Below are 72,089 nucleotides of genomic sequence, written 5' to 3' on the forward strand. Positions count from 1 at the left end.
TCAACATCAGCTGGAGGGCCGAAGGCTCCCCATCCCTGCTCTAGAAGGTGCTAAATACATAAGAAGATGGTGTTGATCGGTTGCTATGAGCAATATCCCACCTTAGTAACTTTACCCGTAGGGATCTAGTTGTCGCTCGGGCATGAAGTGGCAGAAATGGTGGCAATTCCGGAACGTTATCCCTCAGAGGTCTGTGGCAGACTGGTGAGAACCAGCCCCGGAGATGTGAGCAATATGATCCTCATAGCTTTTAGTTTAAGAAGAATTGTAACCTTTAATGAAAATCTACCGGAGTGTAGCAAGATCGGGGGCGTCCCTGCAAATTACAGCACCCCAAAGGAATGTTGTAAAAGGGCGCAGACCCTCTTCTCTCACAGTCCTTCCCACCAGTTCATGCCTCCCATTAATATGCAGCTGCTGGTGCTGGCTCTAGGTTTTTTTTTTTTGTTTAAATGTACTCCTTGTCCCCTGGTATCCGGTTGATACGTCTACAGCTTTTTTGTGGCAAGGGCCATATATTAAAATGCCACTTAAAAATTTCGCTGCAGCAGCCGTCCCACGCTGAGGACTCCCAGTCTCCTGCTGCATCTTTCAAGAACTACCGCACACTCTCGTGAGATTTCCCCTTTACTTGACTCCCGGCCAAGCCGCCAGGCGGGTGGGTGGGCCACTCACAATGGCTACTGAGGTGGAGGTTCTACACCACTGGTCTACAGCGTCTAAGAGGTCAATCCTATTACACCCAAAGGGTGCGAGATGCAGTTTTAACACTGAAAATGGCTCTCGAATTAACGCTAACTCACTCCCTTCGTAGGGCTGAATTCGCCGAAAAGTGCTTACGGAGGTGCGAGCACTTTTCAGCGAATTCCGCTATATGTAAAGTAAAGCAACTCGCGAATCATCCTCGCCCTTCGGGTGTTATAGGATCGACCCCTAGGTAGACAGTCAATATGCCGACATTGACAATGTCAACATGCGAGTCTTCATTGTTTTGACTTGGTCATACTTTACCTCCCACGTGGTCTGATTGGTAACAGTAAAGTGTGCAGAGTACAAGGGTAGCAAGCATTACAGCTGCTCCTGGTGACTATCACCTTTTGCCAGAAGAGGCATCATGCGTCCTGTTCTGACGGAGCCCCCCACACACACACACACACACACACTCTCCCGTCTTGCCCATAGCCAGCCCCCCCCCCTCTCCCCTTCTCCCTGAAGCACAGCCGGGCAGGGATTCAGCTCCCCACTGCCAAGTGACTGGGAAGTGCATCAGATGGAGTGCCTCCTGGCCAGGGTTGCTCCATCTATGTGAGGGAACGTGCTACACTAACTGGGAGGTCCATGTTAACACTGACACCAACATTTAAGATAATAATAATAATCTCACGCCTACCTTTTTATGTGTCAACTTTAGTCAATGTCAACCTAATGATTGTCTACCTTGGCAGTGTAGGGTACATTTACTAAGACCGGCGTTCTATTGAAGAGAGCACGTTACCCATAGCAACAAATATAGTTCACACTGGATGATTTATCATCCATTCAATTGAACACCGGATACATCGATTGAACATCGGCCAGTGTGAACCAACACTATATTTGTGAACAGAATCATTTACAGATATCAGCCAATGCCCAATATATCCGAAGATATAAATCGGTGCATCGTGCAGTGTGTGCATTAACCGCCGATACTGCTGCAGCATGAACCGCCGGTGATTGACAGCTCAATGGGCCCACCCAGTTGTGATGTCAGTCCAGACTGATCAGGCGGTGTGTTTCCAGAACCCACTGCCCGATCATGCTGTAGATATATCTTAGTGTGTACCCCAGAATTACTAATCACCTACTCTTCCACCTGCAATCGGTGCTTCCTGGTTAGCATTGGCAGAACAGGAAAAGCTTTCCACCAGGCCACTAAACCATCAACATGGTCACCAAACATGCACAGAAAGGAAAGCGCGGGTCTTGTTGCCCATTCTACGGGCAATCCGTTATAGTGCACGGGTGAGGTTACAGAAAATCAACTGTGTGGCTTAAAACCGGCTTCACAGAGGATGGATGGACGGAACACAGCCAATCACATCCCAGGGAACAAGTGAGGTCACAAAAGCATCAGCCTCTAATCCTCAACGCCCATAGGATGGGATGACTTCTCTGCCTATTATGTATGAGACGGGCGCTTCGACATCCGTACGGATGGTTGCGATTGAAAGGTGCGTTAGATTACATACAGGTTTAAATGCTGTTAAAAAATAAAATGTTTTTATTTTGGTTAAATGATGCCAATTTTATCAACATAATCACCAATCACAGTCATTAACATTTCTTTCTTTGCATCCTTCAGAAGGAGGCTATAAACCGAGGGCTTATACACACGTTAAGAACATTGTTTGAGAGCAGCTGCATAGATCAATATAACTTACTAGGGGGGAACAAAACAAAAAGTTACGGACGTAAAAGAAAAAATATATCCAGCAAAGGTTTTATTTATTTTTTAGATCACAATCCAAAACTTTAATTTCATTCTCTTACTACTGTGACAACGACAGGCAGAGCACTCTTACACAATTCTCACTTGTTTTTGTAATGTACAGAACAGTCATTTTTCTTTTCTCGATAGGCGGTTATGAGGAGTTACAAACTATTCCCGGGCGCTGGCGACACCAGGAACGGATTTCAAAACGAGTGGCCCCCCCAACCCGCATGAAACGGGGCCCCATGCACAAAATACATACAATACCTGAAAGCAATGCTTAGTAGAAGTGAGAAAAAGAAGCACCGTGGGCGGAACGTAATAGAGATAAAAAGGTCAGAGGTCCGGCACGCTCTTTTTTTTTTTTTTTTTTTTTTTTAAAAAGGGGATAATCATTTGCAAAGCATGTTTACCTTGGAAATGATCGCTCCTTTAAATAAAAAAAAAAAAAAAAAAAGTCAAATTGACCGGCAACCAGCACTCCATTACATCCTATCCTAAGTATCAATCGCACTGTAAAAAAAAAAAAAAAAAAAAAAAAAAAAAAAAAAAAAAAAAAAAAAAGGTAATTTAGCAGCCAAAAACTACGCCATAATAAGTGTGTGCTTGTTAGGGGCATTTTAAATGAACGTTTCACCCAGGTAAATCAGGAATGGTTAAAAGAGGTCACTGTTCCATGTCCTTGTCTTATTAACGTCCAAATGGTCTAAACGTCATTCTACTATATTCAATACACTTTACACTGATTGTAAAATCACTTAAGTGAGAGTAGAGGAACGTTTTAAAAGGATTATATTTGTTTCCCTTCAAAATGTAAAGATCGCTCTGGAGTCATCAATATGATTAGTAGTTGTGTTAGACATGGTTCGTTAGCCCGTCCTGATTTGGGGGCCTGTTAACAAGAACACCAGCTGGCCGAACCAACTGAGAGCTGAAGACGATAACGGCCTACAATGTAACTGGGGTAAATGTATCAGTTTAGGAAAGGGTCTTGGTTATTCGTATAAAGCGGTACATTCAATGAATGCGTAAAAAAGGTCATACACTACCAAAAATATATTTTTGGGTGACCCTACAGAAGCAGGCGGTTGTTCGGTACATCGTCATCCTAGCAGACATACGTGGCTCCCCCCAATTCACAAAAAAAGTACACCAGAGTAAAGAGTTCAAAAACATCACTGTGGTGGTTAAACGCACGTTAGGTCAGTGGCAGGAGAGGCAAAAAGTCCTCAAAGACCAACTGACATCAGAATACAAAGCTTTAGTCCTTGGCCGATAATTAATTGGGGAGAAAAAAACAAAAACAAGAGGTGGTCACTGTAAGAGAAACCAGAAAAAAGTTACATGGACGAGAGGACAAAGCCAAAAGGATTAAAACATTCTATGTTCTGTCCTTGCCATTCACAATATATTTGTTTCATAAAAGAAAAAGCAAGATTTTTTTTATTTTTACGTTAATCCTAAACGGACCCACAGTAGGGTGTACGTCTTATACATTCTTAGATTGGCTGAAGTTACCTGCTCTATATAATCTATAAAAGGTATAAGACGCCAGAATGATGCATTATGGGAACAGAACGGTTGTACTGAACCGTTTCGAAGAGCAAAAAAAAATATTCATCAAAAATGTTATATAATCGCATTCATGGGTGAAATAAGAGAACTCATGTTAACAATCCCTACTGTCAGGAGCGGTGGGATCGAGAGCAAGTCGACACTTCTTTAAAAACAGGGCTATCCCACATGCCGTTAGGTCTCCGCATCCGTACTTTCATTACCCCACACTGCTTGAGATATTAGTACATCCGTAGCTTGGAAGCCCGTCCTATGGAAGGGTCTCCTCCTGGTGTGACGCGAGTCCTAGGGTGTACGGCGAGGAGGGTGAATGAATTGGCAGAGAAAAAAAAAAAAAGAAAGAAGACAGCAGTAAGAGGCAAATGGTGCAGACAATCTCCATTCTCATCAATGAAGCAGTTCTTTAATAGACTGGTTGTCTGTTGCTTCCAAGGCACAAAGTCCGTCTGGTCCTTTAATCTTCTTGTCAGCTCCCTGGGAAAACAAAACAGAATAATTTGTTAATCTTTGTAGTTACATGCAACGTGAATCTGCCTAAAACCTTTACGTATATAGAGAGCAGAACACAAACTGATCACATTTTGGGGATTGCCATAGCCAGATTAGGGGAGGGGGGGCACAAGGGATACTGTACCCCAGACGCCTATGTCAGGGGCCCCCCTGGACTGAGCACAGGAACATCACTAGACCTCCTGTGTGTAAGTAGTACAGGGGCTGCTGCTATTCGTGCATGTAACAAGATAAAATAAAATCTATGATGATATCTGTGTGGAACAAAGTTTTTTGTTCAGCAACAAGAACAAAATTAAAAAAAAAAAAAAAGACACAAAAAAAAAAAAAAAAAACTTTATTGCTCCTACTTGAAAGACAATTATTTTATAACAGTGCCCAGACATTATTACACTGCTTAAATCTAATTTACACAATCCATACCTCCCAACATTGCCCATTCCAAGAAGGACAACACGCGCTCTACCTGGACTCCTCTTAAGATTGCAAATCACCAGTGTGGAATTTCCTTGGTTACAAATTACATAGTTCAGCACAGGTGACAATCATATTAAGAGGGAAGTCCAGCTAAGTGGCCTTCCGGGTAGCCTATGCAGCGACCCAGCACAGGCATGTTGCAAATCTTTATTGCCGTACGGATAAGATAACCAGAAACTCTGATCTGTCCATGAATTTTAAGAACCCACTGTGCATCACAGGACACGGGGAAGGGCAGTTGAGGGGGTTGGTACATGCACGACAGGTGTGCGCGCGTGTGTGTGTGTGTGTGCGTGTGGGGGGGGGTTAATGGATGTACAATATATAGGGTATATAGTACGGGTGTGGAAATCGTTGATAATGCGTATACCATTAAATTATTACAGTAATAAGATGGTTGCTGGGTTATTGTATTTATACATCATGGCCAGACTGGGTAAAGTCCATTACAAGATTAGTCTCTACAGTCCTATAGGTTACAGGCAGGAAATATGGCGTGCGGAGGGCAATCACACCTCTGTCTAATATCACGGTATACATTCCTAGGCACCAGCTTATTGGATTCCTCTATGGATAAATCCACTTCTTTCATTTTAAATAAACCTATTTAAAGAAAAAATGAAATAAACTAAAGCAGCGGCTTGAGCGGAGATACATGGCCCATTCCCTGTGTTGTATACAGTATGGGGCTTACTCTGGTTCACACGCATATGCAAATTCACTCTCTAATGGACAAAACCATGTGCACTGCAGGGGGGCAGATGTAACATGTGCAGAGAGAATTAGATTTGGGTGAGTTATTTTGTTTCTGTGCAGGGTAAATACTGGCTGCTTTATTTTTACACTGCAATATAGATCTCACTTTGAAAGAACACCCAAAATAATGCTCTCTGCACAAGTTACATCTACCCCCACCTGCAGTGCACATGGTTTTGTCCATTTAAAAAGGAATTTGCCTTTGCGAGTGAACCAGAATAAGGGCCTATGTGTAAATGAAGCTACTGATTTCTATTTTATGAGTTACAGGGAAAAAAAAACCTTTGAGCAGTAAAAAAAAAAAAAAAAAAACACACCTTACAAATAAAATAAATGACAGTTCCCACCGTATGTATTTCCTGGTGCACTGCATTGTGGGTCGGGAGTTTTATTGCTTTTAAAAAATAGCAATTAGTTTTCAGCAGATTTTCAGCGTGGGGGGAAATTGGTTTTCGCGGTCTTGTGTCGTGTGTGTATCGGTTAACGGATCTCAAAGGGTTTTGATTATCCTCATATATCTAATGCTAGCTCTAGGATGCAATAAGCCAGGACACATCAATTCCAGATACAATGTATTTCATAGGTCTGGTCTCTGTGGTGGTGGGGAGCAGGTATCGCGTTTCCGGTGGAGAGATGTATGTGCTGCGACCCAACGTGTGGAAAAGGCCATGTTTCCATGTTGCCTTGCTCAGGGGACAGATAACGGACAGGTACATGTGGCCAGATCTATCGAGCTTCAGAAAGTAAAAAAAAAATAAAAAAAAATAAAAAAAAATGGAGTGATAGACAGCCAATCAGCTCCTGCCCGTCATGTTACAGGTTGGATTTGAAAAAAATGACAGGTAGGAGCCGATTGGCTGGTTTTTTTATATCACTCTCCACTTTGTCACTTTTTGAAGCTGGATACACCTGGCCTATAGAATTTTATGTTGGCTGGACACTATACTAAAACACTGCAGGTTATATCAAATGAACAATATCGCAAGTTCATCGGTGGGTCCGATATATATAGCTGAACGACGTTGTTCGCCCTGCAGCACAGCCAAACCCAATATAACCTGCAGATTCAGCAGTACTAACAACTAGGGATGGCCATCGGTGCCTTTGCCATCAATGGCAAAAGTGCAACTGGCCATCGATAGTGTAAAACTATTTAATGGGTGATCATCGATAGTTTTATATATCAATGGTCCTCTTATGTTTTAATGGTGATTGGCTTGTGGACCAATCAAGACACATGGGCGGGGCTTCTCAGGTGTTGCCATCGATGTAGTGCAGGGATGGGGAACCTTTAGCCCTCCAGATGTTGTTGTTGAACTACACATCCCAGCATGCCCTGCTACAATTTTGTTATTTGGCCATGCATAAACTGTTGCAAAGCATGCTGGGATGTGTAATTCAACAGCTGGAGAGCCGAAGGTTCCCCATCCCTGTTGGAGGGAAGCCATCTGGTTCTCCCCCATCGATGGCAAAAGTATCCGACATCGACCATAAACCAGCGATGATTTTGAATAGTCGATGGCCATCCCTACTAACAACGCGATTGGTTAACAGCAGCTGCCGTTGAATATGATGTAAAAGTGGGTGGGCATAATCAAATGCCGCTGCTGCGGGTCAGAATTGGCAGGTGTGTACGCACAAGTGTGTACCAAGCCTTATGCTGGGTACACCAATAATGCGTGACAGGGACCTGGCATCGGCAAGTGCGACAGGGAGGGGAGTAGGTTTCATGCAGCATGGGTCCTGCTAGCACCATCCCCAGCCGTCCCGCATGGACAGATGATGGTGGACATCGCTAACAGTCCAAATGAGCAAAACCATGCTGCACTGCAGGTAGGGCAGATGTAACATGTGCAGAGAGTTAGATTGGAGAGCAAATCTGCCATATGATCAAGTCTGAATTAGACTCACAGGGCGTACACACTGCACAAAATGATAGGCCATTATCGTGCATACCTTTACTCCATTTATATGATGCCACAAGGGATCCGCAGCGCCCAATTACAGAGTACATAGACGTATAAGCAAAAGGAGGAGGAGACAGTGACCTACAGGTGAAGCGGCCAAGAACATAACCATCGCTGCATCAGCAGACACCACTGACATAAGTATCAGAGTGACAGAACCGCAGGTTCTATCGAAGATGGTTTAAGTAAGAGCAGGAAAAGCACATCAGGGCAGAGGGCCCTGCTCGTATGAGATTACATTCTATATGGGAGGGGCAACATCCCATTCTAAAGGGGGAGGGTCAGGCTGTCTTAAAAGGCCGGTCTTGTATTATCTTCTGTGCATATGCACTCTTGCCTCAATGTTTTTAGAAAAAAATACAGTATAACACCGATGAGGTCTGTTCCGTTCTAAATACACACATTAACATATGTAATAAATAGCACTAGGCGATGAATTATTCCTTATTTAAGCACAAGGTTCCAAAATGAGCAATCACCGACTGTAAACAAGGCTGTGAGAACAGATGAAGTAGTTGAAACAAATAGATCCGTTTCCCTCCCCCCCCAACCTGCAAACATACATACATTGCACACACGTGAACAAACAGCCGGCGAGGCTGGCACAAGACTGGGCGAGATTTAGTTAAATCCTGCAGTCTGATGATTATAAAAAGGGGGGTGATTCACCCTTAAGAGCGTCTGAAGTTTTACAACTTTATAATAAATAAAAATCCGCAGCTAATTACAAATAGAAATCAAATACAGATCTATCTTTGAAGGCAGACGAAAAACAAGCAGAAGGGAATTTCCATACGTGTGAAGGGCACTGAAGGGAGATTGACAGCAACACATCTTTGCCGAAGATTAAGCTCAGAAATCAAAGTGAGCGATGAAAGGCATTAATTATTTCCTGCGCGCGCGTTTATACCGAGGCGGCTCGCTGGTTACGGAGATGTCATTCGCGGATCGTCAATGATTAGCGCCAACTGATGGAAACGCTACGTGCCTCGGTGGTAATCGCCTTTTGGGGTGTAAACATGAGGCTAATAGTGCTGGGCCAAAAAAACAGGGGTGCCCTACGTCCGGTATTTGCTTGCCCAATGGGTCACGCTAGGGACAATTCTCAGTCATTGTTTTTATATTTGGCCAAATCCTTAAATGTAATAAATGCAATTATTAAAGTGGATCTATGATGAATACTGGGTTGGCACAGACCCGCAGACATTACTTGCTGGCGTATACCCATAGGGCGGTATTCAATGTGAATACCGGCGAGGTGCAGCGAATCCGGTTTAGGATTCGCTGCACATTCGCCACGTTCCGGAGCCTCGCCGGCTCCGGTATTCAACGAGTCAGGGGCTCGCTGCCCCTGACCGGCGAATATGAGCTCCTGCGGCGAACGCCGCAGGGAGCCTGAGGACGGTGGCAGGCAGGGAGATGGAAGTCTCTCTGCCTGCCCCAGAACGTATGTGGGGGGGAGGTGGGCTCCCCGGGTGCCAGGCAGCACAGGCTGCCCCCCGGGGGTGCCAGCAGGGGACCGCGTATATTCACTACACCCCATCGTGCATATGTAACGATCGGGTGCAGTGAATATATGAATATCTAATGAGCGGCTCGGCTCAGGCGCCCCCTGCTACAGCACATGAATAAAAATAGCATGCCCCTCCTCAGAATAAAATTCCTGATTTTTTGACACCAAATGTAAAAAAACAAAAACACTTTATTTTAAAAAGTTCACATTCCACTTCACCATAAAAAGATAGCGATTGCTACTCGGTGAATCATGGCGAAAAAAACCTTCAAATGTATTCGCCATGTGGTCATTGAAAAGGGTGATTCACCGTTTTAGTCAAAAATTCGCCAAACAGCACAAATTCGCCATAAAAACATGGCGAATCAGGCTCATTGAATACCGCCCATAGTCTCCAGTATTTCCCTGGGTTCTATATGGTCTCTTAGGCTTTTTATAGTGTACATTCTACCACAATCAGATACAGAACGTAAAGCACTTTGGGGGAGGGGGGGATTGTTTCTGGGTGCCATAATTCCACGATCATTAGCACAGTTTAGCCGTGCAAAATCGGATAAACCATTCTAAAAAATACTGTTTGGGGACCAAAGTGCCGATTTATCGCACACAGAAGAATGCAAGCGGTTTCCTATACACACACTCGGGAACCTTAGCAATGGAGAAACTCCTGTAACTATGGCAATAACCAGGACACAACTACTGCACTAAATAGTGAAAGTGTAAGACATCCGTGCACAACTGATCACAGTCCCGTACAGTTACCTTCCCTCGGGCTCCGTAGTACAGCAGCAAACTTAAAAGGCAACGGAATTGCAGCGTGTGTGCGAGTGTGAATGGTCCAATCACAAGCCGCGATCTCTCAGTTTGAGCGAGAATGGGTCGAAAGTAGGTTAATGTATACATTATGTGACCGCTAAAGGTCAAAAGGGCTTAGGTAGACAGGGATGGTAGGTCGCCACAAACGTTAGTGTCGACAATGGGAAAGTCTACAGTAAAAAATGTCAACATGAGTTTTTCCCTTTTTTTGTGCCGAATGGCGGCATGGTATCAGTGTACCGCTGCGCTCACCATGCTTCGGGCACGGTGCCTCACTGCGCCCAGCACACCGATATATATTCTCCCTCAACGCCCTAGTGCAGTGGTAGCCAACCCTAGCCTACGAGAGCTACCAACAGTTCACATTTTCCAGACAACCTAGCTGCTGCCCTCATTAATCACTGACACATTTTAAAAGATCCACAGGTGGAGCTAATTAGCTCACTTGTGATTCTGCGAGGAGACCTGCAAAACATGCACTGTTGGTAGCTCTCGAGGACTAGGGTTGGCTACCCCAGCCCTAGTGGATGGTAGGGTATGAAATACTGCCTGTTTTTGAAAAACATGAAAAAAATCATGTCGGCCGAATGCTTGTGTCAACCTTCCGACCCTGTCGGCATATGTCAGGTGTCGACCTAACGTCTTTTGACCTTCATACGGTTGACCTAGCAACCGTATTCCATTTGAGCAAAGGATTGGGTACGTTTTTTCCCGGGGCTCCAACTTCTGGGTCGCTCTGGGGGGCCGGACTCGCACGCTTTACCAGGTGATGTTGCAGGTTAAAGGGAAAAAAAATGGAAAATTAGGTTCACCTCTCACCCAAAACGATTACCCCTCCACTACGTCGCACTTTGCAGTCCTGCTCCAACAGAGTGCCTCCATACACACACACACACACCCTTCCGCTGCCAGCGTCACACCGTCCAGGAGACACGTTTGCGGGGAGGTGCAGAACAATCAGATCTTCACTTTCCATTATGAAGGGAGACAGCAAAAATCAATCTCTCTCTAAACCTGAAATCTATTCCAGCCAGAAGCTCACTTGTCACGCTCTCTGCCCCTACGTTACCGATGACGAACATGGCGATTTGCCTCAGGTTCCTCAATACCGCTGGCGTATTACTCTTTATCTGCACCTCCGCTCTCTCACCATCGCAGCACAAAGCCGGATGGCCCATTCAGACTCTTTCTATGAAAAGCCGGTTAGGTAACGCAGGGCGATTAGGTGACGCGCGCCATTCAGCCGTCCACTGATCCCTTCCTGGAAAGATGAACGTCGTTCTGTGTGATGTTATCGTGGTCTTCACAGCGAGTCTGCTGACAGACACATCATTTATTATGTGCGCTGGGACTAATGGGGGCTTCTGTAACCACCTCCGTACAGCCGCAGATAAGCAGAATTCACCCAGACGGAACAGGCCTGCTACATAGCCTTATATTGGCTGCTGAATTACTGGTCTGTAGAGCTTTAGTATTCCACCTAAGTATTATCTGTCTGCGCACAGAGTGTAAGAGCCTCTCTCTACTCAACGTTCCTCTTCCACCTTCCTCTTGTGGTCTAGAACTCAGCAAGGCGGCCAAGTTACTGGACCAAGTCACAAGGAACAATAACTATTCCACCCAGTGTCATACCACCGGTATCCGCATCAGTATCTCTTGCTCCCATATGCCATCTAAAATAGAAGGTTACATATTGGCTCCAGTACATGAACTGGGGGTCTCTGCCTAGGGGCCACAGATTATATATATATATATATATATATCCTTGGGAGTCGTTCAATGGAAAGTCTGAAAAGCTGGTAACCGCGGCACAGAATAGGCGTGAGGCTGCTGTGCCGTAATGACCCGTGAATCGCCCTCTTAGTGTAAACACTGTATCGGCGTTGACAAAGTGGAAGAACGAGACGCAAACTCCTCATGCAATCAGAAGCTGGCGACCTTTGCTGCGCTGTGCGTCCGGTCTCATCTCTTTCTTCGATGCTGGGGTTTCTGATACAGTCCTGACCGTGGCCGACCAGAAGCGACGCAGACAAGTAGAGGCACAATGGTTTCCCATGCCACATAATCGAACCTGAAAATAGCAGCCAAGCCAAAAACAACTTTGATTTAAATCATTTCTAAGCAGAATACATCATTATTGGTCTCTTATTCACGCGCTTGGAGTGGTCAGCGGTGACGCGTTCACATTTATTTATTAAAACTTCCAGTTTTGTGTTTGGTTACTGTCTGCACTGGCCCCATCTGTCACCGGCGAGGACCCTGCAAAATATTGATGTACTTGTACAACACAGACTTACGGGTCAGTCTGCCAAGGGATAGGGACTGCGCGATGCCATTCTCACCCACCAGCCAGTTATACGCCTGCTCTTCACAGAACCGTGAAATGAACAGACAGTCATCACATCACGGACAATGGTGTTCCGAGGTGCTGCTCATCCGCAAACTTTGGAAGTAACGTCCTGTCTGGATGGAAACCAGCAAGGCCAAAAGGCAACAAACAGCGAGACCGCTCATATCCGCTGCTCACTAACCACAGAAAGATGCATCAACAAACTCACGGCCGCCACCTGACACCCAATTCAGCGATGATCAGCGAGCAAAGCGCTCTCTTCGGGCCAGTAACCTGGCAAACCAATGCAGAGCACATGCTGCGGAGATGTAGGAACGTGGTTCATTAATCTGCTAGGTAAGACACGGTCATACAATAGCTGCCAGCATCAGCTTACACAGGACACTGCAGTCACTCATACCTGCCCTCGTTCCCTCCCGCACTCATTACTGCAACAGTCTCCTAACTGCTCTTCCCCGAAGCAGTGTCACCACTACAACGCGTCCTGAGGGCAGCTGATGTCCCCCGCTAGATCTTCTGCTGCTCTGCCAGTCCCTCCGCTGGCTGCCGGTGTTCTACACCTGCACAAACATACACCTCCTCGCTTACCTTCACCTACCCCCCCCCCCCCCAACCCGAATTCTGTACAAGGTCTCAGTCTCATCTCTCCCATTACCTGCTCACATTCCCCATTACCGGACTGGTCTTAGGTTGCACCCACTCTGTGGAATGCCCTCCCACGCATAATAAGACTCTCCTAACGATCACCTCTCAGGCAGCCTATCAAATCAAACTAACATTCATAATCTCTCCTACCCAATTACAGCCCTCTTTACAGTCCACTCACAGCTTTACATATGTTCTTTTATTCAGCATCACATGACCCTGGGGCGACACAGAAGTGAGTGCATCACAGAGCCCACCAAGAACCTGCAATCTAACAGGACCAATATGCCATATGTAGCATTAATCCTTGTGTAGTCATGCTCAGCTCCCTATATAGTGTATGCTTCTGAGCACAGCCCTCTTCCCTCTTTGTGCGTTATTGCCCGGTCTTGTTTCATTAAGGCTTGTTCCCAATTGTAAAAGCGCAAAAAAATAAAGTGGAGTATAGCTCACAAACCGTATCTAGGTAGTCAAATCAACACACAAGTTTTTCACAGTATTTTTTTTAGTGTCAATGTACAAACCTGAGCACGTGGACCTTCAATTAGCGCACAGCTTTGCTCGCCCTGGTTCCCTCCCCGCTACACTTTACCATACACAATTGGAGTCCACTTGGATTGTAAACTACTAGATTGTAAGCTCCTCCGAGCAGGGCCCTCTTCCCCCCTGTTGTCAAATCCCTCTTCATATTTCTCACAGCTCTCCTATACTCAACACTCAGTGACCATCTTCGTCCGCATACTCATCTCCATCTTTGGCCACAAGCCTCTAGTTGTATGTTAATTGAGTCCTCACTACTTATATCCAAGCTGTAATGTGTATTGAACTGTGGCGGTCTTTATTTGTACTGTATTTTTGTTATTTATTCAATGTTATTCCACGTTTTGTCTCCCTGTACGGCGCTGTGAAACACTTGTGGCGTCTTATAAATAAAAATTATAATGATCTAACGATCCAAAAAGTGAACCGTCCATTATCATGTCAAACTTTGGCCCGTGTAGTCTAGATCGGGTCAACCTATACATTGTTTGGCAGTCAGCTGTTCCTCAGGCATCAATATTTCGGCATAAGGGCACCCTAACAGTAAGCACCCCTTACGGGAAAATAGGTCTCACAGAACCAAGACGCCCCCTTAGATTGGGTCATAATCACACGAGTGCGCTGATCTCTAATCCATCAACGCTTGACAGGGAATGCATAATTAGAGTAGTTTGCTTTGAGAGTCACAGCGCGCTAGCATGCACAGCCCCCCCCCCTCCTGCACCCCACCCCACCTCTCATAGCCGTCACAGAGCTGAACTTATGCATTTGCTATAGAAATATTACATCAGGCAAATATTAAAACCAATTAGTAAGAAAGAAAACGCACACAACTGCATGGGGTGCCACTGCGACGAGCGAACCACTCCTGCTCTCTCGCCCAGCCAATCACAACAAGTCATTCCCGTTGCCATGGGAATATTTAAAAAGTCGGTAGAATGGTTGCACTCATAACTGCAATTAGCATACCGAAATGACAAAAGCAAATACTCTTGCGACACATTAAGGGAACGACTCGCTAAGAAGGCATTAAACGGACAGCAATTACCGGTAGTAAAGTAATAGATCATTTTCTTTGGTGTAATTGCCTAAAATAAGGAGACCTACATCTGATGAAAACATTAATATAGCATTCCAATAATTACTATGGATAAAACATAGCTGTGCAATTTAGGGAATTGCTCCTGGGAAGAGGGTGGGGGAAATGAGGGCTACTCAAAACTAAATATCCCAACTACAGCGGTCTCTGGCCGAGGGGCATGATGATTCATAGGGGTCCGCAGCATCTTCAACCACTGTGCCGTGGCACAACTAGCGGGCCTGGAGTCGTACTCAAGTGTGTGCCGAGCGCTAGATATGTCCACGCCAGTTTACAGTTCAGCTGTTATTCACTGGTCTCTTGTTTTCACGTGAGGGCCAATGTACTTTATTTTTGTTACCTGTGGGGACCAGTGTGATTGTTTTTGTTTTTTCGGTACTTGTTTCCTAGCACGGCCACAACGATTTAGATCGTTGTGGTCGTAAGATAAAAAATCGGATCGATCGCATGCGATTTGGTCGCATACGATGCGACCGATCCGACCGACCGATTTTTCACCCGATTTTTTTTTTTTTTCACCAGATTTTTTTCAATTGCCCCCCCAAATGTTACTAAGTGGGCTAGACCCCATGATAGACGTCAACCCGAAGCGTGGCGAGCGCAGCGAGCCCGCGAGGGGCGGCGGTGCGCGTCCTCCGACCTTTTCATTCCCCTACTATCCACGTCGGCGTGGAGTTGAGAATATATAGTGTGGCGAGCGCAGCGAGCCACCGAGCCCGAAGCGTGGCGAGCGCAGCGAGCCCCGCGAGGGGACGCGTATAACTTCACAGGTATACGCGTCCCCTCGCGGGGCTCGCTGCGCTCGCCACACTATATATTCTCAACTCCACGCCGACGTGGATAGTAGGGGAATGAAAAGGTCGGAGGACGCGTACCGCCGCCCCTCGCGGGCTCGCTGCGCTCGCCACGCTTCGGGTTGACGTCTATCGTGGGGTCATGGCGGGCACATAAAAAATTTGAAATGGGTCATATTGGCCCATTTCACCTTTTTTATCATTTTTCCCTATGTGAGATGGACTTAATCAAGTCCATCTAATCTTGTGCCATTATAATGGCACAAGACCAACGCGATCCTCCCGATTTCAATGTTAAAAGATTTTTTAACATTGAAGTCTATGGAAAAATCGGGTGAATCGGTCGGTCGCATCGCGGCCGATTTTAATTGGTCGCGACCGACCGATTGACCCGATTTCTGTCATTCAAAGTGAAAAAATTGTAAAAAATCGGCCACATCGTGAGGATCGTGTCCCTTAATTAAGAGCCACGATCACTCACGATTGTGGCCGTTCTAGGAAACAAGTACCGTTTTTTCATATGGGGTCCAATGTGTTTTTGTTTTTTCATATGGGGTCCAATGTGTTTTTGTTTTTTCATATGGGGTCCAATGTGTTTTTGTTTTTTCATATGAGGTCCAATGTGTTTTTGTTTTTTTCATATGGGGTCCAATGTGTTTTTGTTTTTTTCTTGTGGGGGCCAATGTGTTTTTCCCCATGGGGATATCGGCAATTTTAAAATCTTGTTTGGTGGCCTACAAAATCACTGATCTAGGTCAACATTGACAAAAATGTTGACACAAGCAAAGATTGACATTGAAAATGTCGACATGCGAAGACTTTACTGTTCCCAATCGTCTACGTGGATGGTTTAGTGTGCCAAGCAATGCACACGCTACAAGAATTGGGGGTACACATGCTGACAGACCCAAAAATGTGAAGTAAAAAGTTGACACATGAAAACAGTCGACACATTAGGGTGGGCAATACAAAGATTGATGGGATCCTGGAATTTGGCTCCAAAACTGTATAGGGGTTTCGAATTCAGGGATTTCGGAATTAGACTGCGCATGCGCAGTCTAATGCCGGTCAGCGTCTGAGCTCCTGCTCAGACGCTGCCCGGCTGTTCCCGACTCTGGCGTGCGCAGGGTGATGTCAGAGGTCACGCTATACAGGGAGGCCAATCCTCGGATTGAGCATTTTTTTTAATGCAGAATCCCGGAATTTAAAAAAAATTCCCTGGGAGTGGCATCCCTAGTCCACATGGATGGGGTCGAAGTGCTCAGGTACCGACTGACACCCAAGAAAAAGTGAACTCCACATGACCTATATATAAAAGTGAAAAACTCATGTTGAGGTCATCACCATTGCCATTCTAGACCGTTGTGCGTCAATCTATGATCCCGATCCCCTGGCCGAGGTTTGCTAGTGTCCTGTATGTAATATAAGTCCATATAGTACAGGAGGAGATCACCATAAGGCTAGACTCTGGGAAACCTGCTGTGGCTCGGTCACTGTTGTAGGGAGAAACTGTTTGCTACAAGGACGGTTTTCCAGTCCATAAACAAATAAATGATTCTGCATTGGAATAATGCCCTGTCCTCATTGTTATGCCACGGTGGCTGCCATTTACCACAGGCTACCGAATTGTTATGGAAAGGAGAAAAGTTCCCCACTCACCCGGACCGCTCACTGCAGCGGTTCCTGGCAGCTTACAAATGTCAGGTTTAACATTTGTCAGAGAGAACTTTTAGAGTCTCCGCTCTTTCAGCACAACACTACCCCCCCCCCCCCTCACACACACACACACATATATACACACCTCGGGACGTGCGCTGCAGAGAGACACATTCACCGCTTTAAAGCGTCGCTCTCAGCTGCAACACTTGGTGGCGCTGACTGCAGGGGTTTCTTATTTGCAGAAGCTCTGGTCTGCTGGCTCAGGGCTTAGGGAAGATGGGCCATTGAAGTTCTGAAACCACTGCACTAGGGTGATTCCACAGCGATGTAGTCACTTCTCATCTGATACCGGCGAGAAGTCGAATGAAAACTCAAAAATCGCATGTGTTTGACATCAGGTCCGATATGATGTGCAGTCCTGTGAGCGTCACACTAGCTGCGCGATTGATATATTGCGCTGGCAGGACTCTACACAGGCTTGCCTGGGATTGGCATACGATACATCGCATATGGTGTATCGTATGCAGTCCTGGTGTCCGGGAGGTTCCAGCAGGTAAAAGGCAGATTGGAGGAATTGCCCTAGTATGGCCATCTTTAGGAGGAAAGGTGCCGGTGGGTAGAAAGGCCGGCACACCTATCCAAGATGGGTTACAAGGGTATAAAAATAGAAACCCAAGAACACCTGTAGGAGTGGAATAAGACATGTATTCTCTCCAATAAGACAAGTTGGCAAGGGTCAGTCTCACACACACACAGAAATGGTGAAGGCTGGAGAAGTAATCAGGAGAAGGCAGCCAATCAGGGCATCTGGGATCCGCACACGGCGGTGAGTGATGGCCTGCTTCTAATGGAAGTGTTATTCTCATTATCTGTATGCGGAGGGACAAAAATCGATCAAGGTTTCTTATCTCTACCAGCACATGAAAGTGCGGACCAGAATACAGTGATCCTGTATAAGTGTCACGGAAAGTGTGCTGAGGATGGGGGGGGGGGGCTTGGAGACTGCGGATGTCCTCCAGCTGAGTCTACCAATCCGGCTACCAGCCAATGATATCCACGGAATAATACTCACAGTATATACACTGACTGTATTGTAGGTCACACTCTATAGGAATACAGTATACGCCTACATCCATTATGCCGCTCCACCCCCCACACCGGTAAACCATGCAGTGTGCAGAAGACCGCTGTAACCTCTCCTGCACCCACTCCCCGCCACATCCACCCAGCTCCCTCTCCTGCACCCACCCCCGCCACATCCACCCAGCTCCCTCTCCTGCACCCACCCCCCGCCACATCCACCCAGCTCCCTCTCCTGCACCCACCCCCGCCACATCCTCATAGCTCCCTCTCCTGCACCCACCCCCGCCACATCCTCAGAGCTCCCTCTCCTGCACCCACTCCCCGCCACATCCTCACAGCTCCCTCTACTGCACCCACTCCCCGCCACATCCTCACAGCTCCCTCTCCTGCACCCACTCCCCGCCACATCCGCCCAGCTCCCTCTCCTGCACCCACACCCCGCCACATCCGCCCAGCTTCCTCTCCTGCACCCACCCCCCGCCACATCCTCACAGCTCCCTCTCCTGCACCCACCCCCCGCCACGTCCTCATAGCTCCCTCTCCTGCACCCACTCCCCGCCACATCCGCCCAGCTCCCTCTCCTGCACCCACTCCCCGCCACATCCTCACAGCTCCCTCTCCTGCACCCACTCCCCGCCACATCCGCCCAGCTCCCTCTCCTGCACCCACTCCCCGCCACATCCTCACAGCTCCCTCTCCAGCACCCACTCCCCGCCACATCCGCCCAGCTCCCTCTCATGCACCCACTCCCCGCCACATCCTCACAGCTCCCTCTCCTGTACCCACTCCCTGCCACATCCACCCAGCTCCCTCTCCTACACCCACTCCCCGCCACATCCTCACAGCTCCCTCTCCTGCACCCACCCCCCGCCACATCCACCCAGCTCCCTCTCCCCGCCACATCCACCCAGCTCCCTCTCCTGCACCCACTCCCCGCCACATCCTCACAGCTCCCTCTCCTGCATCCACTCCCCGCCACATCCTCACAGCTCCCTCTCCTGCACCCACCCCTGCCACATCCGCCCAGCTCCCTCTCCTGCACTCACTCCCCACCACATCCTCACAGCTCCCTCTCCCTGCCACATCCACCCAGCTCCCTCTCCTGCACCCACTCCCCGCCACATCCGCCCAGCTCACTCTCCTGCACCCACCCCCGCCACATCCTCACAGCTCCCTCTCCTGCACCCACCCCCGCCACATCCGCCCAGCTCCCTCTCCTGCACCCACTCCCCGCCACATCCGCCCAGCTCCCTCTCCTGCACCCACCCCCGCCACATCCGCCTAGCTCCCTCTCCTGCACCCACTCCCCGCCACATTTGCCCAGCTCCCTCTCCTGCACCCACTCCCCGCCACAACCGCCCAGCTCCCTCTCCTGCACCCACTCCCCGCAACATTCCCGCCACATCCACCCAGCTCCCTCTCCTGCACCCACTCCCCGCCACATCCACCCAGCTCCCTCTCCTGCACCCACTCCCCGCCACATCCGCCCAGCTCCCTCTCCTGCACCCACCAACGCCACATCCTCACAGCTCCCTCTCCTGCACCCACCCCCCGCCACATACACCCAGCTCCCTCTCCTGCACCCACTCCTCGCCACATCCGCCCAGCTCCCTCTCCCCACCACATCCACCCAGCTCCCTCTCCTGCACCCACTCCCCGCCACATCCTCACAGCTCCCTCTCCTGCACCCACTCCCCGCCACATCCTCACAGCTCCCTCTCCTGCACCCACCCCACATCCGCCCAGCTCCCTCTCCTGCACCCACTCCCCACCACATCCTCACAGCTCCCTCTCCTGCACCCACCCCCGCCACATCCGCCCAGCTCCCTCTCCTGCACCCACTCCCCGCCAGATCCGCCCAGCTCCCTCTCCTGCACCCACCCCCCGCCACATCCGCCCAGCTTCCTCTCCTGCACCCACTCCCCGCCACATCCGCCCAGCTCATTCTCCTGCACCCACCCCCGCCACATCCTCACAGCTCCCTCTCCTGCACCCACTCCCCGCCACATCCGCCCAGCTCCCTCTCCTGCACCCACCCCATCCTCACAGCTCCCTCTCCTGCACCCACCCCTGCCACATCCTCACAGCTCCCTCTCCTGCACCCACTCCCCGCCACATCCGCCCAGCTCCCTCTCCCCGCCACATCCGCCCAGCCATCTCTCCTGCACCCACACCTCGCCACATCCGCCCAGCTCCCTCTCCCCACCACATCCACCCAGCTCCCTCTCCTGCACCCACTCCCCGCCACATCCTCACATCTCCCTCTTCTGCACCCACTCCTCGCCACATCCGCCCAGCTCCCTCTCCCCACCACATCCACCCAGCTCCCTCTCCTGCACCCACTCCCCGCCACATCCGCCCAGCTCCCTCCCCTGCACCCACTCCCCGCCACATCTGCCCAGCTCCCTCTCCTGCACCCACTCCCCGCCACATCCACCCAGCTCCCTCTCCTGCACCCACTCCCCGCCACATCCTCACAGCTCCCTCTCCTGCACCCACCCCCGCCACATCCGCCCAGCTCCCTCTCCTGCACCCACTCCCCGCCACATCCGCCCAGCTCCCTCTCCTGCACCCACTCCCCGCCACATCCGCCCAGCTCCCTCTCCTGCACCCACCCCCGCCACATCCGCCCAGCTCCCTCTCCTGCACCCACTCCCCGCCACATCCGCCCAGCTCCCTCTCCTGCACCCACCCCCCGCCACATCCGCCCAGCTCCCTCTCCTGCACCCACTCCCCGCCACATCCGCCCAGCTCATTCTCCTGCACCCACCCCCCGCCACATCCGCCCAGCTCATTCTCCTGCACCCACCCCCCGCCACATCCTCCCAGCTCCCTCTCCTGCACCCACTTCCCGCCACATCCGCCCAGCTCCCTCTCCTGCACCCACACCTCGCCACATCCTCCCAGCTCCCTCTCCTGCACCCACTCCCCGCTCCCTCCCCTGCACCCACTCCCCGCCACATCCGCCCAGCTCCCTCTCCTGCACCCACTCCCCGCCACATCCACCCAGCTCCCTCTCCTGCACCCACTCCCCGCCACATCCTCACAGCTCCCTCTACTGCACCCACCCCCGCCACATCCACCCAGCTCCCTCTCCTGCACCCACTCCCCGCCACATCCACCCAGCTCCCTCTCCTGCACCCACTTCCCGCCACATCCACCCAGCTCCCTCTCCTGCACCCACTCCCTGCCACATCCTCACAGCTCCCTCTCCTGCACCCACCCCCGCCACATCCGCCCAGCTCCCTCTCCTGCACCCACTCCCCGCCACATCCTCACAGCTCCCTCTCCTGCACCCACCCCCGCCACATCCGCCCAGCTCCCTCTCCTGCACCCACTCCCCGCCAGATCCGCCCAGCTCCCTCTCCTGCACCCACCCCCCGCCACATCCGCCCAGCTCCCTCTCCCCGCCACATCCGCCCAGCTCATTCTCCTGCACCCACCCCCGCCACATCCTCACAGCTCCCTCTCCTGCACCCACTCCCCGCCACATCCGCCCAGCTCCCTCTCCTGCACCCACCCCATCCTCACAGCTCCCTCTCCTGCACCCACCCCTGCCACATCCTCACAGCTCCCTCTCCTGCACCCACTCCCCGCCACATCCGCCCAGCTCCCTCTCCCCACCACATCCACCCAGCTCCCTCTCCTGCACCCACTCCCTGCCACATCCGCCCAGCTCCCTCTCCTGCACCCACCCCCCGCCACATCCGCCCAGCTCCCTCTCCTGCACCCACCCCCCGCCACATCCGCCCAGCTCATTCTCCTGCACCCACCCCCCGCCACATCCGCCCAGCTCATTCTCCTGCACCCACCCCCACCACATCCTCCCAGCTCCCTCTCCTGCACCCACTCCCCGCCACATCCGCCCAGCTCCCTCTCCTGCACCCACACCTCGCCACATCCTCCCAGCTCCCTCTCCTGCACCCACTCCCCGCCACATCCGCCCAGCTCCCTCTCCTGCACCCACTCCCCGCCACATCCGCCCAGCTCATTCTCCTGCACCCACCCCCCCGCCACATCCGCCCAGCTCATTCTCCTGCACCCACCCCCACCACATCCTCCCAGCTCCCTCTCCTGCACCCACTCCCCGCCACATCCGCCCAGCTCCCTCTCCTGCACCCACACCTCGCCACATCCTCCCAGCTCCCTCTCCTGCACCCACTCCCCGCCACATCCTCACAGCTCCCTCTGCTGCACCCATTCCCCGCCACATCCACGCTGCCATCTCTCCTGTACCCAGTTCCCGCCCCATCCCCTTTGCAAAAAGCCACCAAAAAATAAAAATAAAAAAAACCAAACCGACGCCACAAAACCATCCATCCACACAATGACCTCTGTCTGAAATGTTAGGAACCCCTGGAGTAAATAACCAGCAACATCTGTATTTGTGGGATAAACTCCATAACACGAACTATACCAATGGCTGCTCTCCCCTAGCACAACCAGCAGAGGGAAAGTTTAATGCATTAACAGCTGTGCAGAGTATTTTAGCTTGGGCTAAATCATGTAAGTCAAACTTTGCCGACGTGAGTGCCCATTACCAATTGTGCTACCGGTCTATTCTCAACCAGCTCTTCAAGTCTTAAAATTTGTCATAAGGTCTCAAAAAATTCTTACGGCGCTAAATCATTTCAGCTAAACATGATTTAAAAAAAAAAAAAAATCATCTATATAGCTAAAAACAGGTTGGAACATGCTTGAGCTTAACAGTCTGCGTTGTATTGTATTAAAAGGATTTCCAAGAAAGAAAGAAAAAAATATATATCTACGCGAGGCTCTGGTCACGCCAGCATTGTGCTGCAAAGTGCGGCTCTGGAGGTAACGTAGAACAGAATCCCAACCTCATCACGGCTGCAGCCAGGCGGCTTACTGCAGGATTGAAAATGTTTTTTTTTTTGTGTCTGCGGAGATGCAAACCAAAAGAAAGTAAACGCTCAATTATCTATACTAAATCTCAGCTGTTGCGGGTCCACCCCCCTTTTTCTAGAATCGGCTTACTGCAGGATGCCTTCTGACAAAGGCGCAGGTAGACGTAAGGTATACCCTCGAAGAAATCCCAAACCTCCACATTACAGTGGGTTTGTAATCCTGCCTCGCAAATGGAGACGCTGGCAGTGACGGATGGCGAATTATATTCGCCATTCGGTCCTAGCTGCGTTGGTTAGCAGAAAATGTAAAAAGGCAAGCTGGCATATGCCCAGCAGCGTGGCAGCTGCTTTCTATCAGCGCTGTTACGTTGGCAGGAATTTAGGTCACCGACGCGCGTTGCTCGGGAATGGCAGGTTTGGACAATTCATCTGCGACGTCGTACAGAACGTGTCAAATCGTAGTTACAGATTGGTGCAGAAACCCCGGCGACAAGGCTGCACTGCGGGAGAAGGATTTGATGGCCTCCAGTGTCTGACGTCCATCTCTGACGGGTAAAGATCTAGAACGATGCGAGTAAGTGATAGCAGCATTTGATATACAGCATCCGCTGGTTGGTAAGTGCAAGACAGATTCACAGCTCCAGGAAACTTGGATGGGCCCCAATTCATTCCTGAGCCAGAACACTGCTCAGCTACTGGTGCAGTACAATAGATTCTGCTTTCATCTAGGGAATACTTTATGCTCTTAAAGGTAGCAATTAAAAGGGTCCGATTCAGCCCTGTTCACACAGGTCCAAATTTGTCATTCGTCGGGGCACTCGCTGCACGATTGACAAGCAGGGGGGGGGGGGAAGGTGCGCCCATAGAAAAGCTGGGAGGACCCCAACGATCACAGGCCAGCCCCAGCCTGCTCGGGGCAGGCGGATGACATCACATGTCAGCGCCCGCCCCCAATCCACAGAAGACCGCCCATCTTAAGAGTCCTGGCTTACTTTTATCTACGAACAGAAGAAAAAAAAAAAAAAAAAAAACCATTCGATGGCGAATAACCATTGCTGTTCGCAACTTACCGAGGGGATTCGGCCCAGGGGGTCCAGTGTTCGTAGGGGCGGGGCCTGAATCGTGCCTTTCAGCACATATCCTGCATTTTCTTTTTTGCCGTTTTGCTTTTTCGGTGCTTTTCAGCCTCGTGTGCTCATTATCAGGCAGAAACGTTGAGCAGAATCGCACCACTAAACAGCTCCCCGGATAAGTCAGAACACAATGGAGAGCGCAGCGCAGTTTCGGCAACATAAAGGATTCAACATCAGCATCTAGACACAAGGGGGTGGATTTAAAGGGGTCTTAGCTCGACAGTGAATAAGTCAACATGCACAAAGGTTGCAAAGAAGAAAAAAGTATGTCCTGGTGTGGTGCACCTGATGAAACTCCAACAAGTAAAAATTAACTTTTATTTATAATTTTTAAGAAAGCGAAATATAGAAACACACAGACAGAACATATACGCAAATGTGTTTAAAAAACGATGGCTCTCCTGACTCCACAAAAAATGTTGACCATAGGTAAGTATAGGTTTTTACAGGTACACACAATGCCAGTAGCTAGTCTGTCAAGAAATCCCTGGGAAAACGTGTCATTTGTTACAGGAAAGTCGGGATAACTATGAGATGTAATGGCCACATCTGAATATTTAATTGTACACCAATTATCGGGATTTATATATCAGTGAATGCGGCAAGTGCAACTATAGTGCCTTTCTCAATGCACTATAGGCACTTTAACACAGTCCTAAAACATCGACATCAGTGTCGACTCAACTTCACAAGAGTCTCCCTTTTCACTCATTTAAGACCAGCAGTATCCCAGGTGAATATCCAGGTAGCCATTGTGATATTATTCCAGGGCTATAGGAATGGTTTGTGGCCTACACCAAGATAAGGTGTTAAACATACTAACCACCACACTACTATCGGTTGTCTGCACACACGCACAGGGGAATCTAGCCAATAAAGACACCAGCACATTGGACTTTTAATGTAATATGTGTCGGCTAAGAATACCTGTAAAAACCTATAGTTACCTATGGTCAACATTTTTGTGGAGTCAGGAGAGCCATCGTTTTTTTAAACACATTTGGGTATATATGGTCTGTGTGTTTTTATATTTCGCTTTCTTAAAAAATTATAAATAAAAGTTAATTTTTACTCGTTGGAGTTTCATCAGGTGCACCACACCAGGACATACTTTTTTCTTCTTTGTTACGTGTGTATATCCTCGATGTCCAGTGGTAGCACACCCCTGACAAGAACCACTTAGAAATTCTAGTGCACATTTTCACTAGGGGTCCACCCATTATCCTCAATATTAATGAGGGTCCTGTGCGAATAGCAATCCTCTCTATGCACAAAGGTTGACATGCTTTTTAGTGTTGGCACCTGTCTACATTAACCCCCGATTAGTGCAGCGCGTTCCGTTGCATGGCGCCTCGCTCCGCTAAGCACACTTTAACATTCTCAATCGGAGTATGAAAAAGCCTCCCCCCAAAATTGTGAAAAACTCATATTGACCTTTTGGTCATGTCAGCGTAGTTCACGTCCACCTTTTGTCGACACCGACCAACGGCTGAACCTGGACGCTGGAGGTCCAGCATCTCTATCCCAAAAACAAAACCGAACGCAGAAAAAGAAAAAACAAATACAATTTTTGAAAAAAAGCACAGAACTGCCCAGGTTTTCAATGCGATTCAGATCCAACACGGGTCCCCGCTGGTCGTTTGGTCGCTTTGACAAATCCTTAATGCAGCAGGTCAAAATCGCCAATCTCCCTTCGACTGGGTACAGATCATGAGCAGATCCCCGTGCTCCAACAAATCGTGCGACCATTATACGATTTCAAGGACATGGTTGCACGATCATGGTCGTTCTGGTGTGTACCCAGCATAAGAGTGACAGGTGAGCGATATACATTAAGTGTATGCAGCACGGTTGGTGTAATGGTTAGCATTACCACCATGAATCCGTGTGGAGTTTGTATATTCTTCCCATGCTTGCGGTTTCCATTGGGTACGCAGATTTGTCTCACATTATAAAAATATACTGGTGGACTGGGGGGGGCGCATGCCCTAATAGCAAAACTGTGGCAAGGCACGATGGGACTTTCACAACAGCTGGAGGGCGTTCGTTTGGACATGACTGCTATAAAGAGCAAGCTCACTGGAGCAGGGACCGACGTAAAATGTTAAAAAAATGCGCTGCAGAATATATTTATGTGTTATATAAAACAACTGGTAACAAAAAGACATTTAAAGGCACATGCGCTAGAAATGAAGAATGGCTATTGTGCACCCAAGGGACTAGTGGCCACAAAATAAGTCCATCGCTGTAGGCAATGAGTACGCTCAGGTACAAGTGCTGCCGGTCATGCCTTAATCCCTGCCAGGCCTCACCAAAAACCAAGATGCTGCAGTGAGCCGCGTGGTGTAACACTATTTACATGCCTCGGCAACACCGCCGCTGCTGCGGGCGATTAATCAAGCTGCCGATTTCTGCCTGCAGTTCCATTCTCTTACGGCGAAGGCTTTGCGCTGTCAGACATTGTTTTGCGGTACAGAAGATCAGAAGCAGTCAGTAAACGGAACAGCAACTTGCACAGATGCAGCGATCTCTGTGCCAACAGCTGGAAGGTTTTTAGAAGAAGAACACAGGTGAAAAAACGTACGATACCCTGTAAATCAGCATCATTTTCATCAAATAATAACAAACAAGCTAAGTTACGGACGCCTCTACACAACGCGTGCCGCTGCCAGAACAGAGGATAAAATATCGTCTGTGTGCTCGGTGAGAATAGCATCAATCCCCGGAGTCATAACAGTTTTGCTAAAGACACATTAAAGCGCGGCCTTTATTTCCGCCACACAACAGATTGAGAAGAGTTTTCCTACACAAGCGACTGTAAATAGATCAGACTGTTCTGCGAGGGCGGCTTGGCAACGCAAGTGTATATAGATGCCAAATAGACGGCGGGAATGATCTGACGTGATAATAGCAGAACGGTCCAGATGTAAACATTTATGTATACGGTGACCGTAGAAGGACATTTACAGATGGATGGGAAATCTAAGCTAATGTGGCGCAGTGGTTAGCATGGCTATTGTGCAGTGCTGGAGCATGAGGGATTGCTGTCTCTATCCCAGCCAGAGTAGATTTGTACAGGCATCGAGTGCTCTGGATTTTTCCTGGTGCCCCAAAAAAAAAAAAAAAAAAAAAATTCCAGACAACATTGAACAGGGATCTCGGTAGAATGGACCAGACCAGAAGCAGTCGGGCCCGTTCTGACTAGAACGCCCGTGGATTGTCGAGCTCCCGGCCACGCCCCTTTTCTGCGGCGACGGAGAATCGGCAGGCGGGACATTGAATCTCGCCTGCAGATTCTTTGTCGAGTCGGCTGAGAACGGGATAGGGTGCCAACAGTCGTGACCCGGGATTAAATATCCCTTTTAAAACAATTTAAGACTGATTCACTCGCATTTAAAAAAAAAAAAAAAAAAAAAATTGCACAGGACTTAAAAAACCCCAAAAAAAACCCTTAAATATGTCACAAGTCCAAAATGATAAAATCAATCCGTAGATATGTCCAGCCTACAAAGCGTACGTCGGCAGTGGCGGATTTGTCTTGCATTATTACTTGCATCGTTGTACATGGGCGAAGCAGCAGCAGAAAATATAACTTACAGGCGGTTACAAATTGGAAACCAAAGCAGCACAAGAACTGGCCCACTGTAATTCGCAGCATCGGGTCTGGTTTACTTAAGACAGTGGTTCCCAAACTGTGTGCCTAGGCACCCTGGGGTGCCTCGGGTTGGTGGACCAGGATCAATTCATATTATTAATGGTCAATGTACTAGGCAAAACCAGTGCTTGTGGCTGCCAATCATAATATATGTGGACGAACAGGAGCAAATCCTGTCCCTCACCAGATAACTGTGACCTATAATTACAATGCACTTCATTTAATATTTTTTTTTCAAAAATTTCTCAATAAGAAGCATTTGGCCTAGGGGTGCCTTGAAAACATTTTGATGCTCTAGGGTGCCGTGATTCAAAAAAGTTTGGGAACCACTGACTTAAGGTGACAAAAAGGAACGAGCCTGAAGCCTCTCAACGGTTATAGAACACTTAAAATTATCATACGTTAACAGATCCTAGAAAACGGTGTCATTCTACATTTGTTTTCATCCAAAAAGAGTATACATAAAAAAAAATAGGATTTTGGGTACCTACCGGTAAATCCTTTTCTCGTAGTCCATATGGGATACTGGGTTTAACTACTATGGGGATTGAGACCTCCGCAGGAGAGACAGGCACATAAAAGAACTTTCAGTGTGGGTGCACTGGCTCCTCCCCTCAATCTCCCTCCACTAGTCAGTTAATGCAAGAACTGTGCCGAAGGAGAGCATGTGAGGAGTATGTGATAATGTATTGTGGTGAGATTCATCCAGCACACCCAACCGAACAACAACAGGTGAATCCTAACAACATAAGAGGACACCTGTAAACTAGAAACAAGTCTATAGACATATCTATCCTATAGAAACCAAGGCAAAAAGCCTAACAATGAAGTAGTATCTGACAGCAGAAAAGCCGCACCGAGGTGGGCTCCCAGTATCCCAGATGGACTACGAGAAAAGGATTTACCGGTAGGTACCCAAAATCCTATTTTCTCTACCGTCCAATGGGATACTGGGCTTAACTACTATGGGGAGGTCCCAAAGCTACCAGAACGGGTGGGAACGTGCGGATTCTGCTGTAGAACCGCATTCCCGAACTGGGAATCCTCCCTGGCCAGGGTGTCAAACTTGTAGAACTTCACAAATGTGTGTTGCCCTGACCAAGTTGCAGCCCTGCAGAGCTGCATTGCCGACACCCCTCGAGCAGCCGCCCAAGAGGTACCCACAGACCTGGTTGAATGAGCCTTTACTGAAAAAGGAAGCGATAAACCAGCTGATGCATAAGCCTGTTGGATAGTACATCTAATCCACCTGGCAATGGTACGCGTTGAAGCAGGTAACCCCTTCTTCTGCGCATCATAGAGCACAAAAAGGCTGTCCGTCTTCCGGATCCTAGCTGTGCGCTTGACATACCCTTTAAGGGTGAGAACCACATCTAAGGAATCAGGTATATCCGGATGTGCCGCGCTAGAAGGGACCACAATAGGTTGGTTTAGGTGGAACCCTGACACCACCTTTGGAAGGAATTGTGGTCTGGTCCTGAGCTCCGCCCTATCGTTGTGGAACCCAAAGGTAAGGGCTCCGACATGATAAAGCCCCAAGCTCGGATACCCTCCTGGCCGAAGCCAGAGCCAGCAGAACAACAGTCTTCCAAGTGAGGTGTCTCAGTTCAGACTCCTCCAGTGGAACAAACCGGGCAGATTTTAAGAAAGTGAGAACCACTTCCAAATCCCATGGTGCAGTGGGAGGCACAAAGGGGGGCTGGATCCTCAGAACCCCCTGTAAGAAGGTTTGCACTTCCGGCAAGGCCGCAATCTTTCTCTGGAAAAACACCAACAGCGTGGAGATTTGGACCTTTAAGGAACCCAATCTGAGCCCCTTATCCAAACCAGCCTGCAGGAAGCGTAGCAGGTTGTTTAGACGAAAACTGGCCGGAGGCAAGTCATTCTTCTCACACCAGGCAATATATCTTCGCCATATGACATGATAGTGGGAAGCCGTCACCGGTTTCCTGGCCTTAATCATTGTATTGACGACAGAGGGATGGAGACCCTTGTGGACTAGGATCTGCCGCTCAACCTCCAGGCCGTTAAACGTAGCCGCTGTAAGTCCTGAAAGACGAACGGGACCTGGAGGAGCAGATCTTTTCTTATGGGCAGACGCCACGGGTCTTCCACTAGCATGGCCTGAATGTCCCCGTACCAGGCCCTTCTTGGCCAATCTGGTGCCACCAGAATGGCCTCCGTCCCCTGATGCCGGAGCCGCTTTAGCACCCGAGCCAACAATGGGAGAGGTGGGAACAGGTACACCAATTGGAAATCCCAGGTCCAGGTGAGGGCGTCCACCGCTATCGCCCCTGGGTCTCTGGTCCGTGCACAGTACATCGCTACCTTGTGGTTCAGTCGTGAAGCCATCAGGTCGATCTGAGGGAGCCCCCACAGATCCACTATGGCATCGAACACTTGAGTGTGAAGGCCCCACTCTCCCGGGTGAAGGTCGTGACGACTCAGGAAGTCCGCCTCCCAATTGTCGATCCCCGGGATGAAAATGGCAGACAGGGCCTGGACATTCAGTTCCGCCCAAGACAGAATCTTTGATGCTTCTCTCATGCAGGGCATGCTCTTGGTACCACCCTGCCGGTTTATATAGGCCACAGTGGTAGCATTGTCCGACTGGACCTGGATCGCCTTGCCCTGTAACAATGGAGCTGCCTGTAACAGGGCATAGTAGACCGCCCGCAACTCCAGCTTGTTGATGTGCAGGCCTGACTCCAGTGGAGACCATTGACCCTGGAGGCGGACTCCCTGTGTCACCGCCCCCCAGCCCCTCAGGCTGGCGTCCGTGGTTACCAGAATCCAGTCCTGGATCTGGAACCGTCTGCCTGCTAACAGATTGGATGAATCTAGCCACCACTGTAGCGAGATCCTGGTTCTTGGTGCAAGTCCAATCCGTCTGCGCATCTGCAGGGGGGAGCCGGACCATTTTGTCAGAATGTCCAATTGAAAAATCCTGGAATGGAAACGGCCAAATTGTATTGCCTCGAATGAAGCCACCATCTTGCCTAGAAGTCAGAGGCAAAGATGGATCTGTACCAGAGGAGACTCTAGAACCTCCCTGACCAGCTGCTGAAGTGCACTGACCTTTTCCATCGGCAGAAAGACTCTTTGTTCCGATGTATCCAGTATCATGCCCAAGAAAACCATCCTCTGGGTCGGAACCAGCGATGATTTGGACATGTTCAGAATCCACCCGTGGTCTCTTAGGACTCGAATGGACAGATTGAGAGCACTCCTCAAAGCCTCTGGCGACCCTGCCTTTATTAGCAGGTCGTCCAGGTATGGCACGACATTCACTCTTTGGAGTCTGACTAGTGACATCATTTCCGCCATTACCTTTGTAAAAACCCTCGGGGCAGTCGACAGGCCGAAAGGCAAGGCCCGGAATTGGTAATGGTCGTTCCCCAAGGCAAATCTGAGATAGATTTGGTGTGGGGGCCAGATAGGGATGTGTAAATAGGCGTCTTTGACGTCTATGGAGGCCAAGAACTCCCCTCTCTCTAGGCTGGCGATCACTGAGCGCAAGGATTCCATCCTGAACTTGAACACACGCAGGAAGGGGTTCAATGATTTCAAATTCAGGATGGGCCTTACTGAGCCGTCTGGCTTCGGTAACAGGAATAGGTTGGAATAATATCCCTGGCCCCGCTCCGTGCTTGGGACCGGTACAATTACCTGAGACTGAAGCAGCCTGGTAATGGCCCCCTGGAGGCGAACCTGGTCCTCCTGTGATGCTGGAAGGGCCGACCTGAAGTATCTTCTGGGAGGGGCCTTGTCGAATTCCAGCCTGTAACCTAGTGAAATGAGACCCCTGGCCCAGGAATCCAGACCCGAGGCGTCCCACACATGACTGAAATGCAACAATCGCGCTCCCACCGCGAGAGAGTCTCGTGGCGGGAAAACCCCGTCATGCTGCAGGCTTAGAGGAAGCTGCGGCATTTGGACGGTCCTGGGTGCTGGAGGAGTTAGGCTTCCTAAACTTGCCTCTTGTGCCTCTGTTGGCATTGGAGGCGCCCCTGGCCTTGGGGCGAAACCTGTTCCCACGAAAGGACTGCTGGGAAGTACCTGTGAAGGTACGCTTTGCCACCGTGGGAGCTGATGGGAGGAAGGTAGATTTTCCTGCCGTGGCCTTGGAAATCCAACCGTCTAATTCACTCCCAAAAAGCCATTCTCCTGTAAAGGGAATACCCTCCACACTCTTCTTTGAATCTACGTCAGCAGACCACTGACGTAGCCACAAGGCCCGTCTGGCTGAAACCGCCATGGCTGAATTACGCGCGTTTATTGCGCCCAATTCCTTTTGCGCCTCACACAAGATCTTAGCGGTATCCTTAATGTGCCTCAGGCTGTCGCCTATCTGGGCCACAGTCATGTCACCCAACAATCCTTCCTGAATCTGGGTTGACCAGGTATGAATGGCCTTAGCCATCCAGCAGCTGGCTAAAACTGGGCGTTGGGATGCCCCACTAGCCGTATATATGGACTTGAGGGTAGCTTCCAGCCTCCTGTCCGCCCCGTCTTTAAGGGTGGATACACCTGGGACTGGTAGCAACACCTTTTTAGAAAGGCGGGAGACAGATGAGTCCACTACCGGTGGCTCCTCCCACTTCTTCCTGCCCAAAGGTTCAAAAGGATAAGCATTTGTGAACCTCTTTGAAAGAGTAAACCTTTTATCAGGGTTTTGCCAAGCAGCCCTGAAAACAGTTTCTAACTCCGCTTGCTCAGGGAAGTATACTGGTTGTTTCCTCTGAGTCATGAAGAAAGGATCTCCTTCTGCGGATGCCTCCACTGGGAGATCTAAAACATCCCTGATGGCCCTGATAAGCGGTTCAGGCCCATGCACTGCTGCCTCAGGGACTGGTTCCTGCAGAACCTGCTCCTCACCCTCCTCTAGTATGTCCTCATCATCATCGTCTGAATCAGGGGCCATCGCAGCAGCCGGTCTCTTTTGAGGCTGTGCGGGAGGAGGTACACTAAAAGTATGAAGAATATCCACCCTGGCAGCTAACATGGACAATTCTCTCTGAACCCTCTGCGTTTGCTGAGTGTTATTGGAAAGCTGTGAAGCCACAGAATCCAACAGGGTCTTTATGTTGGAGGCCCAAACAGGCTCCTGCTCGTCAGCCTGAGACGGCCCCACAAGCTGTGGGGGCACCCCACTGATCTGAGTGTCAGCATTACTGGGCTGTGGTGACATACAAGCCTCACAAGTAACCTGGGACTGTGATTTTGGCACAAACTTGGTGCTACACACCATACAAGTGAACTTTTTCACCATGATGAGACAGTACTACAATGTCTGCAGTACAACACAACCCCCACGCAGTCACACACGTGCACACCCCACACAGCTGGATGTGAAAAACAGACTATGTGCTTGTTTTATGCTGTGTTCTGTAACTAATCAGTGGGGAAAAAAACAGAGCAATTGGGGAGCCAAGTGCACCCTTAACCTGAACTCACAGATCTGGGTGAGCTGGTAACGCTAAACACAGTGATATGAACAACACAGTGTCTAAAGCCAGATAGCGCAGCAGCGCTAAATCGCTATAAAAAACCTGCTGTCTCTGCCGTGCTGCAAGTACCCGGATCCACCACGCCAGTGAGGAGCCTTCTGTAATGGAGTCTGGCAGTGTGTGAAGCAGCAGGAAGTGACAGCGCGCGCCCAGCAGAGCTTGGTCCCGCTCTGAGTGAAGCCCCGCCCCCTGTACACGGAGCTGGCGCTTCTATATATTTATACTGACATATAATAAAGGTGTAAAATATATTTAATACATTATAACCTGAGGGGTGTCCCTGGTGGTCCAGCGGCAGCACCCCTATGCCAGTTACCAGACGCAGTGTTCACGCAGTCCCTGCTGGAGAGCCGCCATTACTAGCCGTCGTCTTGCCGCACCAGAAATGGCTGCGGGGACCCCTTGTGGGACCCCCAGCCTGTACTCACCACTGAAGTCTTCAGACCTGTCTGGGGTGTGCGGCGGCTAGGGGACTTGCTCGCTACAGCGCAATGCTGTGCGGTGACAAGCCCCACGCAGGACCGAATTGTCCTGTAGCAGGGTCAGCTCTGCACCTGAAGAGGTCGGGGACTGACCCTTCCCCTGACACCCACGAAGCAGGACAGCTGTGTGGTCACCACAGCGCCCCAAAATAACAAACTTTGAAAATAAATGTAGAAAAACTCTGGAGCATCCAGAAGCACTGCCTCTCCTGAGGCACATTTTTCAAAACTGACTAGTGGAGGGAGATTGAGGAGCCAGTGCACCCACACTGAAAGTTCTTTTATGTGCCTGTCTCTCCTGCGGAGGTCTCAATCCCCATAGTAGTTAAGACCAGTATCCCATTGGACGGTAGAGAAAGGGGGGTATACGTTTCTGTGTACACACACACACAGGAACAAAGGCTATACTGTAGCGTTTCATATACAGACTCACACAGTCACACACCAATATACAAGTATTGCACATCCCATTAATCAGCACAGTCTGCTCATGCAAGTTTGGGTGGTGCACAGTTATACACACTTCAACCGCATCCAGACTTCTGGTAGAAGAGGTGGAACCGGAGAATCTGGTAGATGCAAATGTCAGCAAGTGCGTGTTGGGGCAACTGTGGAGTATGGCCATTTGGAGGCTGGTCTACTGCACCCATCTTTTTTTTGGTGCCAGTCTTCTATTGGCAAGTCCATGTCACACCACACGTTATGCCAGCCTGCCGCTTTTATAAAAAGCTTTGCCTTTCCAACTGCAGGACGGCCAAGGGTTGGATGTTATTTCAGTGAAGGTCTGTTCTGGGGACGCAGTTGTGCAGGAACGGTCCAGCAGGTTTGCTATTCTCCCCCCCCCCCCCCATACCCTCATGCCAAGCCATCTGCCTCCCAATGTAACTGGTGTGTAAAGTCACTTAAACCTTGGCCGTTCCCCCCTGAAATACGCATATACTCATAACCAGTTGCTACCTGCCATGCTAATTTTAAATGGCGGTAATCTGCAGGCACATGAGGCTACGAGAACGTAGCTTTATAGTTGCAAGAGTATAAAAAAACAAAAAAAAAAAAAGACAATTTTTAATTCACTCTCCCAAAAAAAATGACAATATTGGAGAGAAATGATAAAGTAAGCGCAAGGTCGTACAATGCAGAGAGATTTTGGAAAGCGCTAGGCCAATAACTCCAGCAGAGCCATTTGGAAAATTAAACGACGTTGCCTTATAGCGGTTGTCAACGTGGAAAGCGAGTTAGATAACTGGCAGAGGACTCTTGGCACCTCAACGAATTATCAAATGTAAGTTACAAAGGAACAGAATGAATTATAACAAGGGTCATGTTGTGCTTCACTGGCCTGGTTAGAACAGGAAAGTATTGAAAGGTCTTTGATGCATGTTCTGAAAAAAAAAAAAAAACACCACGTACCACACAGCCGCACGACCACGGTTATGCGCCAAGTAAACATTTAATTAGATTTCGAAGCATACGGTGTACATGGAATACAGAAGAGAAGAACGCTATTCAGAGGGACTTGGGCACATAATGCTGGAGTTTCTCGGGCACGGCAAAAACTTTAGAAGTTAGAACGAGAGAAAGGAGATTATATTTAGGATGATGAGAAAATAGATTATGCCGGTACGTTCCGCAACCCGTGGCAACAAGGGAGTTATTTGCGTCACTTACATATACACATTAAATCTTACAGAGTTAGGGAACGAGAGAGAGAGGGGGGGGGGGGATTATAAAGAGGCAGAAGAGGTGTTCAATAGAAAAAGGGGTGCGAATAAGCTAGAGATCTATTTAAAAAACGAGCCGTGAGCAATCCTCAAAAGAAAACCCCGCTAAGAATGCTTGGCAATCGTCACACCTAATTGACAAATTCCCTTGGCACTCAAAGGGTTAAAGCGTGGGTCTTCAAACGGTGGCCCTCCAGATGTTGTGAAACTACAAATCCCAGCATGCCTTGCCACAGTTTTGCTATAAGGGAGTGTTAAAACTGTGGCAAGGCATGCTGGAATTTGTAGATTCACAACATCTGGGAGGGCCACAGTTTGAAGACCCATGGGTTAAAGCATACCTGTCTTGCACACATAATGGTGCATGAACCAGACAACAATCAGCGGAACATTTACAGTGTTACAGGTGAATAGCTTATTCCGTATTCCCCTTTTCCATGCAGTTCTTCACCTTCTGAACAGCATAAGAAAGACTGGATCAGAGAGTTCTCTCTGGGTGCCCTCACAATGCCAGCGTTCTGCACACGGAAGTCAGTGCCACAGCAACTGCCACTCAGACTATACGTTACATTTCAAATGATGTTAATATCTTTAATGCAGCAAGGAGGCTTCTAAGGTGGTACCATTATGGTTTGTGCACAGTATGAATCCTCCTGTCTTAGTAAAATGTTAAGGTTCCATTAGTGTTGGCAGGAATTCCTCTGACCTAAATGCACCAAGACTTGTACCCAGGGACGTGCGGTGAGGTAAATGCAGGGTTGCCGACCCTCCCGGAATTTGCGGGAGTCTCCCGAAAATCGGGTCCTTCCTCCCGGCCCCCGGAAGGGTGGGCAACCCTCCCGGAATCAGGGGGACCCCCACTGAGCCCCCCGATCGCGGCATTTACATGCCGCAATCCGCGGGTCTCAGGGGAGGGGGCGGAACTAAAACGGCACAATAGTGTCATTTTAGCCCCGCCCCTCCATGGATATCAGTTATTTCGCTATTTGCCGTAATGGGGGCGGGGCTTAATGACGTCACTGTTAAGCCCCCGCCCCCAAACCTCGTAATGCAATATTCCTCTCCGGGCTTCTCCCGGAGAGGATTTTTTTTAAAGTCGGCAACCCTGGGTAAATGGCTGTGGAGTCTCTGGCAAGTACCAGAGCCAGATATGCACACAATATATGAGCCCTGGGGTATATGCCGGCAGCGTACACTGCTGGAGATTCGCTGAGTTTTGATAAGAGATGTGCAGAAAAGGTAGCCAGGTGAGCACAGCCTCTAGGACTATAAAAATAAGAATGTTTTTATATATTCTTTGTATTTTTGACATACTTTATCAACGCAAAACTCCGGTATATAACTTAGTATGACAGGAAAGGCTGTGCCTCACCCCACTGCTTATACCCCGTTGTTATCGAGACTGGCTGCAGGGTGTGTGAGAACTCTGCACTTCATATCGCAGAACCTCATTACCTTCTTCTTCTACCGTCCTGTCAATCATACTGACATATGGTGAGTGTTTGACGTCACAGCATGGCAAATCCTGAAATGCCAGACACTAACCGCACTGGAAAGGTGGCACTTAGCTGTCAGCCACTCTGTATAGTCCATAGGAGTCTATACTGCTTTATAGGAGAAAAATGTATCTATGCTCCCGAGGGTAATGTTAGTCTCTTAGTTTGTATGTTCTCCCCGTGCTTGCGTGGGTTTCCTCTGGGTACTCCAGTTTCCTCCCACATTCCAAATACTGGGAGGTTAATTTGCTTCCAACAAAACGAACCCAAGAGTGAATGTCTCTACACATGTGGTAGGGAATATAGATTGTAAGCTCCGCTGGGGCAGGAACTGATGTGACTGTTCAACTATTCTCTGTACAGCGCTACGGAATATGTGTGCGCTATATAAATAACTGGTAATAAATAAATAAAATGAGGGCCTCCAATTCTTCAGGGTTTAAATTATTAAACTTTTGTCTGTGCCTTTCACCCTGGTTTTCCTAACACCAGGTACTTGTGATGTGCTGGGATACAACAGTGTACAGGACAAAACACACGATTACTGCTTTAAAATATTCCAACTGTTTCTGATGGAACAGCAATGTACACAGTCAAAGGGGGACTTTTAAACCAGAGGGACCATTCTGCAGGTTAGAATCTCTTTACATCAGCCAGAGACGGTGTTAAAGTTTAGCTTGCGCATCTCTTGAGATCTTGCAGTCGCTATAGAAGAATGCCAAGTATTCCATGTAGGGAAGCATTAAATTCCATTTACTACACATTCTGTAAGGGCAACCATTACATCCCCCTTCTGTCATCTATTACACTCCAACAATCTGAAAACAGCTCGCACTAGCAGTGCTGAATAAATTAACACTTCAGCACGAAGGCTGCGTGTAATTCACTCCAAAAGAATCATTTAATCTGTCATTATTACAGTACTAAACCGTAAATAAAATACTAGCGGATGACGCGTTTCACAGCAGATGGAAAATGAAGGGCCCTATTTAGCGTCACAACCAACGTAGCCACTTCTGTGATTCTTAACTCGAGGTGTATGGTAGCATGCCGTGTTCTCCCCAGCCAGGTGGCAAAAGCGAGTGGCTGGGCTGAGTCCGTGTAAAACTGGCCAAACTCAGTTCTGAAGGTGCCCATACACAGTACAATGGCCAGGTGCGATGAGATGCGCGCTCCCGTGCTAGACTGCATCTAGTTCAAATTGCAAATTCATTGTTTTGCAAAAAAAGATTCCTCAAATTTCCTTAAACAGTGAGGGTCGCCTCAAATGCAGAGAGCCCGCTGCATTTTGTGGCAAACCCTGCCATTTTTAAGGCTACCCTCGCCGTGGCCACCTCGCTGAAAAGAGCCAGTGAGGTTGAAACGGGCGAGTGAAAGGGAGGCGGTTGAATACAGACGGCGAGCTAGTTTGCAAAGGGTAGGGTTGCCGCTATTCTTCCAGCCACGTTGTTCTACTGAATCCACAGACTAGTGTCCCCGGTACCCTGTGGGCAGCTATGTAGGTGGGTACGATGTGACCAAAGGTGCAACATTTAGGTAATAAGGACCTAGCACTAACTGTGTGGGAGTCGCGTCACACCAAACCATTTGAGGACGCATCTGTATAAGAGGACAGTCGCACACACACACACCGTTTTAAAATAGCAACATGGAAGCACAATTAGAAAGGACATCCAGTCACCAGCTACACTGTCCAATTGTCAGAGGAATAAATGTTGCCGTCGGCTACGCACAGTCGGAGCACCCGGTTCATAGCAAACCAATATTGAGCCTAACGGGGGAACCAATGGCACTTTATACACAAAGCTGCAGGAAAGTCTCACCCGGTCCAGAAGAAGTTTGACGGTTTTTAAGTGTCCCTCGTAGGTGGCAGACAGGAGAGGAGTGATGCCATGTTTATCAGCAGCCTGCAGGGGGAGAAAACACCAACATGAATGGGGAAAGCTCCAAAACTTCCGTTATAACACACACCAGCAGGACATTGCACAGCTTTATATGCCCTCTGCTGCACCTCGCTGCTTTCAGCCTATTACCAAGAAGCAACCAAACAGGCCCAGAGCTTATCACAAGTAAAACGTTAACGATCACGACAATCCCTGTTCTCCAAAAGGAATATTTGTCAGGTTAGCGGGGCTATGCCGACTGAAGACACAAGATGTTTGTTGATCGGAAAATACAAATTTGGAGGTCTCTTTTAGAAAACGGACCACCTGTCTAATACCCAGTATCCTCTGGCTTAGCATGGTCCTTCAATGTGTGCAGGATTCAGACACAACTAGCGGATTGCCGACATGAATGGTAGACTTCAGGAGGGAAGGGTGAGATAACATTCACCTGCGCTGGATAATATGACCGCCAGGCCCTGTAGACCACACTGAATCAGAGGCGCTACTAAGTGTGGCTGCTGCAAAGCCGGAACACGGGGTGAGGTCAATATTCATCGGTTCAGATCTAATGAAATTCAACATAGTCCACACTGCCTAAACATACCTAATTCAATAAGCACCACCAACTTAGAACGTAAAAAAAAAAAAAAAAAAAAAGTGAACAACAGTTCAAGCACTTAGAGATCCTACCCCCCCCCCCACCCCTCCCCGGTACCTGGGCACGCAGGGAAGGTTTCCTGGCAGCAGGATCAGGACAGTAGCGCTGGTGCATTGGGCCCCTGCGGCGTATATGAAACCAGCAGCAGGGTCCCTAGGGCGGATGGGAACTAGTAGTTACCATACGCCGCAAGGACCCAGTCGCTGATCTCCCATATGCTGCAGGGACCGCCTGCCCTGTACCAGCACTACCGACCTGACCCTGCTGCCTGGATCCCTTCCTGCGCTGCCCCGGTCCCTGTAAATTCACTCTGCACCTGTCAGAACGCACATATTACCTTTTAAAACTGTTAAAAAATGGCAAAATACCGGCTTATAAGTGCGGTCTGAAAGGGGCTTTAGTGGTTGTTTGTATTCCATGGGCTGTTTTACTATTACAGAACAGTCTCACAAAGACTTCCTTCATTTCCTTACACGACGTGTGACATTACCGATCCTAATGGGGAACAGTTTCTAAACAGCTAGGTCTATTAGTCTAACTCTCTGCACATTACATCTGCCCCACCTGCAGTGCACATGGGTTTGTCCATTAGAGAGAATTTGATTGTGCGAGTGAACTAGAATCAGGCCCCTTATGCAATCATTAATGCTGTACAATGGTCGCCGTCCTCCAGGAGGTGAGAGCGCTCTGGAGTCCCAGCTTTATGATGACCAGTCTGGCTCCTCACTTCTGTTCCCCTGCCTCAATATTATGCGACTCATGTTGGCGGCCTCTTCCTCAGTCATTCTGCTGTGGTTTACTCCCTACAAATAGGTGGAGGGTTAGTCCTTAATGTCTATTTGAAAGTTCTAACAAAGTCGGTTGGTAGAGCAGCTCCCATAATGTCTGTCGCTATTACACGTCCTGTATGAATGGAGATCAGAGCTTTAGGACAATAGACTTGAGTACAAGAACATGAACGTTCCAGTACTGCACAGCTAGGAAGCTCCCGACACATGTTAACCAGATCGCACAAGGCCGAAGGGTCCTGATCTTGCCTTCAGCCAGTGCAGAGCTCACGGGTGACTGTGCTGCTGTACAGTACCAGATTAGAAGGCTGAACCCTTGGAGATGGCACCTTCACTGACCTGCAAGTGCACCAAAGATCGTGGATGCTGAACATCTGCAAAATCAGACCTGTCAGTTATGTCGGCCTTAGATGGCTGACAAAGTTCAGGCAAAAGGCACAATGGGAAAGACTTTATAAACCCCCACAGAACGCACAGGGCAGTGATTGACAGCATTGTTCTAAGGAGGGATCATCCGAAGGCTTTTCAACCACACAGTTAGCTGTTATGTATTAAAGCACAGTAACCCAGATACAGTCTTGTTACAGATAATCTAGTAAATGCCTGGAGAGGGGGGGGGGGGGGGTTTCGTCAGATCTGTCATGCAAGACTCCACCTTGGACAACAGATTAGATGAAATGACTTACATTAATATCTGCTCCTTTTCCCAACAGGAATTCTACGATTTCATCCTGTCCGCAGTCTGCTGCGTAATGTAGAGGCTTCCGGCCGCCTTCCAACATCCGATTGACATCAGCGCCCTAAAAAATAAAATGAATATAGGAGTTATATAGACAGCCAATGGATGGTCTCTCACAGGGACACTTCTGCAGCGGAACTGAAGAACCTGACTAAACCAGGTCACATTTTTAGGCCAGAATAGTACTGGGGGCGGGGGGGGGGTTTGCACTGGTTTCTCTGGGACCAGGACTCTGGGGGTCAGTTTTCCCAATAGCATGTATGTCAGCCAACTGACCCCAATAACAGATATGGGGGCTGCCTCGCACACCTCTAGTGGGGGAGGGGGAGATCACGGCGACATCGCTAATGCATATAAACATTTTCTGTTGCTATGGAGCCCATAGAAATATCATTAACAATGTGGTGCAGACAGGAAAATGTTAATCTATGAATCAGAAACGTAGCCGGTGATATAATACAATCCAGTTCAGACACCTTTACTCTATTTATAACAAGTCCTAATTATCAGCAGAACTTGCATCGCGTATGAAACGGCGACTTGTATTGTGCGCGGTTATCACGCCGGGCCCATGCTTACATCTCCAGCCAACAAAAGGGCCCTCACCAAGAGCCGACACAGGACAAGAGGCTGTGTGGGGAGAGAGAACCTCAGAGACTGGATAACTGCAGATTGTATATTAGGTCCTGCGTGACGGTGACACTCTCCTCGCGGCGGCCGCATGCACTTAAGACGATTTACTGCTTTATTTTTCTAGAAACGTTCACTGAAACATAGGGGGGGTTGCAATGAAATGAAAGGTGATGTAGGAGCAATGCAACAATTGTGTATGGATGCTGACAGCACCAGTGCCCCAACGTTGTGCAATTTCTCTTAGAGCCCCACTTGGATGCGCAGGAACGTACACGATGAGATGCTATAAAACTGCAGAGAATGCTGGAATGGGGGGGGGGGGGGGGTAGGATACGTGTACCCTATAGTTGGGGGAATTCAACTGTCGGTCCATAACGGGGCACCCAGCACATAGCTGTCAGATCCCTATTCCTTGGCGGAGCTAGAAAAAAAAAAAAACACACACTACAAATAAAGTATGTATGTATGTATGTATGTATGTATGTATGTATGTATTTATGTATTCTAGCACCCGCTATCTTTGAAAATCCATGTAGTTCCTCTTCCCTGCCTAGGGTGTTGCTGTCTGCTGTGGTGTTTCTAGCACAGGTCTGGTTTGCATATCAGTGTTGATATACAGACCACACTGTGCTAGAAGCACTAAAGCACACAGCGACACCCCAGGCAGGGAAGAGGAACTGCATGGGTTTTTAAAGATAGCGGGTGCTAGAATGAACACTATGTATGTATGTATGTATGTATGTATGTATGTAAATTCCCCTTCGGAAATCTTCTCTGCACATAAATCCGTTTATTGATATATCTGTGCGAGCCGCCATGCTGCTTGTCTGCACTGCAGTAGATATTGGCGATTAGACTGCGCCCAGTGGTCACATGATCATATTTCTTACCAACACAACAAAGCGGCTCCCGGCCATCACCATCGGTGGTCCTTAGCGCAGTGTCCCCCCTTATAAGTGGGAGTCTGGTGGGCAGACATTGTACTCTTCCTAAGAGGACACAGCAATTGCCATGATGTAGAGGTGTGCACGTTGGGGGTGGGGGATTGATCATACGGTCAACATGAACAAGTTTGTCGTAAGCAAGGTGGGCACTGGGTTTTTTTTTTGTGTGTCAATATAAACAGCTGAGCACAAGGACCCCCAAAAAATAAAGAAAAAAAACTCAGAGCACAACATGGGGTGGAATCCAGTTCAATAAAAGCGATCATCTAAACCATGGGTCTTCAAACTGCGGCCCTCCAGATGTTGTGAAACTACATGTCCCAGCATGCCCTGACAGTTTTGGTATGCTCTTATAGAGAGAAAAAAAAAAAAAACAATGCATGTTGGAACATGTAGTTTCACAACATCTGGAGGGCGGCCACAGGTTGAAGACCAATGATCTAAACATTAAAAGTATCAATAGCTCCCAATTGTAAAACACTTTATTGGTACTAATAAACAGCAGGGCTTGGACGCACCTCAACATGACCAGACTTCCCGATTCTGCTGTGTAACCATTTCACTGCCACCTACTTCAGAGAGAGATCCAACTTTTTTTTTTTTTTTTTTTAAAGGGACACACACCTGTCATTGTATACATCACAGGCATGCACACAACCTCACATAGTAGCATTAGGCTGCAATAGTACAACCAGCCAGGCAATGTATACATTCTGCACATCTTAGGATTTTTGTATCCCCCTTGGGCAGAAACTGTTCCACAACAAAAAAATCAGTACGCTTGTGGCGTTTCAGGTCCAAGTAAGCCCTGGCAGCCGCTGAAGTCTTGGGCATGGCTGGTGCTTTCAGAACCAAGAGATGCCCAAGGCTGCCAGAGCATGCTTCAGCTGGTAACCATTGGCTACTCGCTCTGACTGGCTGCTCACGTATTGGCCCCTCGTTCTATCTGAAGAAATAAAAAAAAAAAAAAAAAGGGGAACATAATTTAAGGATTTGGGATAATAATAAATATTTACACAAATCCAGCTTATTGATTGGCCTACAGATATAAAGGGTTGGCTGCGGCCAAATGCTAATATGTATACACACACACCAAACAAGAGCTTTATCTGTGTCAGTCTCCATCTAGGATATCAATAAATAGGAGATTCGCGTTTAAATGCATTGTCAGAGACTCATTCAGCTCCCACGTGAGCTAGGAGCGGGCCGTCAGTTAGGAGAGCATACACAAAGCTAGGTGGCTTCCTTCATACAGACAGATTCAGCTAAATCACTATTAATAATGTACTGTTACTGATAGTGACGTGGCGGGGGGGGGGAATTGGCATTTTTGAAAATTCCCAGGAAAACATCGCAGTTTCTATGTGGAATTCGGTTGTTGGCGCAGGGGGTGAATAGCCATTGTGCGATTTTGCTGGCGAGTTTCACCTCTACTCGCTCACAATTGGGTAGGGAGGTCATTGACCATAGTAACCAGGCCCTAGCTAGCATATCTAGTACACTCTTTGACCTGGAATCTAGAATCTGATGGGTTGTTATGGGTACTCAGGGTGCAGGTGGACAGGCCTGGTCTACTTGGTAAATAAGCAACAGTACTGCACCACTTACACCCCTTTCACACCAGGAAATGCAGGGACTTACAGGGAATAAAGTCCAGGGATCAAGCAGGGACATTCATCTTCTGGTGTGAAATACCATCCCCCACCCACCTATGCGCAGCAGCGGGGCCAGGCAGCTGGGAGCTTGTAGTGCTATTTGCCAGCGGTAGGGGCAGGAAGTGCTGCTAAATTTGAATTCAGCCAATCAGCGTCCAGCCAGTTTATTCAAATTCAGCAGCGCTTCTTGCCCCTGCTGCCCATCAAATAGCGACACAAACTTCCAGCCGCCACTGGAAGGGAGAGTCAGCAAGCTGGGTAAGTACCTTTCACACCAGCCTGTATCCCGGGAGCAACCCTGCTAGCTAGAAGGGAACCTTCTACACCAGCGCTGGTGTGAAAGGGGTACTAGGAGTTAATGAAGTCAGTGAAGCATGTAGAGATGGGTCCAAGCACGTGCCCTTTCCTAGTGCAGATAGTGACTCATGGTGTAAACTGGGCTGTTATCTGACACTGTGCCTCATGGGGCTATGTACAGCCTGATAAACTGAGGTTGTCACCTACAGAAGGAAGCATGCAGGATAACACCTGTGGACGGCTGTGTATCGGCTACAACAGCATAGAACACGTCACAGCAGATTGCCAACACCTTTTATAGTCCTTGTAAGGTTTTGCTTCTGCATTATACCAGTTACTAGGAGGAGCCACGTGATAGTATTGTTATATAGGATTATTTTCCAGCCTGGTACAGACCTCCATACAGCCGGCTATGCCAGGTTTATTGTAAATTTAAATGACAAGAGACCGGTATAGGCGTCACCCTGTATTAAGGGTTCTACCAACCAGAAGTGCTCCAGAAGCAAGCCCATCGCCTCTGATTGGTTGGCTAGGAAAGGGGAGTCCTGGCCCATGTGTAGCAGGGTGGGGTAGGCGCCGCTGGTATTTGGGACTGTATAACAGAAGAAAAAGCTTTATTTATCTTTTTTTTTTTTTTAATTAACAATGTTTTATTAATAAGTGCATGAGTCATGGTACAGTATGTGCCAATTATTTTCATATTTATTTTGGCATAACCCAGTTTGGAGTATCCTATAGTAAACTTGCACTATTGTATGACAGATGCCGGCTCGGGTGAGTACCCCGCAGCTGCTGGCATTTAAGGAAATCTAATGGGCAACAGTGAGGACACTGGCAATCTGACTAGATCAGCACTGCATGCAGGAACATATATCGCTGTCGTTATTGGCTATACACATGTGGCGATGTGTGCGTTGTTTTTTTTTTTTTTTTTTTAAACGTATAGAAACTGACCTCTCTCTCTCAGTTCCCATTCCAGTGACCAGATAAATAACTTCTCTTCTAGGCACCGTTCCCCTTTAGGTACAATGAGTACAGCTGGAAGCCAAACAGCTGTACCAGATAGGTAGACCGGTCACAACCCATAAATCACTGCAGGATCAAATACACAGAATCCCGAGGACAGAAGGGAAGGACTTCACATGACAGAGCCGCAGTGATTACCTGGGATCCCCTGCAACTCGGCAAGAGTAGGTGATGGATCACACATTGGGAAGAGAACATGGAATGACCGATCGAAGAAACTAAAATCAGCTTCTGTCATTTATCTAGTACAGTAGTTGAATGGTAGAAGCGGATTGGTGGCTTTGGTCAATGTCGCTCCAAGGCTTGATACAGCAGGTATGGATGGAAGGCCTCACAGAGTCTAATGCTGTGCACACACGGTGAGATTCCCTTGCTATTCGACTTAAGATTTGAGTGCTATGCAATCTTTGCTAACTCTGTGCTATTTACATACAATCTGCACTATATAGTCATTGCTGCCCTGTCTATCTGGGTTTCGATTTGTGCTGTCCCAGGAGCGCGCATCGGGATCGCAAGGTAAAAAACCTGTGCCATCTGCATACGATTTTAACTATATAGAGTCAAAAGTCAACATGAGTCATGAGTCAACAGGAAACACGTTGATGATATGCACGAGGTCGAGAATCAAAAAGTTGACATTGAAAAAGGTTAGCAGTTTTTCCCTTTTTTGGGAAAAATGTTGACACCCGAGCACGTGGGTAACTAGTGTTCATTCTAGCACCCGCCATATTTGAAAAGCCATGCGGTTCCTCTTCCCTGCCAAGGCACACCATGAGAACCCCACAGGGCAAAACACATTGGCCCCCACAGAAAAAAAAAAAAAAACATTGGCCTCCATATAAAAAAAAATAACCCTGGTCCCCACAGGAAACAAACAAAATACATCGGCCCTTTACATGAAGAGACCAGTAAATAACAGTTGAACTGGTGGTGGCTGTAAGCTGGTGTGGACATCTCTAGATCTGGGGGCACACTTGGGAACAGATCAGGTACACTAGCGTGACACGGCACATTGGTTGGAAACAAAAAAAAAAAAAAAAAAAACCACCTTGTGTCAACCATGCCCATATCGCCCTTACTTGTGTCGACCTTCTGTCAACCTAGTCACGGTCCACCATTAGTGGTCAGGTGCCGGATGACTCACTGACACCCGTTTCTCTGACATCAGAATCTCAACGGTCAGCCGCTCTACAGTTGGAATCCCGACTTACACGGGCCGGTTTCCCTCGTGGAGGTCCACGAAACACATATAGGCTAAATAGAATAGGTAGCGAGTGCAGCGAGCCCGCAAGGTGACTGTCGATCTAGACATTGTCGACCCAGAGACCACATACTGAGCATGTGGACCATCGATTAGTGTACGGCGTCCCATCACCTCGGGCCAGGTTCCTCGCTCCGTTACGGTGGTGCTCAGTACACCTTACAATAGATGTGGACTATGATGGGGGGGGGAGTATGATTGTCATAATTTCGTTTCTTGTTTGTTTGTTTATATAAACACACGTCGACCTTTTCATTCATTAGCCACCGTCATGTAAACCTGTTGCCTGTACCGAACTATCATCCGGTTCCTGATACAGCCCCCCCTTTAATGAGCAAGGGCGCAGGTCTCCCCAGCAGGACAGAATGTACGGTATACTGACCCAGTAACTCTGCAACAGCTTTGTATAAAAACTCTAAAACCATACAGCCTTGATACAAGTGATTGTACAAGTGACGTTCATTTTAGGGGGTTAAGCCAAACCGCCTAATTAAGTATCTGCACTCAGTTATCTATCACTCGTTACCCCAGATGGGTGCGATAGCAAGGTGAAAAAGCTCCACCAAAAGTGTGAAATCAATGGCATGATACAGACTGGACAATCGACAAAACTATAGAACTGTACAGTATAAGCAATTGCGAGGCTTCGGCCGGCCTGACCTTTTTGGGGGCAAATATAAAAACCAAAGTAATATATCCCTTCATGAACAAACTGCACATATCCCCTTCAGGCGAGTTTAGAGACTAAAGGTGGCCATACACACTCAGATTTATCTTCAGATCTGGCTGGTTGGACCAAAAACCTGGTTATGGATGAAAGCAAATGACATTTGACCATTTGCTTGGAAATGCTGGAAAACTGACAAACTGTCACTCATCCATAACCATGTTTTTGTTTTAACCAGACAGATCTGCAGATAAATCTTACTAGTGTATGGGCACCTTAAGACCTATGCGAGGCCGTAGAGAAGGACGCTGCGTTTTTCACGCTCTCGGAGGAAGAAAAAGTGAAATCTGCCGATTAGGGACAGTGTATGATGCAATTAATTGCATGCGGCTTAAAACAATTAGTGTAACCCCAGAAGACTGGAATGGAGACACACTAACATCAAAATATCAGCCAACGGCAGGAAACACCTTTCAGAACGTCACGCGCAAAACACGATCCTCATATTTCACAGCTTCAAGTATCCACCAGGAAATCCGTGGAGTCGTGTTCTAGAACAGTGACCAGGAGAATCTTGTTCTTCACTTTCACAAGCGGTCATTCCAGGATACGTCCAAGTAGCCGGCGCGTGGTCATTTCATTCACAAGCACGGATTGGGCGGTTTTAGATAGGGGGGGAGGGGGAGGAATAATTAAATCCCGGGCAAATACTTTGCTAGATGAAAAAGATTAAATTTTTTAAGTTTTTTGGGGTAGAATTCGACTTGCCCTATTCAATTACCTTGATGAAAAATCCAGCATTGGCAAAAACCACGTGGATCGGCGAAATTGGCGCAAATTCACATAATTTGGCAAAAATTCGCACCCCTTTTCACCCAAAAGTAAATAAAGGGAAACTGCATTGGTGAAAATGGACTCAAAACTGACGAAAACGATTGAATACTAATCAGTGAATTATTGCCGGGCCAGGATTGAATCCCCCCCATAGAAGAATAGATAGAGCTGTCTAACAGGCAACATAGGCTGTCCGAGCCTTTCCCCTCCGATGCTCAACAAAGGGCAAAGGAAAAAAGGATATTATGAGGGCAGCCGAAGCTACAAAAAAAAAAAAGATAATGGATATACCAAATACGAGCATCACAATTAGAGCCAATACAGCGGCCTCACACAGCGATCTCCGAGACGGTGCTAGGAAACACTCAGTAATGAGCAGCACAAGGCTTGGTGTAAGACAAGCAGTGGGAGGAGATGGACAAAAGTGATGAACAAGGTCGGATACTGTATAGGGAAATAGCTTAGAAACACCGTACAGTCAAACTGGAGACACGGAACTCGAGAGGACACTCGCTGAGCATCATCCGTACTGGGGCCTACAAACAGAGTGATGTAGCAGCACTTTCTAAGCAATCTCACTAGCTCCGTGTGTAGGGACATAGCGATATTGATGCACGGACCTGTGCGTTGCTATCGCCCGGGGATTAACATCCAGCACGCTCGATAAATCTAGTTAAAAATCACTGGTCTCCTGTGAGAACACTGGCCCTGACAGATCGCTCACCTATCTTGAAGCCTAAACCACCACATTTTGCAGACCCTTTTTTCCTACTACGGTTTTGTTATCTTAATTAAAAATCAGAAGGCAAAAAAAAAAAAAACCCACGGTTCTCTGGTAGAACAGGCCTAGCCGGATCAGAGAGTCGCCTTCTACAACACAACTTCAGCTGCAGATAACCCAGCTCCATCCGCACGCACCAGTCGCTGTTGATGAACCCAGCAGGCCACACAGACCTGCCACTGCAGGAAGTCACAGTTCAATGGCAACTTTCCGCTCTATAAAATGAGCCTGAGACTTAGAAAACTCTATCATCGATCATTTTAACGCAAGCCTTTTAGCTTCAGATTGCTTCTTAGCACTTCTCAATCGCTTTCCTGCCCACACGTATAACCTCCCTGCGCCAGGGACTTCAAAAAATCCTGTAATAGACATCTCTTATCTAATACACGTGTCCCTCCATTTGGCTCAGTCCCTCCCAGGTCACTTTCTGCCTACCTTTGCATTAGAGAGAACACTGGGGTACCAGGTAATCGCTCCAAGAGAGACATCTGTAGGCCATTTGCACTGCTAGATTTAACAGTTTGAAGAAAGTAGATTGTTCAACTATACACATTGTAAGAATCAGAAGAGTGTAAATAATTACAAAGCGCCTCTCTGCTTCATCAGCTCCCTAGACTCAGCCTACAACTGTATAATACCGCTTTCACACTGCCAAAACTTTTTAAAAACCGGTATTTTTTAAACAGTATGTGTCTGAGCCTTCACATTGCAGTAGATTACAGTTTTAAATACCATTTAAGTACCATTCACATCAGTCAACCCTTTAATCCCCTGAACACGTTTCAAGGCAGAATGCAGGGGACAGCCTATCACAGGTCTGTAATCTGTTGTTTTTACTAAATACCGTTTCAGAGCCATTCTCACTGCAGAAAAAACGGCTCTGAAACGTGTAGGACTCTGGCACTTTCCAACTGCAGACTTAAACGTTTTGAAATGGGGAAAAAACGTCAATATACCGTGCAGTGTGAAAGGGGTATAAACGTGTTCGAAACAACAAAAATCTGCTTGTGTGACATCTCACCAAAACCCACTGATACTGTAGTAAACAAAGCATCTTTATCAATGACAAAAACAGGTCTGCTACCAATTCTAAGGGCAAAATTGTCCATTGGCGTGCCTTTCTAGGCACAGTTTTAAATGACTGGATGCAGGAGAGCACCACAAGGATGATATCACATGCTAAAGTAAAATAATCCTGCCGATTTCAACACACTTCCCACACAGTCACAGCTGGCAAAATCTTGTCATAACCATTAACAGAAAACTTGTGATGATGGTAGTACAGTTATTGGCCAATAGGAGCACAGAAGGACATTAACAGTAATTACTCTCCCCCCTTGTAGAGAGATATATATATATATATTCTCCCGGAGGCGGCACTCGTATGAAATAACGACACCAGACTGTGGCTTGCTTTTAGACCGACGTTTCAAGGCCGTCTGGCCTTTTTATCAAGGTGCAAAAAAAAGAGATACATACAAATGCAAATACACAACTTAAATACCTGTGGATCTTGTTCACGTCTCCCGCCGCAGCCCAGCCGGGCGTCTAATGGTGACGTCACCGACATCACGTTGCGTTAGGGGCGTGAAGAATCACCTGTGTCCCAAAGAAAAAATAACCAATGAAAAAAACACAACCAATGAAAAAAACATATACAAAAATCACCATGGTGATACATATACATAACAATAAAAGACGGCATGGAAAAAGCAGATAAGATCAGCATGTTAAGGCTTTAAAAAAGGCATACTATGAAGTTGAATAGCCAAAAGCTCTTTTTACAGAAACCGCTAAATAGCGGCATATATAAAACTGGGCATAATGACACATAGATCCACCAAATGAAAAAATGTATTATATTACATATAACAAGATAAACCTAAATACTCGTTCAGTCCCCTCGGGGCGAGAGTATCTAGTCGGTCAATCCACCTACACTCAGCACGGAGCAATAGTAAAGACCGATCACCGCCACGTTTTAAAGGGGGAATATGATCAATAATACGGTAACGTAGTGTGGTGATGGAATGTCGAGCCTGCGCGAAGTGACGCGCGACAGGCTGTTCACTGTTACCGGAGATGAGAGCTGCTTTAATGGCAGACCTGTGGGCTGCTGCCCTTTCCTTAAAGGCGCAGTCTGTCTTGCCCACATAATGTCTGCCGCAGGGACAAGAAATCAGGTATATAACGTATTTCGTAGAACATGTTACCCGGTGTCTAATGGAAAACAAAGTAGGTTGTTTTAAATGCTGTGGTTGCGCAACCTGTAACTTTATGGTGGCCGGGGAATTCTTTCATCATCCTTACTCCGGGAAAAGGTTTTCCATTAGACACCGGGTAACATGTTCTACGAAATACGTTATATACCTGATTTCTTGTCCCTGCGGCAGACATTATGTGGGCAAGACAGACTGCGCCTTTAAGGAAAGGGCAGCAGCCCACAGGTCTGCCATTAAAGCAGCTCTCATCTCCGGTAACAGTGAACAGCCTGTCGCGCGTCACTTCGCGCAGGCTCGACATTCCATCACCACACTACGTTACCGTATTATTGATCATATTCCCCCTTTAAAACGTGGCGGTGATCGGTCTTTACTATTGCTCCGTGCTGAGTGTAGGTGGATTGACCGACTAGATACTCTCGCCCCGAGGGGACTGAACGAGTATTTAGGTTTATCTTGTTATATGTAATATAATACATTTTTTCATTTGGTGGATCTATGTGTCATTATGCCCAGTTTTATATATGCCGCTATTTAGCGGTTTCTGTAAAAAGAGCTTTTGGCTATTCAACTTCATAGTATGCCTTTTTTAAAGCCTTAACATGCTGATCTTATCTGCTTTTTCCATGCCGTCTTTTATTGTTATGTATATGTATCACCATGGTGATTTTTGTATATGTTTTTTTCATTGGTTGTGTTTTTTTCATTGGTTATTTTTTCTTTGGGACACAGGTGATTCTTCACGCCCCTAACGCAACGTGATGTCGGTGACGTCACCATTAGACGCCCGGCTGGGCTGCGGCGGGAGACGTGAACAAGATCCACAGGTATTTAAGTTGTGTATTTGCATTTGTATGTATCTCTTTTTTTTGCACCTTGATAAAAAGGCCAGACGGCCTTGAAACGTCGGTCTAAAAGCAAGCCACAGTCTGGTGTCGTTATTTCATACGAGTGCCGCCTCCGGGAGAATATACATAGCAGAACCACAATCTGCTTTAGGAAGGCACCGTGGTCTACTGATCTCTTATTATACCGATACTATTGTTACAGCCCATTGGAGTGCCTCCTCTAGGTACACTATATTTTCCAGCGTCCCTCATCGTTGGATTGGACGGCACCCTTCTGGCTACTTACCCATATTTTGGGTCACGTTCAGTAACCTGCAAGAGATCGTTTTAACCTGTTTGTCTACACTCGCGCACTGCCTGGGATTTCTCTGCACGGTGTTGTGGCAGGCGCTGCTGACGGTATTATCAGATAACGCACGCACTTGCATTGGTCGACATGCACAACGATCTACCCATCGACATTGGAGCTGAGTCCTCCCAAACCAGAGTGGAGTTAACACTAGGCTCCATTTTCAGCTATTCAGACACTGACTACGAACGGGTCCTATTCAAGCATGATGCGGCCTCCATCCCACCTCCTGACAATCTGCAAATCTTCCATGAATGGTCCAACCTGAAAAGAAAGGAGACTGATCTATACTATCATGGTCTAACCCTGTCGAACTATGTTCGTGAAAAGAAAATCCCGAGGGGATTTAGAGTCAAGAACGTTCCAACTATAGGTCGACATAATATTCCTTTCTGTAAGGTTTGGACGTCTATCTTAAATAAATGCTCTTTTGACCTAATGATTGCAGTCATCGAAGAGGTCACTAGAGAACTGGCTATGGTCCGAGATAAACTGACAGTATTTGAGTCGACACATAAAAATACGCTGGTGTCTGACACTTCTAATGACTGGCTAGTAAAGTTGACGTCCCAGGTCGACAAGTATAAAAAAGAACTGATTCAATATAAAAAAAACAAACAAGATCGTGTCGACCTAGACTACCAGAAGCACTTGGTTTATCCGTGGTTAACCGGAGGGGATTTAACCAACTCACGCCCGTTCAGAAGACGTCCCCGCACTCGTTACAACAGAGCAGGACTGGACACTGAATCTTCTGGGGCGGATGCCTCCTCCAATAGCGGACAGGATGTAGGTCCTGGTAACCACCGGGCTCTCCCTTTAGGGACACGGCCCCGAGACCACAATGCCTCCTCAGGAGAAAATTCACACGGCGGGGGCAACAGAACAAGAGGACGAGGCGTCAAGACCCGCTACCAGCCGTCCCGCATCCAGAAGAAGTAATCTTCAATCTTTCAACCAGAGCTTTGAATCCCATAGAAGTACAGGTACTGTCTAAGGGACTAAATTTCGTTCCCACAAATAAACCTGACCCGTTTATGATCAAAATTGAACAACTCAAATTGATACGCCTTCTTAAATTGAGAGAATTTTTTCAGGACAAAGACACCCGTGATGTCCCACCCCCTACAACATCATTTCCAGACAAATTAAAGAAAAAATCCAAATTTGAGCCTGTGTCGCTCAATCCATCGATTAAAACCTTTGGTAGAATCCTTGAGCACGATACACGGAATATATTGAGTAAACCCCATCCTGGACATTCAAATTTCAGTTCGGCCGAATGGAAGGCAGTAACGTCTTTAAGTAATGATTCAAGTATAGTAATTAGGCAAGCCGATAAGGGTGGGGGAATTGTTGTGTTAAACACAAGTGACTACGTATCAGAGCTGGATAGTCAACTGAGTGATATGTCAACTTATGCTCCGCTCCCCAGAGATCCTACCCCCTTGTACAAGGGAGAACTTGATAAAATTCTACATCAGGCTTGTCTGAACTCTATCATTGACAACCTTACCAGAGAGGCTCTCACCACCACGTACCCCATTACGCCTTTACTGTATTCTCTGCCTAAAATACACAAGAATGCACAAGCACCCCCCGGCCGTCCAATAATCTCGGCACGGGGCTCGTTATATCAATGTGTATCCATTTATTTGGACTCGTTCTTACAACCTTGTGTACAGGCTGAAGATTCTTACCTGAAAGACACTAATGCCTTACTTTGCAAACTGGCTGCCATTTCGGAGATTCCCCAGGATTGTGTTCTGGGCACTGTGGATGTGACCAGCTTATATACCTGCATCCCACATGATGCAGGTATAGCAGCTGTACAGTCACTTATCACCGATAATGTTTTGTATACTGGCCCTAACATTCAATTTTTCTTGCAGCTTTTGAATTTAACATTGAAACGCAATTATTTTTTGTTTAATAACAAATATTATTTACAGCTACGTGGCTGTGCGATGGGGTCCTCCGTGGCCCCGTCGCTAGCCAATGCATTCATGTTTATTATCGAAAAACAGTTATTCATGTCTAATCCAGTAACCAGGGGTGCCCTTATCCTTTACACCAGATATATAGATGACCTCCTGATCTGCTGGTCAGGAGGATCACAGACACTCTCTGACCTCATCAACAGCCATAATCTCACTGATTCTCCAGTGAAATTTACATTTAATATTCATCCGTCACACGTCCAGTATTTAGACGTAGATATTAAGCTTGTTAATGGTCATTTTTCAACTTCTTTATTTTCTAAAAGCACTGACCGCAACAACATGTTGCTTGCCAGTAGTAACCATCCTGCCCCGCTTAAAAAAGGTCTTCCCTATTCACAAATGCTTCGGGCATATAGAATTACCAGTGAACCAGAGGAATTAGTACCAGCCCTCGATTCCATGATTTGTAAATTTGTGGATCGTGGTTATGACCCTTTGGAACTAGATAACATCAAAGCCAAAGTGCTGGCATTACCTAGACCTGATCATTCTTTACCATCATCGAATAAACCTGACAAAAGCAAGGATAAATTGATTTGGGTTAATTCATACCATTTAAAAAGCTCAGCCATCAGCCATCGTGCCAAATCACATTGGCCGATTGTTAAAACTGACCCCGCACTGTCTTCATTAAACAATAAATCCATCATGTGTGCATACACCAGGGGCCGCAATTTGCGAGACCTCTTGGTTAAAAATGATGTCAATTTTCCACCCATTAGACCAACCTTTTTGGGTAAACCCAAAGTAGGTTGTTTTAAATGCTGTGGTTGCGCAACCTGTAACTTTATGGTGGCCGGGGAATTCTTTCATCATCCTTACTCCGGGAAAAGGTTTTCCATTAGACACCGGGTAACATGTTCTACGAAATACGTTATATACCTGATTTCTTGTCCCTGCGGCAGACATTATGTGGGCAAGACAGACTGCGCCTTTAAGGAAAGGGCAGCAGCCCACAGGTCTGCCATTAAAGCAGCTCTCATCTCCGGTAACAGTGAACAGCCTGTCGCGCGTCACTTCGCGCAGGCTCGACATTCCATCACCACACTACGTTACCGTATTATTGATCATATTCCCCCTTTAAAACGTGGCGGTGATCGGTCTTTACTATTGCTCCGTGCTGAGTGTAGGTTGATTGACCGACTAGATACTCTCGCCCCGAGGGGACTGAACGAGTATTTAGGTTTATCTTGTTATATGTAATATAATACATTTTTTCATTTGGTGGATCTATGTGTCATTATGCCCAGTTTTATATATGCCGCTATTTAGCGGTTTCTGTAAAAAGAGCTTTTGGCTATTCAACTTCATAGTATGCCTTTTTTAAAGCCTTAACATGCTGATCTTATCTGCTTTTTCCATGCCGTCTTTTATTGTTATGTATATGTATCACCATGGTGATTTTTGTATATGTTTTTTTCATTGGTTGTGTTTTTTTCATTGGTTATTTTTTCTTTGGGACACAGGTGATTCTTCACGCCCCTAACGCAACGTGATGTCGGTGACGTCACCATTAGACGCCCGGCTGGGCTGCGGCGGGAGACGTGAACAAGATCCACAGGTATTTAAGTTGTGTATTTGCATTTGTATGTATCTCTTTTTTTTTGCACCTTGATAAAAAGGCCAGACGGCCTTGAAACGTCGGTCTAAAAGCAAGCCACAGTCTGGTGTCGTTATTTCATACGAGTGCCGCCTCCGGGAGAATATACATAGCAGAACCACAATCTGCTTTAGGAAGGCACCGTGGTCTACTGATCTCTTATTATACCGATACTATTGTTACAGCCCATTGGAGTGCCTCCTCTAGGTACAATATATATATATATATATATATATATATATATATATATATATATATATATATATATATATATATATATATATATATATATATATATATATATATATATATATATATATATATATATATATCTAGGATGAAAAAGGTACAAGTCCACACCTGGACAAAATATAGGTCCTGGCAGTAAAGCAATGGTGCGAGTAATACCCCTTTCAGACATGCAACCCGGGTAGATGCGCGTCCCCGCGGAGATTACCGGGTTATATCTCCTAGTGGAAAAGGGGTATAACCCGGTAACTTGCTGTTATGTCTGAAAGGGGTATAACTTTGAAGCTTGGCAAACATGTGGGGAAGATTCAAAACGTGCATTTGTAGGCTGCATGCAAAAGCAGACAGACAGTGTTTACCCTGCATGCAAAACAAATGTACTTGCTGTTTTTTCCCACCTCAGTCAGACCCAGTGTGATGGAAGGGATGCAAATTTATTTAGATTTTTTTTTTTTTTTGCATACAGAGAACATACCGGCTTGTTTTGTTTTACGCTAGTATTTGTGATTGAGGACTTTTCTACCCTACAAAATTGCACATTCGAGCTGGATTTATATGTACAGATGTGCCCTAGTACATCTAACCCTCTTTCAGGTTAAACAGCCCTCCTAGTCAGGCCATAACTTGGTAGCGCCCAGTGTCTGAGAGTTTTTCCACTAAAATTAATAAATTTGCCAAACTGCGCGAAAGGATGCACAAGCAGCAGCTGTGGATTAAAATATGCATTCAGTGTGTGAATAACTTGATGAGAAATGATATGCTATAGAAAAAAGAAGCTATTTTAATGGAAAGAGTTGCTCATCACTGTTTTTATATTTTTCAAATATGGCAGCAGGGAATCCTTATCTGAAACTGAGAGGGTCCCACAAGGAAGGCTCTGCCAAATAGAAAAAGTTCTGTTAGACTCAAGTAACATCTCTTTGGGGGAAGGAAGCTCGAATATTTTGGAGTAGTAAAAATGAAAATTCACCTGCAAACATCAATTGAATAGGTTTGGGGTTGAGTAACTCCCAATTGCAAAAGTACAGAATCAGGCCCACAGTAGCAGGAAACTTGGACAATACAGTTATACCCCTTTCACACAGCCTAAAATTCCCAGGTTGGGCCCGAGAACAACCCGCGACTAGCGTTGGTCTAAAAGGTTCCTGGGACAAAATCCTGGCATAATTTGCCGGGATTTCAACGCTGCTATGGAGCAGGGTTGTTCCCGGGTTCAACCTGGGGTCCTGGCCGGTGTGTAAGGGGTACTCACCCAGGTTGCCGGTCCTTGGTGCTTGTGTCAAGCCACGGATCAACACAGGTAGCAGGTGCAGATGAAAGGACGGGCGACAGATGAAGTTGACGCAGCTCTCCGGTGCCTCACTGCAGTCGGAGAGCTACGTCATCTGCGCCCGCCGCCTGTGTGCAATCCAGACCTGCACCAAGGACAGGCAACCTGGGGGTTAGTATTTTCCACCGCCATCCCACCACAGAAAATGCAAGGACTTTTCTGGTGTGAAAAGAGCCAACCCAGGAATGCCCCGGCATGATCCCTGGGCCGTATTCCCGGGTGGTTCCCTGCATTTTCTTGTGTGAAAGGGGTATTACTTTTCTGCGTCATTTGCCTTTAAAATAACCCAGAAAGAGGCGCAAAGCATTAAGTCTGCCAATCACCATTTACAGATATCACAGAAGAGCAAAAAACTGCTGAAGTGATCATTCTACCCTGCATCTTTCAAAACTCGTACAGTTCCTCTTCCTCTTCTCTTCCTGGGGTGCCACTGTGATGTTCCTAGCACAGTCTGTCTGTAAATCAGTGCTGAAATAGACCACACTGTGCTAGAAGCACCATTACTACTGCATACCGAATTAGCACTATGAAAACCCACTGCCACCATTATGCTACAGCTGACAACTAACCAAACTTTTTATAGTTACGCGAGTCAACTGTGTTTAAAACTTATAATTACTTAAATTGGACACTGACTGTGCGGATTCATCAAGCACACCCCTGGTAATTCTATACATTTTGTAAATGTACACTTCCACATTAGTAATAAAAAGAAACCATCCACCCCTTTTAAAACACATCCTTAAGAACTTCTTGCAAGGACTTGTGGTTTCCATTTACTGCTGTGCGAGCCACATCCTGCAGACTCCAAACTGACCGTAGAAGGTTTCCTCGTTTACTGATGCAATGTGTACATTAAGTGGCGAGGGAAGAATGAAGGGAAAGGAGTCTCACCGCCATGACAGTTCAGTACACGTTTAGTATATAGAATCCGCCTTGGCAACAGTTTAAAAGTTAGATGGATAAAAGAATAGAAAAAGGATCAGTTAAGTTAGTCAGACGAATGAGTTTGGTTGATATAAAGGCGCGACCGGCCTATGGGCCTAATTCAGACCTGATTGTTCATATGCAAATTTGCAGATGACCGCGATTAGATAGCAGTCATCCAGATAGAGCGAAAGCCGAGTGCAAGAGAATTGGAAATTGATCACTATTCTCTGCAAATCCATACACAATTCACTTGCTATTGAACGATTCTTTCCAAACGTAAGGTCTGACCCTTCCACAACTGTGCGACAGAATCAGGCGGATTGGGGACGACATTACAGACCCTTCCAGAAATCTGCCGATTACCCCCACGGGTTCGTGTCAGTCAACTTGCGAGGGGATCGTGATTAGACTCATACGCTATTTGGGTGAACATGCGCTCTACGATCCATAGGAACGGAGTTAGATAAATCGATAGGATTGCAAATTTACACATCGATTAACCCCATATATCTGCATGACCAGAGTTCTCACATCATTACGATTACAGACATCGGCATCTCAACTTCCTTCAGAAGTCAGGCGCCAGAACATCAAGATGCCAACGCTGAAGTACCAACAGTGGGCATACCGATTGGCGAGTAAGCGGGCAAGGTTAGGGGGTAGCTTTAGGCACTATTAGATGTACTTAGGCTGAGTGGAGGGAAAGGTTAGGGTTAGGCTGTGAGAAAGGGGGTGGTAGGTTTTTGAAAATTTAGGGTCAGACTGGGCGTGGGGTTTAGGCTGCTAGAGGGCAGGGTTAGGGAGGGGATACTTACCTAATATCTCTCAGGATTCCCTCCTTGAAGAGGACGGCTTCGTTATGCTGACCACCAGTCATTCCTATGTATTACTTGATGGGATCTGCTAATACACAGTGTAGGCCCAGGCTGACAAGAGCTAACCCCCACATACAGGCCCACAGGAACACCTGCCCAGACTGACACATTCACACCTGGGCTGACAGGAGCACCCACTCACTCAAAAGGGAACCCACTGATACACTCAGGCTGCTGAGATCACCAACTTTCTTGCAAGCTGACAGGGGCGCCCACTCACAGGCTCAGGGTGAACTTTGCATCCTCTCACCGGCCCAGGCTGGCAGGGTCCCCCACTCACATGCCCAGGCCGGCAGGGGCCCCCACTGACACGCCCAGACCGGCAGGGGCCCCCACTGACACGCCCAGACCGGCAGGGGCCCCCACTGACACGCCCAGGCTGACTCTCACCTCGGCGATTAACTCCTTCACCACGTCCATATCTCCGTTCTTCAGCGCCCACATGAGCTCCTTGTCAGACATGGTGCGAGCGGCGGTGGGACAGGAGGACAGGGAGCGCGGCCTGGCAGTGACACAACTCTCCGGCGGCCTCTATCAGCTTCCCACACAAAGCTCCACCCCCCGCAGCGTCGTACGTCATCACGCCCGGTAAACCTTACTACGCAGGGCACGTCACTGCTGCACAGCGGCCTACGGTATCCTAGCAACAACCAGCGTCCGGGTCGGAGATGGGCACGGGCAGCCTCCTGTGCTTCTGTGTGACCCCGGCTATACTGTATGTGCCCTATACTGGCTATATGTGCCTAATACTAGCTATATACTGTATTACAGACACACCGGCTATATACTCTATACTGGCTATGTAATGCATGGGGGGGTTTCTGGTTGCCTGGAAACCCCCCTCCTCTTGGCAAGTGTCTTAAATAACTACCACAATAGCTGATATATAATATGAATGTGGCACCCGGCAGCGGGTCCCACTGCCCGAGGCATGCAATATTGACCCCACCCCGGAGAGAGGGTGGATGTCCCTTGCCACTGCTGCGGGCATCATGGGAGGAAAGGCAACACTCACCCAAGAGATGGACTGCGGGGAGGACGACCGTGATTGGTGGGCAGGACGGCGCATAGAGAGGCCGGCAGGAAGTGAGGTCAGAGGTGGCCCAGAGGCACGAGGAGCGGGTGGAGAGAGCTGCCGCGCGTCAGGGGGGCAGTCGGAGACGATCCCAGCGTCGGCAGCGCTGGACTGCACGGACTCGGCACGAGAGCCCCAGGGCGTGCTGCCGAGCGTAGAGATAGGAGAGAACAACCTCCCAGCACCCGGCTACAAGGAGGAGTGGGAGAGGTCAGGGCTTGGCGCGTGGAGACGGGCGGCACGCGAAGCCAGGCAGAGAAAGGTTGCCGGGCACGGAAGGAGGGGACTCTTCCAGGCTACATCCCGGGAGCCAGCGTGTGTCTGTGGCACCTCCCCAGCCGTCCTGACTAACCAGGTGGCTTCTTGCGACGGCGACACCGCACAGCCAGCATGCCCCGGCAGGGAGGAGAGATGCCTCCATGATAGAAGCACCCACCAAAACCGTGAGTTAGGTCCCAGTGACCACAAGGGAGATAGCTGCTGCGGCAGCAGGAGGGTTGAGACCCCCCCCAGGGAAAAGCCACGTGTCATGGCAAGAGAGCGAGGGGTTGGCCGGAGAACTGCAGAGTACTTCAGGCGGTCACCCATGTGTACTAGGGGAGTTGTAGGAGCCACAGGAGCAGTGAGGCTCCGTAGTCAGAAAAGTGACTGCAACTGATCAAAGAGAGGATATTCCTTGCGCAGGATACACACTAGCCAGTTTGTGAACAGTGCAGCTGTGTACCAATACAATATCATATTGATTGGATGTGCACCCCTGTGTCTTGCTGTGTCTTAAGTGCTCCTTGTGTTCTGCAATAAAAACCTACAATCGGGAGTAAGTGCTATCAGTTCAGAAGTAGGCCAAAACGCACCACCCTAATCTCTTGAAGGGGAATCTCAAGCCAGATCGAGTCCCATTTCATACTGCGCCGGCTACTTATCCGTAGGAAGGCCGATAGGCGTATTGTTCCGGCTATTGATCCGTAGGAAGGCCGGTCTCCGGTAGAGACACCCCGGTGGGAAAATGTACATTAATTCCTGTATATAGACTGAGCTCTAGACACGGGTGCAGGACATTAGTTGGGTACCGGTACCATTAGTCCCTATAGGGTTAGGTATAGTATACCTTAGTTAGTAGTATAAGTGAAAATATAGGGGTTCTTAGAAGGAGTAAATCGTTCGCTTTAGTACGTTAAAAGGAATGATGTTGATTAACCCAGTATAGGTTCTTTGTCAGTTTGATTCAATATTCGCAAGGCTGATACATTTATTGTTGTAAGATCACATTGTTTAACTTTTTATTGCAGTGATTCGTACGGCTGTCCTTGGGGAAGCTGTAGGCGTATTTGCCTGTGTTGAGTGGCGAGTAATAAACTAACCTATTTAATTGCAGTTGCTCCTTTTCTATTCTGTGTCCACTATTGCCCTCTATTCCCTGGATAGCAAAACCTAAATCCTTGCGGGTACCACACTTGGCGTCATACGAACAGGATCCAGGGTAAAAAAAAAAAAGAGAGGGATGGAAGAACCAGCTGCACCAGTGGAACCAGCGCCACCGAACGCAAATGCAATGCCAGGAGGGGAACCCCAACAAGAACAGCCCGCACCACCGGGGGTCACATCCATCACACTCCCATACCACTTCGGGGCCCCGTGGATGCCGACCTACAGCGGGGATGCAAACAAATCGTCAGGGGCGACGTTCGCACAGTTTAAAGACAAAATAGGATCGACGTCCCGGCTCTACATCCTTCAAGAGCAACAAACAATAGAAATATTGATAGGACAGCTGACTGGGTCCGCCCTACGGGAGGTGATGTCATGGCCCCCAGAACATAAACAGACAGTGGAACAGATCCTAAAGAGATTATCTACCATGTTTGAAACAAGAAATCTCCCGGAACTGAAAGTGAAATTATATGGGAGGAAGCAGCAACCTGGAGAAACACTACGGGACTACGCCCTCAGCCTGCAGGAGGCTTTGAGGGCAATACAAGCCATCGACCCAGAAGAAGCTAAAAACGCAGACGAGACACTAACCACTCAGCTTACGGAAGGGGTGGTGAAGGAGAGTATGCGTGCGCACCTGAGATTACTCCGTCGACAGATGCCTGGGAAATCGTTCAGGGACTTCAAAGAAGCCGCCATCGCAGTAGTTGGCACCGAGATCAAGAGAGAAGATGAATACCCCGAGTTATTGGGTTCGAAGGAACAGCGGGACCTGCATGGGCCCACCACCACCAGCCAGGAAGGAGCCAGGACAAGCAAAGACATGGCTGTACAAGGCGGACAGAATCTCCAAGAAGATAAACTCCAGACGCTGAACAGACAGATAGAGCAGCTGACGGCAGGAATGGCAGACATGAAAAGAGAGATGTATCAGAAGAACAGATCACTGACCGGCGAGGATAGAGAGTCGGGCTGGAGAACCGAATGGCGTAGAGAAGCGGGAAGCCAATGGAACCACCCAAAGCAGTCAGACAGGCGACTGACAGATCCGACTGAGAAGCGAGCCCTGCAACACGCCATCTGCGTCCAGAGGAGCCAGGCGGAGAAGAAAGTGCTAGCTACACAGATACAAGGAACCGTCAAGTGGTTTAATTTCCGAAGTGGATATGGGTTCATTAACAGGAATGACACGGAAGGTGATGTCTTTGTCCATCGGACTGCCATAAAGAGAAACAACCCCCGGAAATTCCGGTGCAGTATTGCAGATGGCGAGACATTGGAATTTGATGTAGTAGAAGGAAAGAAGGGTGCTGAGGCAGCAAACGTGACTGGCCTCGGCGGGGTGCCGGTTAAAGGAAGCCGGTTCGCTCCCAACAGACGTCGGTTCCGCAGGCATTGTTACCGGCCAAAGGGGGAGAATGCTGAAAAATCTGGTGGAGAAGGCGCAAGTTTAATGTTGGCGCGTGAGGACACGGCCATGAAAAGTGGGGGTGAATGTGGCACCCGGCAGCGGGTCCCACTGCCCGAGGCATGCAATATTGACCCCACCCCGGAGAGAGGGTGGATGTCCCTTGCCACTGCTGCGGGCATCATGGGAGGAAAGGCAACACTCACCCAAGAGATGGACTGCGGGGAGGACGACCGTGATTGGTGGGCAGGACGGCGCATAGAGAGGCCGGCAGGAAGTGAGGTCAGAGGTGGCCCAGAGGCACGAGGAGCGGGTGGAGAGAGCTGCCGCGCGTCAGGGGGGCAGTCGGAGACGATCCCAGCGTCGGCAGCGCTGGACTGCACGGACTCGGCACGAGAGCCCCAGGGCGTGCTGCCGAGCGTAGAGATAGGAGAGAACAACCTCCCAGCACCCGGCTACAAGGAGGAGTGGGAGAGGTCAGGGCTTGGCGCGTGGAGACGGGCGGCACGCGAAGCCAGGCAGAGAAAGGTTGCCGGGCACGGAAGGAGGGGACTCTTCCAGGCTACATCCCGGGAGCCAGCGTGTGTCTGTGGCACCTCCCCAGCCGTCCTGACTAACCAGGTGGCTTCTTGCGACGGCGACACCGCACAGCCAGCATGCCCCGGCAGGGAGGAGAGATGCCTCCATGATAGAAGCACCCACCAAAACCGTGAGTTAGGTCCCAGTGACCACAAGGGAGATAGCTGCTGCGGCAGCAGGAGGGTTGAGACCCCCCCCAGGGAAAAGCCACGTGTCATGGCAAGAGAGCGAGGGGTTGGCCGGAGAACTGCAGAGTACTTCAGGCGGTCACCCATGTGTACTAGGGGAGTTGTAGGAGCCACAGGAGCAGTGAGGCTCCGTAGTCAGAAAAGTGACTGCAACTGATCAAAGAGAGGATATTCCTTGCGCAGGATACACACTAGCCAGTTTGTGAACAGTGCAGCTGTGTACCAATACAATATCATATTGATTGGATGTGCACCCCTGTGTCTTGCTGTGTCTTAAGTGCTCCTTGTGTTCTGCAATAAAAACCTACAATCGGGAGTAAGTGCTATCAGTTCAGAAGTAGGCCAAAACGCACCACCCTAATCTCTTGAAGGGGAATCTCAAGCCAGATCGAGTCCCATTTCATACTGCGCCGGCTACTTATCCGTAGGAAGGCCGATAGGCGTATTGTTCCGGCTATTGATCCGTAGGAAGGCCGGTCTCCGGTAGAGACACCCCGGTGGGAAAATGTACATTAATTCCTGTATATAGACTGAGCTCTAGACACGGGTGCAGGACATTAGTTGGGTACCGGTACCATTAGTCCCTATAGGGTTAGGTATAGTATACCTTAGTTAGTAGTATAAGTGAAAATATAGGGGTTCTTAGAAGGAGTAAATCGTTCGCTTTAGTACGTTAAAAGGAATGATGTTGATTAACCCAGTATAGGTTCTTTGTCAGTTTGATTCAATATTCGCAAGGCTGATACATTTATTGTTGTAAGATCACATTGTTTAACTTTTTATTGCAGTGATTCGTACGGCTGTCCTTGGGGAAGCTGTAGGCGTATTTGCCTGTGTTGAGTGGCGAGTAATAAACTAACCTATTTAATTGCAGTTGCTCCTTTTCTATTCTGTGTCCACTATTGCCCTCTATTCCCTGGATAGCAAAACCTAAATCCTTGCGGGTACCACATGATCAATAGAGCTGCCACCACATCATGCAGTGTAAAGGACAGAGCGGAGCTGCAGCACATGCCCAGTGTACCAGCTTCTACCACATTTACTGTATGTGTGGATCTGAGTCCTCAAACATCCCAATGGACCAGAGAGCAGCTGCCAGGAGGAAGAGACAGGAGCCTTACCATGAAGTGGGAGATTGTGAGCTTACAAAGTGCAGTACTGGTTCTATTATGTTTGTGTATTTATTTATAATGGCATGTTTAACTTTTTCCTGACCACTTAACTCATTTAAATGTATGCAGGGCCGGTGCTACCCACTCAGCAGCTTCTACAAAGCCGGGAGGCACCATCCTGAAAAGGCGCTGTCTCCCTCCGTGCTCTGCTAAAGCTGCCTCAGCCCTCACTGTCACTGCCTCCTGCACGCCGCCCGCAGCGCCTGTCTGACAGCGGGCGGGCGGCAGTATAAAGAGCTGCTCCCTGCGCCGCGAGTGCATGCACACAGCCTGCACGCCGCCCGCAGTGCCTGTCTGACAGCGGGCCACAGAATGGAGAGGCTGAGCAGTTCCATGCACAGCACACACACTGTCCTTCTTCTGTGACCTGCCCCCTCTTCCTCACGGACACTTGTATGTTTATAACAATTTTTTTAATAATTGTAGATTTTTTTAATATTAATTTAGACACTTTTTAAATAATGGGCTGGGTTATGTGAGTAAAGGTGGCCATACACGCTGCAATAGCTTCTGCGGGCATCGCATCGCACAGTACAAAAAGTATGTGCTGCACATACTTTTTGTACTGCTTTCGGATCGCATCGCACACACATTGCATGCATGCCGTGCGATGTGATCTAGCCCATAACGTATGTGATTCTCGGAGCGTGTATGGGCACCTTTAGTGCCTGCAACATTTTGCGGACACCGCACTGAGATGGTGTATGCATACATGTACATGCACCCGATATCCTCCATAGGATCGCATGTTGCATACGCTCCCACAATCGGGCTGCAGCTTGTTGCAATTGCAATGTGAAAAGGCGCAAAATTTATGGTTTGCAGGAGGGCGCCGGACACCCTAGCACCGGCCCTGAATGTATGAAACAGCCTGTACTATAAACTCCCGTACTTACTCCAATGCGCTACAGGGTGGGAGATTTTGGATTACATTTGGAAACCCCCCTCCCCCTCTAAAACTCCTGCCTTTGCCACTGATGCCAGACACTGCCTGGTAAGCATCCTACTGAGCATCCTATGGGTACGCATTTCTATGAATACCACTTTTACTGCTGCACGCACTGCAGCTGGTGGAAGCACAGGAACTTCCAGCACTGTGTGCCGCAACCTGAGAAAGAGTTTTTCCAGATGAAGCACGGAAAACAATGTTGTGTATATCCCCCAGCATTCAGAGTTGTACCCGTACGGAACTGCGACCATCCATTCGTTGCATGGCTTCCTACTAGTCAGGCAGGGGCCCCCCACCTCTGATAATATGTGAACATGATGACCTGTCAACAAACAATCCCTGGTGGTCTATACTAGACGGCAATGGCGCCTGCAGTGTCATGTGACAGTCACTTTGGGCGCAGAACTTTGATTCTGTGGCGTTCCCGTGACTATTTCTTCCCCTTATCCCTCCCCCTGGTGTCTGTTTTCCCCTAAACCTCAAAGCCTAACCCAAACCCCCCCCCCCAGTGTCTGACCATAAGCCTGCTGGCAGTGCCTAGGCGTGATTTCACTGGGCAACATTTCGGATGCCGACATTGTGAACCAGTTGACAGGTTGCGAATGTTGACCTGGATGTCAACAGTTTGAAACATATAGATATTCTAATGGTTACTGTCGACTATTCAGCCCTATGTTATCTATGCAACTGCACAATTTTTTCCTACAAAAGTGTGTGTGTGTGTGTGGGGGGGTCTAATTCAGACCTGCAAGACAAAAGGGATGAGTAGCGCTAAAACAATGTATAGACTGGTTGATCTAATACAAATACATGTATTAATACACTAAAATAGCATAAAGGCCAGCATGTAAAGACTTAAAAAAATAGTTTCATTAGAAAATGACAATTTGATGTTCCCCACCAACCATGAAATTAGAGGTGTCCTGGAAAGGCCGTTTTAGGAGCCGATAGGTGGTGAAATGAATCCCATGTGGTCAACTGGAGGGAGGGTCAGTGAACATGCAGTTGTTCCCAGGAGTGGCCCAAGGTGGCACAAATAACCAACTCCTAATGCAGTTTTATTGATGTTAAATAAATGACCTCATACCTCCCATGACAATTCAATGACCTCATACCGCCAATGACAATTCCATATAGATCAATGTCCAGATGGTGATTGGCGATGGCTCCAATGGGACTGGTGCGGTCTCCAATCCAGAGTCCAGTTTTGATCAATATCCAGATGGTAAATGGAAATTGGTCCAATATGACTAGTGCAGTCTGCAATCCAGAAACAGCCAGGTGAGTGGGGTAGCAATATACTCCTTATGCGTTTCACTATGCCTGGTAGATTTTTCAAAGGTTGATAAAGCTACCAGGCGTAGTGAAATGCGTAAGGAGGAGCCAATTCCATCTCCAATCACCATCTGGACACCATCATTGGAGGTATGAGGTCATTTAACATCAATAAAACTGCATTAGGAGTTGGTTATTTGTGCCACCTTGGGCCACTCCTGGGAACAACTGCATGTTCACAAACCTTCTCTCCAGTTGACCACATGGGATTCATTTCACCACCTTTGGGCTCCTAAAACGGCCTCTCCACGACACCTCTAATTTCATGGTTGGTGGGGAACATCAAATTGTCATTTTCTAATCAAACTATTTTTTAAGCCTTTACATGCTGGCCTTTATGTTATGTTAGTGTATTAATAAATGTATTTGTAATAGATCAACCAGTCTATACATTGTTTTAGTGCTACTCATCCCTTTTGTTTTGCTTGTTTCAGTATACAGGACTGACCATCCTGTTATAGAACAGCAGCTGTGCAAAACCACCCCTACCAAGCGCCCCCGGTCCAGTCCACATTTTCTCTTTCCCTAATTCAGACCTGTTCGCTAGGCTGCATATGTTTGCAGCCTAGCGAACAGGTAAACAACCCCCCGCAGCACAAATCGCCTTGGGGGCGATGCGGCCGCCGTGTTGCTACACGGCAGGATGTGATGGTCCCGGGTGATGCGGCGCGGGCCGTGACGGCACTCCATGGGGAGTGGCGGGTGATGCGGCTAGGGCCGCCAAGTCACTGCAAAGGGGGGGGGGGGGTGTCAGTAGAGACATGCAGAAGGTATACTAAGATGCAGCGGCGGCCGTGCCGAGTCGCTCCAGCGGGGGAGAGTTGGCACCGCTCACCTCCATCCGGGGGGGGGGGGGGCGGGCCTGCTCCCAACTTCCACCCTCCAGTGGCCGGCGCCCTAGGCAAATGCCTTAAGCTGCCTAGTGGTGGCACAGGCCCTGCCTCTCTAACATGCAAGGGGATGTGTACGCTGACTCATCCCCTTGCACGCAGCTGAACGGGAGAGAAATCATTACATGTTCGCTCACCATGATTTTTCTCCCCTTTGGTAATAAAAGCTAGCTTTTATTGCGGCCGCTATCTGCCGAATCTTTATGGGGAGGCCGATAAAACATTGGCCGTTCCCCTGCTGCCGCCCCTTCCGGGAGTGAATGGCTCGGCTAGTTTAAATTGGCCCCTGTGTTTCACCACCTGTAATGGGGAGGTGGAACCTCTACCTTGGCCCTGCAGAGATGTATGCGGTCCAGCCTCAGGGAGCCGAGGTATTGCATGCGATGAAGGACCATTAAGGGCAGCAGTACCTAGGATTAATCCATGAGGTTTTCCTCTGGTCACCAGCCCTTCATCTGGGCTTATACCAGTATCTACAACACTATGGGGCGGCTTTATCAAATCACAAAAATCGGCATGCCAGCAAAAACAATTCCCTAAAAGTTCTGTCTTTACTCTTCATTCCTTTGGTCGAGGAACGTATTGCCGCGGTACTGATCTTTATTGAATCGCATAGAGAAGACTGGAACACCTGGCGGCAGCGAGAGAGCGCGGCGTTGCGGCTGCAGTCGGTGTAACCCATCGCATGCAGCTAGGATAACAGCCTGAGCATAATCCATTTTACGGGATTATTACAATGGATACACTGGCAGGTATTGAGAAAATCTGCCAATTTGTGTAAGAACTGTTAGCGCAGCCACACTCCATAAAATAACAACTTAATGACGTTTAATACACTGAGAGATTAGGACGGGCTTTATTGCCGCACTGACCTTTACGCGCTCAGAACATTCGTGTGCGTATAGAACAGGTACAAAGCAAGACAATACTTCTCCAGGAGAATGATTCTAAGCTCGTTACATTCTAGATGTTCTACGAAGCAGAGAGAATGAACTTCCAGCTGGGACTCTGGCAGGATAAGGAGAGACAATGCTCATCGCACATTGAGGCTTTATGAAGGATATACAGTAAAATAGTCTACAAAAGAACAATTACATGGGAACGGTAGTCAAGCACTTTTTTGGCATGCACAAGGCTCTGATCAAAATCCCCTTAGGGCCTCGATTTGCACAGGTTCATCTAATTATAGACCAAGGTGCGCGGGTTTTCAGAGCACGATGACGGTGCCTGCGGAGATGCGTCAGTTTACACTGGCTGTACATTTGCCCAGATGCACCTAGTTGTAAGCCAAGGTGTGTGTGTTTCCAGAACACGATGATGGTGCTTGCGGAGATGCTGAAATTTGTATTGGCTTTGCTTAGGTGCGTGGGTTTCCAGAGCACAACGATGCTGCTTACGGAGTTGCTGCAGTTTGCACTGGCCGTGCTTTGCATAGGTGCACCGAGTTATAGGCCAGGGTGTGGGTTTCCAGAACACGACGGGTGCCGGATGGGGTCCCGACAGTCGGGATCCCGACTGTTAAAACACTGACAGACAGGTTCCCGATGGCCACCGGCTATTCTCCCTCATGGGAGTCCACGAGGGGCTTTGTTGCGCTAGCCATGCTGTCTGAGTACGGCCAGTCGGGATCCCGACGTTGTGCTAATGACTGACGGGATCCCGACTGTCGGAACCCTATACTACTCCCAACATGACGATGGTGCTTGCAGTGATGCTGCTGTCGGCACTGGCCAATGGAGGAGGAAGATGATACAGTGATTGGACACACTGGTACACAAGATTTGGCACAGGTGTTCTGCAGAGGCAAATGCCTGGTACCCGCTTATTGTCAGGTTATTCCTCCTTTCCGACGGCCTCCATCTGCCACCACTAGAGTCTGTCGCATCTGGTTCTTCTATTGAAAATTTTCAGTTTTCTAAAAATATATGGCAAAAACATTACAAACAAAATGAAAAGTCATGAGGAAGTCTACACAGTGTTCCCCTGCTAACTAGGTAACAATGTATGGAAAAAGAAAAACTGCATGTGCACACCTGGGCACCAAATGTCCCATGGCCTGTGGTAGGTGGGTACAGAGGCACTGACAGGTCCGCCGACCCTGGTAAAATGAAGGGGGCGTGGCCATTGGGTGGGGTGTTGCCTCCGATAGGGGTTGTGGCCACGCCCTGTGAAAAAATTAAACAAGAGATGGAGAGAGGACAGGCTGCGGCTGCACACGGCGCTGAGCTGGGGAGAGAGGCTGTCATGCCCCCCCTGGTAGCACCATGTCTAGGGGACCTCATCAGCAGGTGGGGCCCTAACACAAGATACAAGTCTGGGTCATGCTTAGGGTGTGCGCATGTCTAGGGTTTTCTGTAAGATGATTGGCCGAGTAACAGCTGCTCAGAAGTTCCCAAACTTGGCCCTCAAGGAACCAAGCTTTGGCACAGGTGACTGAATTGGTACCTCAATCCTTCTCATTTACCCATCTGTGCTCAACCATGGATAGCCTTTACACCTGGACTGTTAGGGTCCTTTCTTGACTGAGTTTAGGAACCTGTGCTCTAGATGGTTGGAGGGCCTTAGAGCGAGGGGGACACGGATTTTAATGGCGTCCCTGTTTAAGCATACTTGCCTACTTTTGAAATGGCCTGTCAGGAAGATTGTGAATGTGGCACCTAGAAGCACAGTGGGCGGGGACTGTTACATCTGAGAGGCGTGTCATAAAATCACTTACATCCAAATGTACATGAGCCCCAAAGCAGTTAGTAAGATGCACTGTACTTGTTGCTGGATATAAGACACTGATACCTGTCAGGGCTTGTTCATGTATTGTGTTTAACATGTGGTTCCAAATAAGTGGCCACAAGAATCCTTATTATTATTATTTGTGCCTTATAACCAATGCAGGGAAATGTCACTAATGATCCACTTTAAATATATATATCTCTGATTTCTTTTTTTCAAACAAAATGTAACAGCTGCATTAGGTGAAATCGGGGAGATTGCTAGATTCTGCAGGGAGTCAGGGAGATTGCTATGATTTCGGGGAGTCTCCTGCAGAATGCAGGAGGGTAGGCAACTATGCCTTTAAGTAAATACGTCTTTATGCAGAGGCATAATTCCACTGATTGCCTTTTCTATCCTGCATTGTGTACAGTAGCACAAGTCTTTTAGACAAATGACAGAAGGAAAAATAGAAATGTTTTTCATCTACATAGAGTTACAGCACAAAGACAAATCAATTCCCGCGATTCAGTAAAGGAGTCTTCAGCTGTGACCTTGAATCCTGTGTACTTTACAAGACGAGATTGTGACAAGAGGCTAGTTGTGTCAGAGGAACCCGGTAATGATGAATACTGACTGGTAAATTCTCAGAATTCAAA

The 72,089-nt window shown here is 48.2% G+C and overlaps 1 protein-coding gene across 1 annotated transcript; it reads right to left on the minus strand.

Moving 5' to 3' along the window:
* Window positions 1–2,240: 2,240 nt before the first annotated feature.
* On the minus strand, window positions 2,241–60,271 carry MTPN (myotrophin). The gene is made up of 4 exons (XM_083181170.1): window positions 60,088–60,271; window positions 41,141–41,254; window positions 38,946–39,029; window positions 2,241–4,522 (listed from the first exon to the last, which is right to left on the minus strand). Exons 1-4 carry the CDS (start codon window positions 60,157–60,159, stop codon window positions 4,436–4,438), a joined length of 357 nt encoding a protein of 118 aa, XP_083037296.1. The 5' UTR covers window positions 60,160–60,271; the 3' UTR covers window positions 2,241–4,435.
* Between the last annotated feature and the right edge of the window lie 11,818 nt (window positions 60,272–72,089).

This window comes from Crinia signifera, chromosome 4 (genome assembly GCF_055691185.1).
Source record: "Crinia signifera chromosome 4, ASM5569118v1, whole genome shotgun sequence".
NCBI classification, from domain to species: domain Eukaryota; kingdom Metazoa; phylum Chordata; class Amphibia; order Anura; family Myobatrachidae; genus Crinia; species Crinia signifera.

What these genes read in the sequence shown, in the direction of transcription:
- MTPN (XM_083181170.1), bottom strand. Translation starts at nt 60,159, where the DNA reads ATGTCTGACAAGGAGCTCATGTGGGCGCTGAAGAACGGAGATATGGAC. An exon ending in TGAAGGAGTTAATCGCCGAG is followed by an intron (nt 41,255 to 60,087) that starts GTGAGAGTCAGC and finishes TTTATTTTTTAG; the next exon opens with GGCGCTGATGTCAATCGGAT. An exon ending in TCAAACTTCTTCTGGACCGG is followed by an intron (nt 4,523 to 38,945) that starts GTGAGACTTTCC and finishes TTGTTTTCCCAG; the next exon opens with GGAGCTGACAAGAAGATTAA.